General features: G+C 45.8%; 9 protein-coding genes across 13 annotated transcripts; 4 read left to right on the forward strand and 5 right to left on the reverse strand.

The window, feature by feature from the left end:
* Positions 1 to 363: 363 nt before the first annotated feature.
* LOC100836169 (short-chain dehydrogenase TIC 32, chloroplastic) lies at positions 364 to 3,671 on the reverse strand. 2 transcript variants are annotated; one of them, XM_024460995.1, is made up of 10 exons: positions 3,512 to 3,671; positions 3,000 to 3,231; positions 2,772 to 2,851; positions 2,533 to 2,686; positions 2,373 to 2,451; positions 2,189 to 2,273; positions 1,953 to 1,999; positions 1,604 to 1,839; positions 849 to 1,420; positions 364 to 754 (listed from the first exon to the last, which is right to left on the reverse strand). In XM_024460995.1, the coding sequence occupies exons 1-8, from the start codon at positions 3,615 to 3,617 to the stop codon at positions 1,654 to 1,656; spliced, it is 969 nt and encodes a 322-aa protein (XP_024316763.1). In that variant the 5' UTR covers positions 3,618 to 3,671; the 3' UTR covers positions 364 to 754; positions 849 to 1,420; positions 1,604 to 1,653. The 2 variants fall into 2 exon arrangements, with proteins under 2 accessions (XP_024316763.1, XP_003574296.1); XM_003574248.4 differs by having other exon boundaries at positions 409 to 754; positions 1,488 to 1,839.
* Positions 3,672 to 3,804: 133 nt separating this feature from the next.
* On the reverse strand, positions 3,805 to 5,080 carry LOC100846617. Its single transcript, XM_003572000.4, has one exon. The coding sequence runs from the start codon at positions 4,793 to 4,795 to the stop codon at positions 3,983 to 3,985; it is 813 nt and encodes a 270-aa protein (XP_003572048.1). The 5' UTR covers positions 4,796 to 5,080; the 3' UTR covers positions 3,805 to 3,982.
* Positions 5,081 to 6,105: 1,025 nt separating this feature from the next.
* LOC100846927 (tetratricopeptide repeat protein SKI3) lies at positions 6,106 to 14,977 on the reverse strand. Of its 2 annotated transcripts, XM_003572001.3 has the most exons (20): positions 14,554 to 14,975; positions 14,328 to 14,450; positions 12,122 to 12,205; positions 11,977 to 12,027; positions 11,795 to 11,887; positions 11,499 to 11,639; positions 11,342 to 11,422; positions 11,005 to 11,252; positions 10,752 to 10,923; positions 10,550 to 10,671; positions 10,391 to 10,448; positions 10,218 to 10,283; positions 9,338 to 9,556; positions 9,074 to 9,125; positions 8,544 to 8,917; positions 8,356 to 8,450; positions 8,044 to 8,283; positions 7,316 to 7,959; positions 6,677 to 6,880; positions 6,106 to 6,585 (listed from the first exon to the last, which is right to left on the reverse strand). In XM_003572001.3, the coding sequence occupies exons 1-20, from the start codon at positions 14,746 to 14,748 to the stop codon at positions 6,386 to 6,388; spliced, it is 3,462 nt and encodes a 1,153-aa protein (XP_003572049.1). In that variant the 5' UTR covers positions 14,749 to 14,975; the 3' UTR covers positions 6,106 to 6,385. The 2 variants fall into 2 exon arrangements, with proteins under 2 accessions (XP_003572049.1, XP_014756382.1); XM_014900896.2 differs by lacking the exons at positions 11,977 to 12,027; positions 12,122 to 12,205 and having other exon boundaries at positions 14,554 to 14,977.
* A 1,722-nt stretch (positions 14,978 to 16,699) lies between these two features.
* On the forward strand, positions 16,700 to 24,546 carry LOC106866320 (U-box domain-containing protein 33). Its single transcript, XM_014900260.2, has 13 exons — positions 16,700 to 17,173; positions 17,319 to 17,440; positions 17,576 to 17,697; positions 17,832 to 17,936; positions 18,026 to 18,107; positions 18,227 to 18,367; positions 18,522 to 18,887; positions 21,074 to 21,389; positions 21,616 to 21,737; positions 21,922 to 22,043; positions 22,147 to 22,257; positions 22,394 to 24,074; positions 24,211 to 24,546. Exons 1-13 carry the CDS (start codon positions 16,990 to 16,992, stop codon positions 24,430 to 24,432), a joined length of 3,696 nt encoding a protein of 1,231 aa, XP_014755746.2. The 5' UTR covers positions 16,700 to 16,989; the 3' UTR covers positions 24,433 to 24,546.
* Positions 24,547 to 25,499: 953 nt separating this feature from the next.
* Positions 25,500 to 27,541, reverse strand: LOC100836476 (expansin-B9). The gene is made up of 3 exons (XM_003574249.3): positions 27,331 to 27,541; positions 27,101 to 27,210; positions 25,500 to 26,213 (listed from the first exon to the last, which is right to left on the reverse strand). The coding sequence occupies exons 1-3, from the start codon at positions 27,506 to 27,508 to the stop codon at positions 25,701 to 25,703; spliced, it is 801 nt and encodes a 266-aa protein (XP_003574297.1). The 5' UTR covers positions 27,509 to 27,541; the 3' UTR covers positions 25,500 to 25,700.
* Positions 27,542 to 32,200: 4,659 nt separating this feature from the next.
* Positions 32,201 to 36,292, reverse strand: LOC100836786 (UDP-N-acetylmuramoyl-L-alanyl-D-glutamate--2,6-diaminopimelate ligase MurE homolog, chloroplastic). Its single transcript, XM_003574250.4, has 5 exons — positions 34,352 to 36,292; positions 34,085 to 34,201; positions 33,811 to 33,986; positions 33,009 to 33,154; positions 32,201 to 32,596 (listed from the first exon to the last, which is right to left on the reverse strand). The coding sequence occupies exons 1-5, from the start codon at positions 36,159 to 36,161 to the stop codon at positions 32,578 to 32,580; spliced, it is 2,268 nt and encodes a 755-aa protein (XP_003574298.1). The 5' UTR covers positions 36,162 to 36,292; the 3' UTR covers positions 32,201 to 32,577.
* A 1,529-nt stretch (positions 36,293 to 37,821) lies between these two features.
* On the forward strand, positions 37,822 to 43,012 carry LOC100837096 (branched-chain amino acid aminotransferase 2, chloroplastic). The gene is made up of 10 exons (XM_003574251.4): positions 37,822 to 38,111; positions 38,335 to 38,423; positions 38,585 to 38,759; positions 38,870 to 39,046; positions 39,131 to 39,262; positions 39,549 to 39,647; positions 40,401 to 40,517; positions 41,710 to 41,805; positions 42,244 to 42,356; positions 42,530 to 43,012. The coding sequence occupies exons 1-10, from the start codon at positions 38,001 to 38,003 to the stop codon at positions 42,648 to 42,650; spliced, it is 1,230 nt and encodes a 409-aa protein (XP_003574299.1). The 5' UTR covers positions 37,822 to 38,000; the 3' UTR covers positions 42,651 to 43,012.
* Positions 43,013 to 54,201: 11,189 nt separating this feature from the next.
* LOC100837403 lies at positions 54,202 to 59,135 on the forward strand. Of its 2 annotated transcripts, XM_010236679.3 has the most exons (7): positions 54,202 to 54,641; positions 55,064 to 55,322; positions 55,642 to 55,697; positions 55,865 to 57,449; positions 57,539 to 57,666; positions 57,744 to 58,005; positions 58,096 to 59,135. In XM_010236679.3, exons 2-7 carry the CDS (start codon positions 55,166 to 55,168, stop codon positions 58,644 to 58,646), a joined length of 2,739 nt encoding a protein of 912 aa, XP_010234981.1. In that variant the 5' UTR covers positions 54,202 to 54,641; positions 55,064 to 55,165; the 3' UTR covers positions 58,647 to 59,135. The 2 variants fall into 2 exon arrangements, with proteins under 2 accessions (XP_010234981.1, XP_014756679.1); XM_014901193.2 differs by lacking the exon at positions 54,202 to 54,641 and having other exon boundaries at positions 55,166 to 55,322; positions 57,744 to 57,990.
* Positions 59,136 to 59,272: 137 nt separating this feature from the next.
* On the forward strand, positions 59,273 to 61,538 carry LOC104583694. Of its 2 annotated transcripts, none has more exons than XM_024461330.1 (6): positions 59,273 to 59,726; positions 60,010 to 60,174; positions 60,310 to 60,480; positions 60,581 to 60,634; positions 60,719 to 60,874; positions 60,972 to 61,538. In XM_024461330.1, the coding sequence occupies exons 1-6, from the start codon at positions 59,532 to 59,534 to the stop codon at positions 61,335 to 61,337; spliced, it is 1,107 nt and encodes a 368-aa protein (XP_024317098.1). In that variant the 5' UTR covers positions 59,273 to 59,531; the 3' UTR covers positions 61,338 to 61,538. The 2 variants fall into 2 exon arrangements, with proteins under 2 accessions (XP_024317098.1, XP_024317099.1); XM_024461331.1 differs by having other exon boundaries at positions 60,722 to 60,874.
* The last annotated feature ends 5,286 nt before the right edge of the window (positions 61,539 to 66,824 follow it).

Raw genomic sequence — 66,824 nt, forward strand, 5'->3', positions numbered from 1 at the left:
CCGGTGCTGTTAGACTCCATAATTATTCTTCAATGTAGACCTAAACATTTCGAATCATTCCTGCTGGTGTTACAGTATTATTTTCATACTTTTGTCATTTTCATCTAATCATGTGCATAAAGTTGTGCAATATTTCGGTGCAGTGCTGCACAAGTTCATTCTTTCCAGTTGGAGAAGCTAACTTAATTCATGCCACGTGGTGATAATTTTTCAATCTGGTTTTACACGTGGTGACCGGGATATTGAGCTAACTTAATTCATGCCATCCAAATTTTGCTGACTAAAATTTAGTCCATGGTATCAAATTATACAATGGCAGTTCAGTGAGTATGGTCATATTTCACTCCGCAATGAAGTCAGAACTGAGAGTGGATGCATTATATTTCTCAAACTATGGACCAGATATCGTTTTCCCTCTTCTGACCTTGCTTAATCAGGACATTAATTATGCATACACCAAAATTCCAGAAAATTTGACATACTCTGCACCTCATAGAATCTCAGTTTCAACTACAAAGGACATAAGAAATTACTTCCATACCAACAAATGTCATGCGGCAACACATACACGCTACTTCAAAATTAACCAATTGCAGATAATGACCATGATCACAGAAGGAATGCCATATTTGTGCAGAAGTGACATGATCCAATATTAGCTAACCTGTTTCAAGAAGCCAGCGCCAAATGACTTGTCACCTTCACGGTCCTTACAGGTCGCAGCCGATCACTCGTTTCGTATACTGCGAACTTCCTGCATTTGACGGATTTTCAGACCAAGAACATACACTCTCACCTCATGCACCGAAGTGCCGAGCGAGCAATCCCAGATGGTCCGCCGAATGAACCTGCGCTTATGTGCTCCAGATCGTCGCCGTCGTCCGCTCGGCCGGCGCGCCACCACAATACGGGCGCTCCCCGGCGACGAAGGCTTCGGCCTGCGGCAGATCCACCCGTCGTGGAGAGGGGAGGGAGGCTGCGTACGCACATCTCGGCCGGCCGCGGCCCAATCGAGCGGCTCCGTCGTCCGATCCGCCGGCGCGGCCACCCAGCCCCTCCGCCGGCGAGCGGCCTCGTCCTCTCCCCCGCAGGCCGCGCAGCATATTGGCCGGATCGCCCGCCACATGCCCTCGTGGCGGCGGCCGCGATTTCCCCTAAATCGGCGCGGCGGCCTCTTCCCCTCCGCCAGCCAGCGCGGCCTCCGTTGAGGCCCTCGATCCCCCAGCCCTCAGCCGCGCCGCCGCCCCCCAGTGCGCCGCGCCGCCACCCCTCCGCCTGACTGCGCCGGCTCCAGCCCTAGCGCCGCCGCCACCCCCAGCCGGAGCGCGGCGCGGCTGCCGTTGAGGTCCTCCATCCCTCAGCCCTCAGCCGGCCCTCGTCCACTCCGCCAGCGCCTCGATTAGATCGGGAAGGAAGACACCTAATAACCAAATTTTTTTCTTAATTGCAAATCAAAATCCAAGGACCTAAGGTTCAAACGTAATTACGAGTTTGCCGTCCAATTCGGTTACTCCCGATTTTTCGACCCAGCACTCCGTGGGATTGAGATGGAATACCCAACAATGATAGCCATTAGACGGGACAAATAAATGGTTCATATTACCGTAAGAGAGCTCACGCCGATGCTGTATTTAACAATTGATATATTTTGTGTTATGTCCATCCTGGCTCCGCCCCACAAGAAGACACTATCTGCAAGCTAAATTGCCACAAGCTCTTGCCCAACTCTGCGTCTCTAGCTTGCAAGCTTGGGTTCGCAATATTACAATTGCCGAAGTATCTACCAGTTATCCCCTTGACTTGAGGATGCACTGCTACATAACATGTCGTTGCAGCTCCCTGCATAAAACAACACATAGCGTGATGTTCTTTTCCGGGTTTGTTCTACCAAGTACCAACAAAGCCAAACAAAAAAGGCCAAAAAAAAAGTGAAACCGTGAGAGTTTAATTACCTGTTGAACGCTTCTGCTTATTATACTTCCGATGGTGTTAATCAGAGCTGCAGAAGAAGCAGCAACATACAATAAGTTCTACAATTGTTCGAACCCGAGAGTTGGTTGTTCAATTTTAGGTCCAAAGCTAGTTGCACGTTTACTCCACGCCAGCGAGGATATATCAGTGAATCAGTTTAAGATGGTTGCATCAGGATTTCCTGACCGTAAAACTGTTGCAGAGACTTGAGAGTTACCGCTAAAAATAGTCCTGTTCCTGAAAAGGTTTGTCGCGACGACGCCGGGATGGACCGCATTAGCTGAAATGTTCACCCCTTCTTCCTGTTCATGAACAGAGATTATTCTTTTCATTGTTCTTCAGCCTATCATAATAACAAAGTTTATGGAACCAATTCCAATGAGCGGCGAAGAACCAACAACCTTCAAAACTCGGGACAGCTCATTTGAATGCAAAATGTTTGCGAGCTTGGACTGACCATAAGCTACCAAGCTGTTGAATCTGAAAATTCACGGCACACAAACTTGTTACTCGCATATCAATAATTCAGTGACCATTCAAATTAGTCTGGCAGCAGATTACCCCGAAGGATCGTGCACTTTGTCGAAGCAAATCCCTTGAGGATAGGTCATGATATGGCCCGACGAGGATACGTTGACGATCCTCCCCTCGACGCCGCTGTCCAGGCTCGCGCTCTTCATGTTCTCCAGCAAGAGATTTGTCAGAAGGAAATGTCCTGCCATTAATTAGAATCACATGAGCCCATGAAAGTAACACAGTACATGAGCAATGAATCAACATTTCTGCCCGACTCTGCTTACCAATGTGGTTGGTCGCGAAATGTAATTCCAGGCCGTCGCAGGAACGCGTGCAGTCTCTTGCCATCACTCCAGCGTTGTTGCTGGACCAAAAATTGCAAGAATCAATCAAGCTCCCAATATACGCAACCATTGGCAGGTTGAATTCAATTGCAAGATTTCTGCTCTGCAGATGCATATAGCAGAGGCGGGGGGGCGTTGTTTTTGGATGTGTTCGTGTTGTGTTCTTACATGAGGATGTTGAGGGGCAGATCGAGGGAGGCGAACTCCGCGGCGAAGCTCCTCACGGAAGCCATGGAGGCGAGGTCCAGCTCCAGCACGTCGACCTCCGCGCCGCGGATCTCGGCCTGGATCGCCTCCTTGGCCCGGAGCCCCGCGGAGACGTCGCGGACGGCCATGACGACGCGCGCGCCGCGCAGAGCCAGGACGCGCGCCGCCTCCCGCCCGATGCCGCTCGACGCACCTGCACGCGCCCGGCGAGAGAGCTCAGGAAGCGGTCGCCATGGTTGCAGCTGGTTCCCAGATTCGACCAAGACAGCTAAGCTTCTGACTAGGATGCAAGCAGATCCCGCTTATCCGACCTAACTGGCTAATTTACTTGCTAGCTTAAAATGATCAAAATGTGATTCGGAACTTTTGGAGATTGGCCTAAAATCGGGACTTGCATCCTGATCCTGACGCTGACGAGTTGACCATGCGGGCGGAGCCGGCTTGGAACTGTGGGGAAGTAGTAGGTGGTCTACCTGTGACGACGGCCACCAGGCCGCGGCAGTCCACGCCGGCTGTGACCTCCTCGGCGGTGGAGGCGCCGGAGAAGCCCGAGGGGCCGTTGCGGTAGAACCACCACATCAGTCACGACTCACAAGTGTGCGCTTGCAGCATCTTCCAAGCCAATGATTAGATTCTGACAGTGATATAGCATCGACATCGAGATGACTGAATTGTATTTTACGTGCATTCCGCACTGCTCCGTCTTCTTTTTTTAACTGAGATTCAATGCTCTCTACTCAAATTCAAGCTTCCAACTCAGTTTTTGGAAATGGAAATTTTGAACTGAATATTCAAAGTCGAAGATCCCATCTCAGAGGTAGGCAAGTAATGTGCATACAACGAGTTGCATTTCCTAACATCTACCGACTGGGAAATTTTACATCGCCGAGCGGTCCGGACACGTAGAGGGGCAAGAACACAAACTAGTAACGCTGACCCAGGTTCTAGGAATCCTTCTTATCTTCGCAGCCCTTGTCGACGCTGCTGCCGCGGTCGCCGGCGTCGTAGTCTTCGCCGCAGTAGTACCTATGGAGCGCCTTGGGCAGGTAGAAGGGAACGAGGAAGGCGAAGAGGTTGGCGCCCCAGAACGCCATGTTGGCCGCGGCGAGCACCTTGCCGGCCACCAACCGCCGGGACTCCACCGCGTCCGCTCCCACGCCGCCGCGCTTCTCCTCCATCTCCTGACTCAGCCACTCCCCTGCGGCGAACATCCTGCGCACGCTGTACATGACCGGGACGGCGGCCCTGACGGGGAGCGAGAACCGCCAGGGCCACGCCGCCGTGATGCCCTCGGTGAAGACCTGCGCGGCCAGGAGGAACGCGTGCGGTGAGGCCGCGGCGACCCCCGCCGTATCCCCGGACCGGAGCCCGTCGAGGATGTAGAGCGCCGGGAGCGCGCCGCCCACGAGGAAGCCCGCCGCCGTGTGCGCGTGGAGGAGGAAGCGGGCCGGGCCGGGGTAGACGGGCGCGGCGGGGTTGGGCTTGCCCGGACGCTGCGGGAAGGCGAGCGTGGCGAGGAGGACGAGGTAAGGGAGGAGCAGGACGGCGAAGGCGATCTCCGAGAGCGGGACGGTGGTGGAGAAGGCGAGAACCGCGGCGGCGCCGAGCGTGTTGAGCTGCTTGATGGAGAAGAGGTAGTAGTGGTGGTGCGGGCGCGCCGTGGGGGATGTGGGCGTCGGGTGGAGTGGTGGCGGCGGCTGCCCCATCGACGGCAGCACTATGCCGCCCCCCGCCGTCGGGCCCACGCCGCCGGACATCGCCGGTGACAGGAGAGATCTCGGGCGCGGATTTCACGGTCGTTTGCGAGAGATGGTCGAGTTGGTGACTGCAGCGTTGGCGAGCGAGCGAGTGAGGGATCGTCTCCGGTGCGGGTAGGCTTAAAGGCGACGGGTGGACGGCGCGCGTGGCGCGCTGCGGAGCTCGGCGTCACCATGGCGCGCCGCGTGTGGATACTCTTTGGATTATCTTACTGTCCTTGAATCCTGCGAAGAACAGCGCACCGCTTCTCGGGTCAAGCCAGCTACGTGTTCACGGCGTGTCGTTCCCGGACTTGCGCCCTCTGTTTTCGTCGGACCGAAAGCACGAGGGGTTGGAGATCGAGGAACTTTCTGGAAATAATGTGATTCAGGCCCTCTTTGGATCGTAGGAATAGAAAAACACGTGGGATTGAAATGTCATGACATTTTAAATACTATAAGAATTCAAAACATATAAATTGTTTGAAAAGAGTGTTTGGACGTTTCATAGAAAAAATTTAGAAATTTTGAGATTAGATGGAGTAAGAGAGGAGAGAGATAGGGAGAAGATGCATTGGAACTTTCAGAGAAAAGTTTTATAGAGATTAGACCAAAATCCTCCAAAATTTAGAGGAAAAAATTCCTATCTTATGAAATTCCTTTGGTGCAAATCCTATGATGCAAATAACATTTATAGAAATTATTCCTTAGAATTGGAATCCTCTGTTTTTCCTTCAAAAATCTTATGATCCAAAGAGGCCTTCAAAGTTACAACAAGTAGATGAAGACGATGATCGGTACCGAGGGCTTGTAAACATGATAAATAAAACTGTCTTCTGTTTTGTGTTCAACATCATTTAGATAAGACAACAAAACATTTTGTATAATAGGTCATATCTTAGTATCATATCTTACTATCAATGTCTAGATGATTAAAATTAACCTAAAATTAATCAAATAAGTATTGAGAAAATGTGAAATCTCTTAGCTAAGAGAACGGTAATGTTTGTTTTCTTCGCTCTTTTCTCTTCCACATCAGCAATTATAATACATGCCAAGTTTAATAAAGAGAAATGTTATACGTACGATAAAATTCGTACGATGGTTATGTTCGACTAGGCACATCTCAGCTCACAGTCAGTACGTGGGGCCGGCAGGCCACGCCCAGCAAACATTGCTTCTCGTACGCAGATCGTACGCAAGGCATTTTTGCTTAATAAAAAGATGACGCAACCCCCATTGTACACGCCCTGATGGAGATGAAATTCTCCACAGGTGGTGTTAGCTGCCCACCTGGCAGGTAATAACCGATCTCTGAAGCTTGTTTTTCATTTTCTTTTTAAAATGGAATATTCTGGATGAATGGCGGCACAATAACACAACAATCGGTTTGCAGCAGTCTCAACTCCAGTTGCTCGCACAGAGCAAAATGTTTGATAAATTGAGTTTACAAAACACATAACACCTAAAATGCTTGAGTTCAAAATACATGTCGCGAGAACAGAGTCATCTCATCCATTTCAGTTCACAGCTAAGTTAGACGCTACAACCGCGTTAACGGACTCGCTGCGTCCGTCTCATCGGCAAGAGGGGTTAGTTCCGGGTCAGAGGTTACACGTAGACAAGCTGCAGCAGAGCCTTCCAGTACCTGGAGCTCGACGGGTTCAGGTGTATCGCCCTGAGAAGCCACGCCCCCGGGCTCTGCATCGTCTCCACCATCACCTGCTGCTGCTTCTGCTGAGGAGCCGCTGCCGCGGTCGACTGGTTCGCCAGCAGGTGCATTTGGAAATAGAGCTCTGCAGGCAGCAATTCTGCACGGCAAAAAAAGGGGAGGGAAAGGATGAAAAAAAATAGATTAGTGTTTTCTTTACATAAAGAAAGATCTGAGCTTCAGTTTCAGACCTGGGGGCCATGAGAACCACTCAAGGCGAAGGTTTTTCTCCCACTTGGCTTTGGAGCCAAGGCTGCCTTCTGCTTGGGCCAGTAGGAGTGATACGATGGGTAAGGTGGCTCGAGATTTCTGTTGCGCCTTTCTGAGGCTGGAAGCTGCACTGGATATGAATTGCGGAGCCGCAAATCTCCGAGCAATTTCCATACAGATCGAGCCTGTCAGGGAGGTGTTTCATTCAGTACACAATAAGAAAATGAATAAAACAAAAGTTGCCTGGTAATTGTTCAGATTTATTCTATACTACTGTAGGGTCTCAGCCCTTAAGAATAAAATTTGGAAGCAGTGAACTTCGCATAAGCAGAATATACCAGCTGGTGTGACATTATTGACAATGCTAAGGTAAGGCCGCAGTGTTCACTGTGAATGCTCAAATATAAAACCAGGCAGTAAACAAATCACTCCGACAAAGCAGATTTTTTTTCCCAAAGCTTCTTAAGTAGACTGCAAGATAGTGTTGCCATGAAGTTTAATGGACAGCACAGCACAATCAACTACAAGGTGCAAATTCATATAAAAACAACAAAAAAGTATCAGAGATAACTGGCAATTAAAATGAGCTAACAACCAGAAAATATAACAAACTGCTTTACCATTGAGGAATAAGATGCAGCTATCAGTATCCTTGTCAGCACATGCCTGTACGAGAACTTTTTCAGCACTTGCAAAGTCTTCATCCCGTATAGAACACTGAGCACATGCTAGATTAAAAAGAGATGCCCACTTTGATCGATTACTACCGTTCCTTTCAATGCATCCTTTGAGATTTACCTCTATTTCATCAGAGTCAGAGCCCGATGAACATAGAGATTCAAGTTGCTTGAGCATTACCCAGCCAATCTCAGTATTTGTATGGTTTTCCAAACATTTCATGTACTCCTTCCTGGAGTTTGAAAGATCACCTTGCACTGCATAAGCCCGACACAGTTGCAAGTGTGCAAAGAAAGCATCCGCACTTGGAGGTGTAACTCTCAGAGCATCTTTAGCTTGAGCAATGCAGTTTTCATAGTCATCAGATTGCAAGCTAACCTCTGAAGACAAAAGACGTAGCAAGTACTTCTCATACAGGACAACCTTATCCTCTTGTGAATTGCTACTTCTGGACAGGACATGTAAAACCAGCCTTTTCAAAATGATACAAATATGTTTGGGGTACTTCTCTTCACGTGCTTGTTGGAAAATGGCAAGTACAAGCAGGTAGCGTGCATCTTGGTTCCATGGTTCCTGATGGACCAACCTTCGAAGGAAGTTTCAAATCAGTTTGCCGACCATGTCAAATATGTTTTGACGTTGTCGATGTGGTAAGTTTTAGACGATATACCTTTGCAGGTTGTGGATTGTGTTGTATCCACTTAGGTACTGGTCTTCACATGTTGGGAATGAGAACTTTGGATAAGAAGTGCATGTAGCATAGCAAGAAACTGTTGCACATGCTTGAATCTGATGTTGAGATCTTAGGCCCCTACTGGATGTGTGCCCATGAGACAATGAAGCAACCCTTACTGCTTTATGAGAAGAAGACCAATCTCCACTAGAGAGCAGCAGAGATCCTAGATGGTTTCTGTAGCATGCAAAGGAAATATTATGACCGATATATTGATCAGAGTCTTATCGTTCCAGGCAAGATTGTTACCTTACTAAACTGCGGTCGGGATACATGTGAAGAACCTTCTTCAGGTAAGACAAACCACCATCAACACTTAAACAGTTATTTAAATCCCCACCAATCTACAAGTGAAGTTTTAATCCATATTAGTACAACTAGCATACACCACACAAGGAAAAAAGATCCACAGAATGCCAAAATTTTAAGATACTTACAGCCTTCCCCAGAGCAATATTTGAGTGGACTTCACTCATCACCTCATAGGATGTAAGTCTAGGATGCATGCTCAAGTGAGGTAACTGAAAACGCTTTTTTGGCTGCAAAGCATCTAGTGCAGAGATGATGAATTTCAATTCTCTGTTATAATTGGTTTGACCAGGGAGTTCATGAATGACAGAAGCTGCAGCATCCTTCCCACTGATGCTGTATGCCAAAGTGCATATAAATCCCAAAACCGCAGTTGCAATCTCCTGCTTCATACTAGGCAAGTTTTCAGCCAAATTTCTTGATACAGATAGAGCTTCATCATGCCGTCCAAGTTTCCACAATGCAAAAGCATATATCTGCAATCCATCAACATTCAGCAGTCCTAGAAATTTGAGATGACTTGTTAGTCTGTGTGTTGCATGGCATGTGCAAAATAACTTCAAAAAGAATATGTTTGCCATGCATGTTCATAATTCGGGAGAAAATTGGAAATATAATCCTTCCAACTTCCATTGCCTGGAGTGAAAATTAAACAAACCTTGTATTTTCAACTCTTCGCACTCGCGCACTGCATCAGTTGCAAGACCAGCCTGCAATCAATGCAGTGATTATTAATTAAAGGAGTGGAAGTGCTTACAGGGGACAAAAAGGATAACCACCTACCCGAGATTCATATGCACTACACTAGGAACATTAAGTTAATTACAAATATATAAGTCACAGTAAACGACATGATTTTAGCTTCTTGCATTGAAATACTTAAGATTATCAAAGTATCAAACCATAATATAATTAATCTTACCTTACATAGTGACCGGGCAAGATTCACTGAAACATCAACAAAAGGATACTTATTGTCTAACTTGGAACTGTGAATCATGTGTAAAGCAAATTTCGCCTGTTGGTAATATGTGATGGCGGATTGAAAATCTGACCGCACTTCAGAAACCAAGCCGTTTATATTGTGTGACTCTGGGTAGTGAGGTGCTCGCTGAACAGCCTGTCTTACAGCCATCAATACCTACATAAATAGTACCACATATACAGAGATGGACATGTCAAAGAAAGAAAACGAAGCATGGAAAATAAGGGCGAACAACATAAGCATTGCTTAAGATAACTTGTACATGACCTGGTTCTCTAAATACCCAAACCCCAGTACCCAAGTAATACTGTAGTAGCAGATTACGCAGGCATAGATAATAGGACGTATCAGGTGAAACCTTCATTCAGTTGAAAACTTGAAACTTTCAATCCTAGCCATTAAATCTCAAATACATGGATCAGATGAAAGGTCAAACCTCTACTCACTAAAACCTATTTTATGAAGAAAAAAAAAACGAGTAGAGGTTCCACCTTTCACCTGATCTGTTTATTTGAGATTTAATGGCTAGGATTGAAAGTTTTCAAGTTTTTATCGAATAAAGGTTTTCACCTGACACGTCGCCTAGATAATAGCATATGCCTAGTGAAACAATTTGTAGCACTAACTTAGTGACAATACCAATAACTCGATAACACTATACAATGTAAACATGAGACCATGTATCAGTGTATTACTGCCACCAAGTTCAATGTAATGTTTCCTAAAAATCCGCACTTCATTTTTTTTGCATGAGATAGCACAATATTTACTTAGGAAATCTCATTTCGAAAACACCAAAAGGAAATTGAAAACATACCTGAGGTGACAGGAGTTCACCGGTACGAGAAGCAATTGTTCCAAGGCCAATCTGGAACTCCGGCAGCTACGCAAAAATGTCATAAGAGTGAGAACAGAAGTAAATTGAAGAAATAACTAAGCAAAGTGCTAAATTACATTAATAACAACAGACATACAGAACATTGTGCTTACAGGTAGTATCTGCACGGCTCTCAAGCAGCTTTCATAAGACTCGTTTACTGAACCGCCCCTTTAAGATCATGCCAAAGATTAAATCAACTTAAGATAAAATTACATACAGAAGTATAGGGAACTTGTTGGCTTTCGATGGAAGATGTAAGAGGCAGTTACCCATATTGGTGATGATTTTCTGCCGACATTCCTGCCCATGGCAAGGCCAATGAAGGATCAATGCTTCGAGCTTGATCAAATGCTCGCTTGGCCAATTGCTTGTCACCTGATTGCCTGTAAATCTGAAAGTCAAACTATTAGTTACCACCCTGATAGTAGAAGAGCCAACCAGGACAACCAGTTGTTGCATCAATAGCAGTACCTTCCCAAGGTAAGCCCAAGCCTCAGAGAGAGACGTATCAAGATGCAGTCCCCTAATAAGAGAATGCTGCTTTAAAGCCTGATTACTTGACACTGAACCCAATGTAACCCAGAAATCCTTATTAACTGGTTCCAGTATCAAACCACCCAATGACATTTTCTCTGGCAGCTCCCTGTTTACAGAAAATATAGTGTTATCACAAAGCTCCTAAAGAGAAGCTGACATGAGACATGTGATGAACAAAGAAGCTTACCAATCTATAGGGCCTACAGAGTTACTCCCCTCCATGATACACATGAGATCAAGACAAATGGCAGTATCAATGTGAATATTAGCTTCCCAAGGAGTGAGATGCAAAGCTCGTTGATATGAGAGTTTTGCACCACTTGCAGCTGACAAACATGTATTTTTCCACTCAAGGACAGAAGCTTTGAAAATCTCCTCATCCATGCCCCTCTTGAACTCCCCATCCTCCCACGGAAAGCATCTTGCAAGTGCGAGCTGACATAAAGTGTGCAACAGATATGGTAGAATAAAATACTTCAGAAGGTGCAAGCAAATTTAATATCAAATAGTGGTAAAATAGGTACCTGAGTGTCTGCATGCAATTTCCAAACACAGGAAAGGTTTCCAGTCAAGGAAGTACAAATTTTAGCAGCTTCTGATGCTTCCTACATCAAACTAAACTCAGGCAATATATGAGCATGAAATGCTCTTAAATTGAAACAAGATATCGTATCAAAATACCTTCAACAGATTAGCTGCCCAAGTAAAGGCCCCGGTAGTTACACAATGCTTTGACCAAGCAAGCAACGCGGAAGCAAGCCCAAAGAATGCAGAATGATTATGAGGAGCCATCTCAATGGCAGAACGAAACTGTTCAACTCCCTGGTATTGTATATTTTGCAAGCAGGGAATGTCACATAGATTATCACCCGTAGAAGCAGCAGAGCTCGCATTTCATGCAGTACGAAATTGGACTTTGCTAATAAATTGTGTGCATCCAGCACAACTGCAGGTTTATCAAGTGGAAATATTCTTACCTTTCTGAAATGACCAAGCATTAGCTGGATGTTTCCACTTTCAATCAACGCAAAGACCCTGGAACTATCCAGTTCAATGGCGCGCCCATATGACTGTCAACAAAAAACTGAAGTAAGCATATTCAGAAGACTCAATACAGCACACTGAATTGTTTACAATGCTCAAAAGTGCAAACAGACACCTTTACTGCTGCAGTAAACATGCCCAAGCGGTGGTAAGCCAGACCAAGTGCCTAATACCAAACATGGAGTGTTAAATCAATTACTTTCTACGACAAGAATGTACGTCCTGAGTTTCATCAACTTTGACAAGGAAATAAAACACACCTCCCATAAATCTGCACATGTTGGGTAACCTCTTATTGAGTGTTGAAGGCTTTGTATAGCATCTGACCATTTCTTTTGATGAACCTAAATTTGTCATATCATGTCAATATTTATTATGGATAGTCGGTATGCCATTTAGCAGGTAAAGAAAACATAATCACAAGAAAACTATCAACAAATCGTACACAAGCTTAACCCTGTTAGTTCAAACTTTAAAGTATAGGCAGACTCTAGTAGCTCCTTGATCCACGAAAACAAAAATTCACAAGCCTCAAAGCCTAGAGATAGGGCTCCAAGCCTACCCACCGCAAGGATGGACCTGTGTAACAAGACCCGAACTAGCTCTAGGGTCAGACCCAAGAAAGAAGACACAACACCAGGCAAGGGATACCCACAGGACCAGAGTGGTAAATGACCTGGGGTGATGCATGTGAAGCAGGCAAAGGTACCAGATTATTTAATATTTTTATTATGATAAAACACATCCAGATGGCTGTGTTTTACTTCCGGGCCTACTGCTTAGCCGCAATTTTCATACTACTCACGCAGCAGCACAAATATACCTTGCCAAAGGTGAAAAGGAGAAGCCAGTATCCCATTGTTGGCTACCTTGCTTAGGCTCAAGCAAGACTGGCAACCATGTATGCACAGCCCACATTCCTCTGCTGTCATGTACTGATGTCCACTTAGAGGCACAATGGACTGTTTAAACTCCTCTCTATCAGTATTGCACAGTTGGCACCATCTCTGAACTCTACCCTTTCCTCAAATCAGCTGCCATAACTTTAGAGCCATGCCCTACCTCCAATTCACTTTAGCAAATCAAATTGTTGTGGATCTAGGACCAATTGCTCCGTAGCAATATACTTCAGACGAAACATAAATTGAGGAGTAACACTTATTCTCGAATTCCATCCATAATCCATTTGTAATTTCCTGGTGTATCGAGCATATATAATTTGATGAACCAGACTCTATTTGTTATTCCATGCTCTTAGATTAGTATCTATATATTACAGGGGAGGAATTTAACGCAGACAGCGACAAAATAATAATCATTGATTGTAGATTTGCACACTACCTGTTCAACTATAAGTACATAATCAATGTTGCATCTCTGCACTATGTACTTAATTATTCCTCTATTCCAATCTATACTTGGGATGAAAATCTGTATCATAAAAAGACATAAGGGGGTCCAGTGAACTTTATATTTAAACCAGCAGTCCTGAGCAGTGATCCCTAGTCAAACAGATGACTCAGTGAACAGACCCTGAGCATTTGACGACCAGACTGGCTCTCTTAACAGCGGGTAGGGCACTACCCACCTTAATAAATGGTTAAACCTATACAACCATACCTAAAAAACTGCTGCAACACGATCACTGCTGTCGTTCCCACTGCTGTAGTTTCTGCTGTAACACCCTTTGCTATTAAAAGATAATTTTATCGTGCTAACAGATCTACAACACCTGATCACTCATTCATAGAAGTATTAACCAAGAAAAAGATCATTGAAAAAGCATGGTTATCGATCTGATCCCTACAGCACAAAGGCATGAAGTCAAAACTATACCCACAAACTAATCCTAGTGATTCTGGGGCGTGATCTGTAAGATTTGCAAATTAAAATTTTATATCGAAACTTTAAGATCACTTGGCTTTTAGAAAATAGTTTTAAGAACTACTATCCGGATGTTAACTTGATAATGGTATGTCAGTGATAACTTATCAATTCACCCCTGCAGCCCTCCAAGCTTCCTCACTGTGCTAATTCAAAAGGGAAGGAACAGAATTGAGCCAATCCCATCTGCTCAGATTAGCATAGAGGAGGTATGTGTGATGAATAGCAAAGAGGAGGTATGGGTGAATAGGTGTGAGTGAACTGCCGCTAGCTAAATGTGGATACTTGGATGAGTTAGGAATGGGCTTAAATTCGGCCAGATTTCAGCTCTCTTCACAACCTAAATAATTATTGTAACCACAAATTCCCTTTAAGTAATGCATATAGGCTTCTTTTGCATGGGTTCAGTATAATGAGGTTCCAACTTCCAACCCAGTCCAAATGTATTTACGCCATCGAAATGAAGCGTTGCAGTTGGTAAACCTCCCCTCTAGGTGGAGCCACATCTAATGAAACATGATGTTGCCATGATCATTTCAATCAATAGTATAGTGAATAAAAGCAGATGTCGCCCAAGTACACCTGTAAATAGCCGAGTCTTCGGAAAGCCCAAAATGCACGTGGCGACTTGCCGGCAGCCTCCTTGCACACAGCAAGCTCCAAGCTCTCCTTCCCCTCCACATCAAGCAAATCGCAGAGCGCTTCCTGCATCACCAGACCCCGACAGAAGCCACATCAAAACACCATTACGAGCAAACCAACCAACAGAAGCCTTAAGGCACAAGCATGCGTATGTGTGCGCACTGACCCCAGCCTCGGCGTCGTCCGGGTCGAGCGTCACAGCCCGCTGGTAGCACCTGGCCGCGCGCTGCTCGTCGCCGGCGCGGGAGTAGTGATGGCCGAGGGAGCGGAAGGCCCCGCCGTCGTTCGGGTTCAGCTTGGCGGCCGCGAGGAGGCGCTCGGCCTCCGCCTCCACGCCCTGCTTCTCCGCGGGGGCGGCCATGGGGGCGGGCTCAGTTGAACCCTCGAAATCTCGGAAGATTAGTGCTACTGCTGCTTCAACAAGCAAAAGAGAACGGTCCGCGACGAACTGGATGAATTGGGGGATAGATCCCCAACCCCACTTCACGCTAGTGGGGGGAACCAGGACGGGGGAGGGGTTAGGGGGAGGCGACGAGGAAGACTGTGGGGGAAGAAATTCTTCGAAGTGGTGTTCCGTGGTGAGGGTTGGATGGCCTCCTTCCTGACCGGAGTGGGGGAGGGAAAGCCGGAAAGGAAGCACTGTTGGACCATGGGCCGACCGCTTGAAGGCCCAAACTAGTCTGGATTTGTTGTTGGGAACGAGATCCAGTGAAAAAAAAATCCAGTTCCGTTTGGGAGAACAGAGTACTGGCACAAAAATTCTCAAAAAACAAGTACTGGCACAAAAAACACGTTTTGTTATTTAAAAAAAAACAGAAACGGGAAGAAACAACCGAAAAACTCAAGCCGCCGTCTTCGAGGACGCTTCAATATCCGGCGTTTCCCTTTGGCACTCACGGCCGATCTGGCGTCGAGAGACGAGGGGAACCACAGAAAAACGTCCGTGATCTAGTTTTTCTACCTTTTTTTATTAGGTTTGTGTGTTCTTCTCATGGCGTCTTGGCGATGGAAACATCGTCGTCTAGAAGGTTGTTGTCTTCACTCTTTCATCGTCTTTGTGTAGGCGTTGCAACCTATGTCATACTCTTTCCTGCCATGGTGCATTTAATGATTTTAGGTTCTCGCTGTTTAAGGTGGGTGGCTCGTGCGTCTTTTCAAAACTTTCGAAGTTAGTTCAATTTGTGCAAGCATGGTATTGTACAATTTGCCAACGAATAAGTGGAGAATCATCAAGATGCGAAGGATGGATTAAGAGAAGTTTGCTTCGAAGGATTACAATAAATCTTTTAGTTTTGTCAAGTATCTTCGTTTTGTGTTCATTCTTGTATCAATCTATTGTACTACTTGTTTCATGAATCGATAAAGCTAGATCATTGTTCTAAAGATAAAGGTACTACTAGATCATTGGATCCGGCATGCTCGGCAATGGTAATTCAGAGTGATCAATGGAAAACCCTAGACACTTTTGGAGAAAACTCTCAAAGTCGGTATGTGTTGAGAGACGGGGGAAATTACCGACCAATAGCTGATATCTAGTTTTGCTCCTTTTCTTGTTAACTTTTGTGCGTTCTTGGTGTGACGTCTTGGCGTTGCACATCATAAATGTACATCGATTTTGCTTACGCCCTGACGTGGCCGGCCATCATGTTCCGGTTCGTGATTTTGTACCTCTTCCTCATTTGTCCCATGATGAATTCGCGTTTTGACAGCCTATCTTGTAAGGGGCGTGTCACTGGACATCTAGTGTTCAACAATCTTTGTTTCTTATGTGTTAATGTGAGTGGATAATGTAGCTCTTTACGACTTATGAGGTCAGTCAAAACTATGTAGATATTGACATGTCATCATGTTAGTTTGAGCTGATTCACCTTGTCGAAGATATTCTGATGCAATACTGCAATAAATTGGTGCTCATTTTTGCACAATGACTATGAGAGAGCATTGCAACAAAACATCATGTGACCGCAATAAAATATTTGCACGGTCACAACAAAAACAGAAACACATGTGCTTAGGCCTTAGGCAAAGAGGCAACGCTCATGATAGAAGTAGTACTTGCTATAAATGTGCAAAATCTTATGTCAACGTTATGCTATACAATCTGATCGATTTAGAATCAACTACTTTCTATACGGTTAAGAAATGTAACCACGCGGCAAACGTGGTTATTAGCTATTCACACAAATAGGAAAAAAAAGAAATAGCAAATGTATAAAATAAAAATTATATACTACAGTAGTACTTCTATCATCGGGAGAGGTGAGCAAGTGATTGTGTGTGATGCGACAAGCGATCAAATGCTGAGTCGAGAACCGCAGAGAGCACGCTAAGTTTCGAGTTGACCAATCGGGGACGATGAGGTCGCCTCACCGCCTCCGCGTGTCCGTCCGCGCAAATTAAGCCGTCACTGTCGCCGCGTACTGATTCCTCCTCCCACGGCGAGTCGCGACGCGCCACCGTCCGTCTTCCTCTACCATATACCAGGTCTCCTCCCATCCCATGCCTTCTTATACAACAATCCCGCCGTCGTCGTACGTTGATACCGCCCTCTCGACGACCGCCGCGCGAGCCGAGGCCGAGGCCCGAGACCACCGATCGACCTATGGCGCCGGAAGAGGAGGAGAAGGAGCAGGAGGAGAGGGTGTTCGTGGCGGTGCCGGCGGAGCCCAGAGCCGCGCGGTCCACGCTGGCATGGGCTCTCGGCCACCTCTGCGGAGGCGGCGGCGGCGCAACGGTCGTCGTCGTCCTCACCCACGTGCACGTCCCGCCGCAGATGATCCCCGTCAGTACGTGTAATTCACCAGCGGTTCCTCCATCTCACACGGCGCAGTTCCCTCAATCTCTGCATCGTCGTCGTTGACCTTTTTCTTCTCTTTCTTAATCTTTACGCCTAACTGATTACAGTTTTATTCATTTCCCAAATGATCTCAGTGGGAGGCAGGTTCCATGCCAGCAAGCTGAGCTGGGAGCAGGTGAGCTCGTTCAGAACGACGGAGCGGGAGAAGGCCGACAGGATGCTCGACGACTACGTCCATCAGTGCTCCAAAGTGAAGGTGCCATTCCCTATGATTTAATTCTTCTTGTTTTCGGCAAAAGTAATAATAATCCCTTCTACTTTGTCTTCTCCGTCGTCGTCGTATTATTCTTCTTAATACTAGTTTATACGTGATGCCTGTAAATAATCCCAGGTGAAATGCGAGAAACTGGTGGTCGAGAATGAAGACGTGGTGTCCGGCGTCGTCGAGCTCATCGCCTCGCGTGGAGTAACCAAGCTGGTGATTTCAGCTGCCGCGGACAGGCAGTACTCAAGGTATGATGATACATTGATACTACATGTTTCTTACAAATTCAGACATGCTCTGAATTTATCGGCACAAGTACTTAGCTCCAAACAACATCATTATTTTATTCAGAGCTGCGATTTCCGTTTGAATTTGGTTTCAGAAAGTTGGACAGGCCTGTGTCCAAGACAGCAGCTGCCATAATGCAGACAGCCGACCCGTCGTGCAAGATTTGGTTCGTCTGCAAGGAGCAATTAATCTGCATCAGGCAAGAAAAATCTGATGTGGTGCCTTTTGCATTTCTGGTTACCACTGGATAGCAGAGTTCCAATTGACCCAATTTTCCACCCAATACAGGGACATCGAAACAGAAAATGCACCGGCTTTGCTCCCAAATGCTTGCCGCGAGGTTCTGCCCGTGTCAGCTGATCAGGAAGAGGTGAGTCCGATTGTGCAATCACCATTTTTTCCTTTTTTGCAAAAACTGATTTTGCAAGAGTGGCAGCAGGATGGCGAACTTGTTGATTCTGTAATCTGTATTACGTCAAAATTTCGTAGGATGAAACCAAGATGGAATTGGAGTTCTACGATGAAGTCAAAGAAGCATGCAGAGCAGCCGAGGATTTGATGAACAGAGCTTTGAAGGAATCTGGGAGGCGCCAGAAGGCAGACGAAGAAGTGGCATCGTCTCTGCAGAAAGTAACCCCTTGTCAATTGTCATAACTAAACCCAATTTTCTTCAGAAAATGGGATCAGATCAACAAGAAGTTTTGCGCCACAACCGATCAAGCTCCAATTGCAGCACATTTTTTCCCCTCCAGATTTATTTGTATCGGAACTCTGAACCATGCAGGCGAAAGAATACGAGGAGATGTACCTGGAGGAGGTGAGGAGGAGGCAAGAGCTCGAGGCAGCCCTTGACAAAGCAAACGCAGAAATTATGCAGCTAAGGCAGGCAATCAGTCGAAACACAGCCTTGGAGGAATCCCTAGAGGCGACGATAGTAACTTCGATCCTGGAGAAGCGCATCATCGTCTCCGGCGACGGCGTGAAAGCCGGTTTTGCGACGGAGCATTGCCTGGAGTGTGCTCAGGTTCAGGCACACGTTGATTATCACGGCGACGGGGGTGCCAAGGAACCGGAGGAACTCGTACCGTCGCCTTTTCTCGGTGAAGACGATTCACCTGTGAAGCTGACGGCGGCAGCGGCCTTTCGTCTTTGATTCAAATTTGTTGCGCTGTAGCTAGCTTAGCTTTCAGGTTCTCCTGGCGTCGTTGTTCGTTCTCCTTCAGGACGTTCACGGCCTCACGGGTTTATATGCCTTGTATAGCGCTCCTCCTGTGATTACTTCTCCCCTAAAAAAACAGAAAATCCTACATGCCTTGTATAGCGCTCCTCCTGTGATTACTTGTCCCCTAAAAAACAGAAAATCATTCTGTCGCAGTTTCGGTACATAACAATGGAAACGGAGTGAATACAAGCGTATATCATACCCTCTCCGTCCCATATTAAGTGATTCAATTTGTCCAAATATGAATGTATCTGTGACTAGAAAGCGTCTAGATACATGTAATAGAAAGTCACTTAATATGGGACAGAGGAAGTATTTTATAACGAATACGGAGTCAGGCGGATAGTGTCCGGATATGAATATGAATATTTACAGTTACAAATATAGAACGAGTGTTGGGCAACAAAAATACTCGATCGGACATAGCCCAAAAAATAGAGACCATATATTATGCACTTGGAACAATATATGAGAGGAACTTCATCACATCGATACTAGTTTCCAACAAAAAAGATGTCAGAGATGATTATGAAAGAGACGAATGAGACGAAAATTCAGCGATTACAGATTTGAAGTTCGGATAGTCATCGGATAATACCGAACTAAAGCGGATAATATCAAATACGGATGGATATTTGTAGAACCGTATTCGCATCCATATCCGTCACAACTATTCGTATCCATTTTCACATCCGACGGATATCCGGGAATATTTTCCGGATGATTTCATTATAAGAGGCCCTTCGGTTGACGGTCAGCCGGAAACTATCGGTACCACTACCACCCCTGGCTAACACTAACACGTCGCCTTGGTTTTTTCTCAACTCATGGCTGATCTTCGTCTCGCGCAAATTCAGGTTCTCGTTTCGACAGATTGTGCACAGCAGAGACTATATATATGGTGATGTACGGATGCCGTCCCTCTAGTTCAACTATGATCCAAGTGTTTGGAACCTCGGTTTGTTTAATGCCATGATCATGTGAGCTCATGGTACATTTGCACCACCGAACGGGCTAATGCCTCGTTTGGATGTTGACATTGAGGGCTATGGAATTGAATTCGTCTCAATATCAATTCAGCTTGGCACTCGCATTGAGATTGAACCTGAATTCTTGTGTTCGGGTGTTCAAGCATCCAGGGCTTGGAATTCAGGAGGAGAAACCAAGTCTAGTCTGCTTGGATGGAAGTGTGGAATTGCTCATTTGGAGGAGTAAGAGCAATATACCTTTTGTATTTTGAAAACTAATTCTACACACTAGGTAAATTTATTTAAAGTCACCAAACATATAAAAATATATGCTAATATGGTAGAAAATGGTTACAGCAGCTGTACAATTGAAAAAAAGAGAGGAAAATGAAATAAATCATATGCTTATATGGTAGAAGATGGTTACAACAGCTGTAAACAAAACAAGGAAATGGAATAAAATATATGCTAATATGGTAGGAAATGGTTATGCAGCTGTATAGTTGAAAAAAGAAACAAGGAAAGATGGAATAAATATGTACATAACAGCAGTGGCAAATTTCAGAGCAACATAACGGCAAATGTTAAACTTTCAGCAGGTTATATAATGAGGATAGCAAGCGTTGAATACATGTGTTTTACATCATGAATTCCTCTTTTAGTCACGTGAACTGATGGTACATTTATCCGCAAAAAAAAAACTGATGGTACATTTTTTTTAGAACTAACTGATGGTACATTTGCCCCTCTTTACATGCCCTCGGTTGCTCCCTCTGGCAGTGCGGTCAAAACCGAACAGACCGAAATAGCCGAACAGACCGAATAGACAGACCGAAATGACCAGAGTCTGGCATTTAAAAGTCAAAACCTCTCCGGGCCAAGCTGCGTTGGCCGCTCCCAATGGGCTCACTAGTCACTCCGGTCCTCGCGGGCCCACACGCCAGTGGGGAGACTAGATGCCACACCATGTACGTGCTGCGACGCTCCGCGAGCTGAGCAAACTAGATTTTCTTCCTGCTCGCGTCGTCGTTATCCTTTTGTTAGTTAACTGGCCAAGTGTTTAGGATCAGTAGTGATTAACAAACAGCTCGCGAGATAATCTCCCTTCTCGTTGCCGCGCGTCGCCTCGTGCCTTGATACATATAGGATCGCCCGGTATTCGCCCCGCCACGCGCGCGCTATTTTGTTAGCTTCGCAGGAATGGAGGCGGCGGCGGCGAGCCCGCGGAGCACTAGTACCACTACCGGCGGCAATGGCATGACGGCGGCGTCGGCGGAGGCGCTCGAGGAGGAGGAGGAGGAGGAGCAGCAGTCCGTGATGAAGGTGTTCGTGGCGCTGCCGGAGAAGTACAAGAGCGGCAGGTCCACTGTCGCCTGGGCGCTCCGCCACCTCGCCGCCGGGTCCGCCGTCGTGGTGGTGGTGGTCGCGCACGTCCACTCGCCGGCGCAGATGATCCCGATATGTACGTACCCTTACCGATCCCTTCTTTCGTGAGCCAGTAGAAGAGAATACAATATCTGTGATATCGTTCAATTTGTAAATTTACAATCAAGAGGTTTGGCCGAAGAAATGTCCCCCTATTTGTTAACTGCGGTTGGTTATGGTTAATTAATCTCGTCTCGTATATATGCTCATCTAATTTCATGGTTAAAATGTGCTCATCTGATCTGATTAGTTTACCTTGACAGTGGGAAGCAAATTCCAGGCAAGCAAATTGAGACCAGAGGAGGTTGATGCTTACAGGCAGTACGAAAGGGGCAAGGTGAACAAGCATTTGGACGAGTACATTCGCCAGTGCACCAAAATGAAGGTTCGTGTAAACAATTAACAATTTCCTTAATTTCTCAATCTGTCTGAAATACTGTGCTAGATCCAAATTCTAAAATGATCTGCCATACATGCATGAATATGAGAAGTGAATTCATTTTTTTTATTTGAGAGAGAGAGGGGATGAGAAGCAGAATTAATTAACAAAACAAACCAGTGTTTATCAGATCAAGGTCGAGAAACTTGTTATCGAGCATGAAGATGTGGCGGAGGGGATCGTACAGCTTGTCTCGAAGCACAATGTCGGCAAGCTCGTCATGGGAGCAGCCGCTGACAAGTACTTCTCTAGGTATATACTATGCTGTAAATTTCACAAGTTCAGAATTGTGCTGTTGGTTAATTACATTACCAGAAATGTAGCTAACTGATCATGCCTTCCCGTTCCGAAAAAGATCCAGGAAAATGGAGGCGCCGAGGTCGAAAAAGGCGCTTGCAGTGATGCAGAATGCTGACCCTGCATGCAAGATTTGGTTCGTTTGCAAGGAGCATCTGATATACACCAGGTAGGTAGCAATTAACACGCTGCATTTTGCATTTGTTCAGTTATACCAGGGTCAACCATTTTGCATTTTGCTTTTCCTATATAGGATCATTTCAAATGGTTTTTTTGTTGTTGTTGTACCGTGCGCACACATGCAGAGAGGTTGGCGACACCAGAAAAATCCCAACACCCACTCCATCCGCACGGTACTCCGTGCAGCCAAGCCGATACGCGAAGATGGCAGTCGCGGGCTGCATGAAGATGCAGAGGTCCATGTCGGAGAAGGCGCTGCCGCTGCGGCCGTCTTCTTCTTCTTCTTCTTCCCGCCCGGCCGCCGCGCGACGAGCTCTCAGCGTCCTGTGCCTGGAGGAGGACCTCTCCGTCGGCTCCTGGGACAGCGTGCCGGAAGAAATCCTCCCGAGCTCGTGCCGCGGCGAGGCGTCGTCCAGCGACGACGACGACGACGACGAGTCCAGCTCGTTCGAGGTTCCCCTCGACGAAGCCTTGGCAGCGATCCTTCCGATCAGCAGCACGGTGCCGGGCCATCATCAGCAGGTGGCCAAGTTTTTCGAGGATTTGTGCTCTGACGAGGCCGCGAGGAAGACCAAGGGGGGAGGAGTCAAGGAGGAGGCGGCTCTGGCCAAGGAGGAGGTGCGAGTTTTGAAGGAAGAAATGGAAGCGCTGAAGCGCGACCGTGACGCCGCCGTCGGCGAGCTCTCCGAGCAGAAGGCGGAGCTGGAGCAGCGAGTCGCCGAGCTCGAGGACGCGGCGGCCAGCGAAGCGATCCTCGAGGAGGAGGAGGAGGAGGAGGAGGAGGAGGAGGGCGTGGATGGTTTGGCATGGCGCGCTGCGGAGTTCTCTCTGGTGGAGCTCCGGCTTGCCACTGGCAACTTCGGCGACGCGGCGAAGGTCAGCGATGGCGTGTACAGGGGTGTGCTGCGCAGCGCGACGGTGGCGATCAAGCTGCTTCCCTGCCGTAGCCCGCAAGGACCGCCGCAGTTCCCGCGCCAGGTAAATACTCTCCTGTGCACACTTGACATTGAAAGCAACCTATCGCAGATTTGTACTAAACCGATGTTACGATTGCAGGTTCGTGCGCTGAGCAGAGTGAGGCACCCAAACCTGGTGACGCCGATCGGCCTCTGCCCAAAGCCTCCGGCTCTGGTCTACGAGTACCTCCCCAACGGGACCCTCGAAGACCGCCTCGCCACGTCACCGCCGCTGACATGGCATGCCCGCACGCGGATCATCGGCGAGATCTGCGCCGCTCTCGTCTCTCTCCACTCTGCCCAGCCCCGCCCCGTCATCCACGGCGACGTCAACCCGTCCAACGTGCTCCTCAACGCCGACCTGGACACCACCTGCCAGCTCGCCGACGCCGGCGGCCTGGTCTCCTCCCGCCTCCTCCTGACCGCCACGCCATCGATGGCGGCGGCGTACGCGGACCCGGAGCTCCAGGGCGGGGAGCCGACGGCGAGCTCCGACGTGTACGCGTTCGGGGTGCTCGTGCTGCGGCTGGTGACGGGCGCGCCGCCGCTCGGCGTGGCGGGGAAGGTGGAGGAGGCGCTGGAGAGGGGCGAGATGGAGGAGGCGGTGGATCGGACGGCCGGTGAGTGGCCGTTCGCGCAGGCAGAGAAGCTCATGCTGCTCGGGCTGCAGTGCGCGGAGGCGAGCGCCAGGAAGCGGCCCGACCGGATGAGCCAGGTCTGGCGGGTCGTAGGGCCCCTCGTCAAAGCGGCTGCTGCCATGCCAGTCCCGGCACCGGCAGCAGAGTCTCCTGCAGGTTGCTTGTTCGGTGAGACACACGCGCCCCTCTACTTCACCTGCCCGATTTCTCAGGTAATTAGGCAAAATCGCATGCCCAAAATTCACTTTTCATGGAATGGCTATTTTTGCGGGCAGTAAAAATTCTGGCATTCATACCTGGCAACTGGGTAGTACTGATGCTTCATTTCGTTTTGGCACGAAACTGCAGGAGGTTATGAGGAACCCTCACATGGCAGCAGATGGCTTCACCTACGAAGCGGAGGCCATCAAAGGATGGCTCGACAGCGGGCACGATACATCGCCGATGACCAAATTAGCTCTACCGCACCGCCACGTCACCCCGAACTACGCTCTTCGTTCTGCCATCGAGGACTATATGAAGAAGCAGCAGCAGCACACGACAGCGTCGCAATCCGTTCGGTCAAATTGATATGATATTGATGTCACCAGTTGCTCTGCTCTTGCTGTGCACATATTAAGTAGAGCAGTTGTGTTTGGGGTTTGTGAACTGCAACTCGCGATGAATTTCTCCATGGTTTTTTCAGATATTGAACGAACTGATTGTTGGTGATACTGATCCGCAGTACTCTCTGCTGACCGGCGTTGGTGATAAATGACAACCGGCGTGATTTTGTGAGATCAGATGAAAGGTGGAACACATGCGCACACACATTAGATGAAAACTGAATGAGTGGTGACGGAATGGTTCGATCAAAGCTCCCTTATTTTAAGCGGGCCTCAGGCAGATCTCTATCCAGAACCTGAATGGATAAAGAGCTCCTATCTTCTATGAGAAGGCAGGATCGACCGGGCTCTTGCCTTTGCAAGATTCATGTATTGGTATTTATTGTTGCTATGTTACAAGGACGATTGCTAATGGTTATGATACATCTTTAGATAGAGAAAAAAAATCCATCCCTCATTTGGCACGAAAGGATTGAACTGGTGACTAAATATTTTGGCGCCTAAACAGTCAAGTGTAGAAGCGGAATGAATACCTTGCTACCCTAAATCTAAGTCTAAGTGTCCATCAAGCTCGGGTAGTGGCATTTTGACGATCCACATGGCAAAGTCAGGGGCAAAATCGTCTCATGTTCGCGGTAACGACGCTTCAAGCTGGACGAAAATCAACATTATCTGGTTTTCTAAATCGAATAAAGTTTAGGGACCAGTTCTATAATTTTGTGCCAATTGAGGGACTGAAAATATACTGTTCATGATTGATCAGTGTTGATCCATAAGTTCCAGATCCAACGATAAAAGTAACGGTTTTGCTATATCTAACTTGGCTGATTTTTAATTAGAGATAAGTAGATTCCCCAGTCGTTGGATATGATTTGTGATTTAAGATTCGAAAATAGACGATGAAAAAAGAAGAGTAAATGAGATCTAGATATAATCCAACGGTTCTGATTCGTCAACTTAGATTTAAGTGTTTTGCTTAAAAATCGTGCAACTTAGATACAGCTACCCTAAAAATAATTTGAGTGATGCGGATTGGTAGACAAGATACCATGCATTGACATTAAATTGGAACAAATCATTGGATCCGATTGATTATATTCTAGCTCAAGCAAAAGCATGACATAATAGGCACATCAATAAAACTAGCTACATGCATTTATCTTTTTTTCTATAGGTCTATACGTAATACTCATCTGAGGGGGGTTGATTGATCAAATTAGATGGATCGATGTTCTAGAACTGGATATTGGATTTCAAGAAGGTGTCAGGCTTCCAGTTGAGGGGGATAATATCCTTGGCAATAAGCTTCTTGCCGGACTCGCTGGTGAGGCGGATGGAGTAAGGGCCCTTGAGTGGCTTGATGGAGTCCATCCTCCAGACGGCGCCCCACGACTCCTTCATGGGCTTCCACTCGGGCGAAATTTTGTCCTGGAGGTCCATCTGCACGATGTCGCCGTCGTCGGAGGCGAACTTGACGAGCACGGCCAGGTAGTTTGGGTTTGATCCCTTCTCGATGTGGAAGGTGATCTTGGTGCCCGGCGGTAACTTGCAGCGGACCCTCCTGAACTGCAGCTGCAGCTCCCCGCAGTTGCGGAGCAGCTGCTCCTTCCCGGGCTGCGCCATCAGGCCGAACGCCGTGCCGGAGAGGTCGAGGTGGTACGGCGCGATCGGCTCGTAGTTCATGTCCGTGATGAACACCGTTATGGGCTTGTTCGAGCACAACTTCGCCGGCACATTGCACTTGACCTGCAATTCATATCGAATCTATGATTGCCATAACTTGCACATTATTTCCAAATCTCGGTTATTTTGACATTTTTTAACACAATTTTTTCTATTTCTTAGAAGACGGAAAATAGCTATTTTTATGTCGACTTCAACAATCATCTGACTGATCCAATCACCAAAATTTATGTGAATACAAAGATGATTAATTATGATTGTCGACTGAAATATATCTATCGTTGAGTTGACAGAAAATAACCACTCTTGGTCAGACATTAGAACCTATTTTTACATATGATCTATGAACCGAAATTGCGGTTGCTCTTTCTGTGTGCCAAATTTGTGTAATTCTGCAATTTCAAGTGACACGGGGATTTTTTATTTAAGAGATCTTCTAGGGATTTACTACTCCCTCCACCCATAATAGTTGTTCCGGATTTAGTATCAGTGATAAGTAATTCCAGCCAAAGAAAGCAGATAAAGGATCTGTTTGGTTGCCTACCTGAGAGTTGTGCCTGAGTGAAATAGATGCCTGGGACAAGCCAGATTTTTTTATCAAATTTGCCTGACCAGGCAGCCTGTAGTATTCTTGTTTGGTTCAATGCCTGTGCCTGAAGAGAAACACAATCGCTGAACACTTGCTCCTATTGGATGGCTACATATTAAATGATTTTTTTACTTCCTGCCTGAGGCCAGGCCTCCTATTTCTTAGGCCTGAGCCAGGCTAATGAGCTAGCTAAGAGGACAGCCTAGGTAGACATTTTAATACCCAGGCACAAACCAAACAGAACTCAGGCACATCACAGGGTGTTCTCAGGCCAAGCAATTTTTCTTCGGGTAGCGACCAAACAGTCCCAAAGTTGTAAACGACGTATGACGAACAAAATAGAAATGTGAGTGACAGGCACCTCGTAGCAGGAGCCGCATCCCCTGCCGTCCTTGAAGATGGGAACGTTGCCGCAGGCCGTCATGGCGCTGTAGGGCGGCAGGTTCACGTCCTTGATCCCGCACGCACCACCTGTAACGTACACGCGCGTCCGTCCGATCGAGCACACATTTCTCAGGACAACATTGCATGACAAGTAGTAGTAAGAAATCTGTACTGGTCGACTGCGCGCGCGCGTTCGTGAGTAATTACCGTTGTCTTTGGGCCCGGCGCCTGTGGGCTTGCCGTACCAGGTGGCCATGGCGTTGAGCCACTGGCCGTTGTAGTTGGCCGTCACGTTGGGCCCCGGCGGCACCTTGGGGATGCACGCGCCGCCGGTCGCCAGCGCCGCCAGCACCACGCCGGCGAGCACGTACGAGAGAGAACCCATGTGTAGATAGAGAGAGACGCTAGCTCCTGTGGGCTGTGTGGTACGTGGCTCGGGGGTGCAGCTAGCGCGCGCGGTGGAGTATTTGTAGGCGGAACGGGTGGACTAGCACCGCCGTCGCGCGCGTTGGACAGACAGACAGACTAACGACGGGCGGGCGGCGGTTTGGTCATGCGTTGGGATCGACTGTCCAAGAAATCTCACTGTCCGATGTGCATGCATGCGTGCGTGAACAGGTCAGCGAGCTGCGCGCCCCGCGGGCCGCGCGTAACGATTTCGCATTTGGTTTCGCGAAAGTAAATTAACGGGCCGGCGATTGGGCAAGTACGTCATGCGTGCGTGAACAGGTCATGCGTTGTTGTCTTTTACCTTTTATTAGATTTTGCAGTTTGATCATGTCATGTCCATCAGTTTGTTGTTTGTTCACGTACATTTTGGTCTCTGTTTTTTTTACGCTGCATATTTATAGTGTTTGCTTCATACTACTACACATGGACATATGTGGTAGGGTTTATTTTCATGCTGCAAATGTGTTTCTTGATATGTTAGTGTGTTTGGTTTTCATGAATGCAGCAAACTTGTCTTTGTTTAATGCGCACTGATAATTTTATCGTAAATTACACACGTGGATTTTGGTACGTCGGGCGCTCTACACGCTTCTGGACAGAAGCCGGAGTTCACCAGTTTGAAAAAGATTGAACGATTCTTCGCCACAAGCCCAACAGTCATGCATGAAGGGACGTCGAAGAATTCACAAGGTTTCAGCGAGGAGGTACATTCCAGAACCTGGGCTAACCTTCTAATACCATCATCTTCTTTTTTTTAGGAATCAACACCATTTTTATATCCACCAGCTGAAATGCCCGTGCGTTGCAACAGGACAATAAAAACAATTCATGAAAAAACCCTTTCATAAGAAATCTATTGTTTGCCAAGTTTATTTCATATTAAATTTAGGCACTGATATAATTTTACAAATATTTCTGCTGCGAACTTCTGTCGGCTCCCACTTGTAGACTAAACTACAAGTATATATGCTCTTAAGAGATCTCCAGAGTCTGCATAAGGAAAAGGCTATACCATGCGATTATGCAAACAAGTCTTGAGCAATACCTTTTGCTCCCGTAGTGCCTTAGCTACAAGCAATTAAGCACCCATTATATGTGTAGGATATTTGCAACTCTAATCGCCCAATTTAAAGTCCCAAGGCTACTTAGTTCTTATGATAATACAATACTTCCTCTGATCCTAAATTCTTGACTCAAATTTGCCCAAATATGAATATATCTATTATTAAAAAACATCTATATACATGTAATATTTCGACAACAATTTATAATCGGAGGGAGTAATATTTAGATATGCATGGGATATTTAGCAATTGTGAAATGTCATTTCTACTCTCTACATCGTACTGCAATTTATAACATCAAGAACGAATGCCATAGTTTACAAAAAAGAAAAGAACGAATGCCATACAGGAAACAAACTCGCAATGGAATTAGTGGTGGTGGTGGTGGTGGGGGGGGGGGGGCGGTGTTAATTTTGCAGGCTGTCCAGCTACTGCTCAGTGCCCTTCATGATTCATCCTATTCCCCTCCAGACACATCGACTCCTCCAGCTCTGTCAACCGCTTGCGGCACGGCAGCTGCGCAGCATGCTCCCTTCCGCGTCGCCCCCGCCATCCGTGCCGTGTGCCTCTCAAACCTGCAGCAGAACATCATAAGACGTCCGCTCAAACGGGGAAATAAACTGAAACATGAAGAGCAGTGAGGGAGATTACTTGGTTTTGCTGCGAAAGAGGAGGATGACGATGAAGAGAGCTGGAATCGTAAGGGGAAGTCACGGGAAATGAAGGGTTCGTTGCATGAAAAACAAAAATTTTCTTACGAGATGTGCGGAAGAAACCCCAAAACATATCTACTAGATGTAAGTAACAAGAGGGATTATGAGCATCATACCCTCGTAGACCACAAAGCGTTACGATCACGGGATCGTTGTTTGCGTAGTGGAACTTTCGATGAGATCAATCTCAGTGCAGAAACGACAGCACCTCCTTGGTATCCACACGTTCAGCTTCACGTCATCTCCTCCTTCTTGATCCAGCAAGCGAGGGGAAGAGGTCGATGAGATTTCAGCAGCACGACGGCGTGGTGTAGGCTATGGTGGAGTTCTCCACGGGCAGGGCTTCACCGTGCGCGTGAGAGGAGGAGGTCAGGGAGAGGAGCTCAGGGGAGAGATCCAGCTGAGGGCTTGGCGTGTCCTCTCCTCCTGCCCCTCACCTCTATTTATATAGGGGGTGCTGGCCAGGGTTTGCCCGTCCTCCAAGAAAGAGCTAGGGCCGGCCAGGGGAGGGAAAGGAGTCCCGGGAGGACTCCCTCCCCACGAACTCCCCCACGTACGGTTTGTTCCTCCCCTTTCCCCCTAATAATTAGATTGCTCTAATTAATTACTATAAAGGCCCAATTAAATTCTTAGGAATATTCTGGAACATTCTAGAACCTTTTGAGAACTTTTGGAACCTTCTAGAACATTCCCGGTCGATACCGTAAAATATCCCAAACTTTTCCGAAACCCTCAAACAGCTTTCCCATATATAATTCTTTATCTCCGGACCATTCCGAAGCTCCTCGTGATGCCCTGGATCCCATCCGAGACTTCGAATCAATATTCGATATCACCATCTATTTAAGCATTAAGTGTGTGACCCTACGGGTTCGAGAACATGTGGACATGACCGAGACACCTCTCCGATCAATAACCAATAGCGGGACCTAGATGTTCATAATGGTTCCCACATATTCCACGAAAATCTCATCAGTTGAACCACGATGTCGATGATTCAATTAATCCGGTATTCAATTTTCTTTGTCTCGCGATATATTACTTGCCCGAAATTTGATCGTCGGTATCAACATACCTAGTTCAATTTCGTTACCGGCAAGTTCTCTTTACTCGTACCGCAATATAATATCCTGTGACTAAACACATTAGTCACATGTTTGCAAGCTCATTAGGATGTTATATTACCGAGAGGGCCCAGAGATATCTCTCCGTCACATGGAGTGACAAATCCTACTCTTGATCCATACAACCCAACAAGCACCTTCCGAGCTGAAGAACATCTTTATGATCACCCAGTTACGAGATGACGATTGATGTCCACAAAGTATTCTTCCGGTACTAGGGAGTGGCATGATCTCATGGTCTAAGGAAATGATACTTGACATAATAAAAGCATTAGCAATTTAAACTTAAGTGACACGATCAAAAGCTATGCTTAGGTTTGGGCCTGTCCATCACATCATTTTCCTAATGATATGACCTCGTTGTTAAATGACCACACATGTCTATGGTTAGAAAACCTTAACCATCTTTTAATAAACGAGCTAATCTAGTAGAGGCGTATTAGGGACACGGTATTTGTTTATTTATCCACGCATGTATTTAGTTTCCTGTTAATACAATTATAGCATGGATAATAAACATTTATCAAGAACAAGAAAATGTGATAATAACATATTTATTATTGCCTCTAGGGCATATTTCCAACAGGAAAGGAGTCCCGACCAGAGGGAGGCATGGAGGTAGAGGCGGCGGGAGGCGATGGCGATGCAGCAGAGGTTACGGGAACGGGTGTTGTGCAGCCCTTCGTCGGCGCCTCGGCCGCTCGGCCGAGCGAAATCTCGAAGGTCGCGCAGGGGGTGTCGGCGAGCAGAGGCCCATCCCTAGCGGGGGAAATCAGCAGCGATTATTTTCTTGCACGCGGGCGTGGGCGCTGGTACGGGCATGCGGAGGCGGCCGGCGGCGGGACGCTTGTAGGCCGTAGGCATAATTTACGAGCAAGTACATTGATCAATCCTATCCCGACTAACGATCCATGGGCCATGGCGTGGAGCTTCGCTGGGAGAGAGGGATGTATCAGTTTTTCTGGCTCGGATTGGATTGATTTTCATGAGATTGCTTTATGACTTTTTTTCGTACGATCCATACTCCATTCCAATATTGCTACATGCTTGGTTACGGGAGGCCGTATGCTTGGTTACGGGAGGCCAACGGTCCGTATTTTTTAGATAGGTATAGATTCTTTTTAAACATGTGTAATCTTTTCTTCCATGTCCATCTCGCAGATTGGCCTACTATATCAAGTCGTTTCTGTCCTGTCCGGTGCTCTCAATGATGCTGCAGCTAGGAAGTACTATGATTTGGAAGCATGTTTGCCTGCATAAAAAACCTCAGAGAATTTTAGTGTCCTGCTCAAATTGCACATGTTATCAAGCAGGGTGACTTGGAGTATATAATATGGCAATGAACAGGTATGGTTTTGTCTTACATTTCCTCAGTGTAGATCAAAAGGCATTTATCACCACTTATTCTTCTCCAAATTGCAGAATCATGAGCAACTTTAAAGCAGCAGTCTATTCACATGCCAAACTCTACGTTGACCGCCATCAGGATTCCGGACGATCATGTGCTGAATTGTAGATAGCTAGCAGAAGGATGATTGCACTGAAGTGCCGCAGGCGCTGCAAGCATACCCGGGTGGGAAAGAGTTTCTCCTTTCAGCCAAACTTCGGATGTTGGATGGCATCATGGCAAACAACATGCTGCTGAAAAGCTAGAACATCTTATATTTAGAATAGAAACAGATGGAATACTATAGTCTGGTGTACAATGTAGATGGAACACTGCGCATATTCTGGTGAAGACGTGGGCCTCATCTTTTTCCACAAAATTTTACAGAACGTAGACCTCATCTTTTTTCACAAAATTTTACAAGCCACACAAATAACTCCAACTTATATGTCTATTTCTTTTGACATTTGAAAATTGTTTTTTCCACTCACAAAATTCCAGGGCCATCTACTTATCTACTTTCCAGTAATCATCACTAATAATCATAAGCTAGTAGTTTGTTAGCAGTTAACAACAGTCAGAACACCTGGATCAAATGTATTTCCGAGACTCCATCGGCTAGCCCATCTTTAAGAAGCTCATGATAGCAAAATTGGGAGCCCAGTCCTGCACCATGACTGTGAAAAGAACCTCGTCTTACTTGGGTAGATCAGACTTCAGTGGCTTTCTGGTAACCTGTGGCACCCAGAGAGAAGCAAGATGAGTAAATTGGTGGATTTCATGTGCGACCACAACTGCAAATGAGGAGATAAAAATAGACGAAGCTCTCGTATATAATGTTAGAAAGTCCTAAGGTAGATCAGAGGAATTAAGGTTCTGAAAATTTATAGCGGTCAGGGTAAGTTATACTAAAACTAAACATCAGAAAGTCCTAAGGTAGATCAGAGGAATTAAGGTTCTGAAAATTTATAGCGGTCAGGGTAAGTTATACTAAAACTAAACATCAGAAAGTCCTAAGGTAGATCAGAGGAATTAAGGTTCTGAAAATTTATAGCTTGCAATTCCTTTGGTTTATAAGGACTCAAATTTATAGCAACACGCACATACTCATGAGTCCCGAGAACTAGCGGCTAAAGAGGGAACGTACCGCCATGGAAACTCCGAGGTATCTATACCAGATCGATGCAACTGATCAACATATTGCAGTGCTTCTCGGCACTCTTCCCTGTCATCAAAGAATTCCTTTTTATCGCCTTCCAACTGATAAGTATCATTCCCCTTTCCAGTGACAACCTGAATGACGAACCAAAGCTGTCAGGAACAAGGATCAAGATGGACCAACAGGTGGAAGATGGTAAAGAGTACTCAAGCCTTCTATCTCACAACCTTAATGCAACTCATTCTTTGTTCACTAGCAATCCGTGAAAGAGATTGCAGACATATACGGATATATAGCACATTAAGCTTGTCCCAGATAAGTTACAGAGCAACCTACATCATAAATCTTTCCGATACAAGTCTAACAAATCAAAGCAGATGCATAATGAGTTTGGAATTAGATCTTTTGTATCCTCGAAATTTGACAAGAGTCGGGCCAGTTCTTTTCGGCTTCCTGGACCGGCTTCTCTGAGAAGCTGCCCTCCCCCAGCTTCTTGGAGAAGCCGCCACCTAAATTTGATTAGGCTATCAAATTAGTTTGGCCTAAACTACTTTGGAAGTCTAGCTAAATTTGTGATGCGGCTTCTCCAAGAAGTTACGTGAGGGCAGCTTCTAGGAGAAGCCGGTCCTAGAAGCCAAAAAGATCAGCTTCTGTAAGCATTTTCATACAGGATCCTATTCATGGAAATTCAAGTATAGCATTTCAAACAGTTTGCTTGTATATTATATCACAAGGGACTAAGGATCACAGGAAAGGCTTCCTGACACTGATAACTTCAGAGAAAACTTACAACAACATCGCCTTGTTCGCCCATTGCAACAGCAGCTCTCACTGCAACTCTTCTAATATCATGTAGAAAGAGTCTGTGACCATTTGGTAGGGGCGGGTAATAATCATTGGCACCATACTTCAAGTATTCTTCCATGGTCCACCCTACGCCAGACAACATGTCGTCCAGGATGTCCACTGCGAATATACCAAGAAGAAATGCGTAAAACTTCAGCTCACTCATGCATTTAATCACATTAAGATCTCATAATAACCAAATATACTAAGAACCATACAAGGATCTTCACTTGCTGGATTGTCGGACGTCAACATAACAACATCACTTTTCTCGGCGGCAATCTTTGTCATCACCGGCCTCTTCCCTCTTTCTTTCTCACCGCAACATCCAACAACTACATAGAACATAGCAGGAGATTCAATTCGTAATACCACAACCATAAAAGAGAACATATATCAATATGCACATCCAATCAACAGTTCAAAAATCAATGCAAACTTTGGGTAGGCACTGTTAACGAGAACTGCAAGGGAAACTACCATACCTGTGACAATACGGCGCGGGCCTAGTTCCTTTACACAATCAAGAAGCCTGGACAGAGCTTCCGGTGTCCTCGCATGATCAATGATCACCCCAAATGCTTGCTCCTCATCAATTAGCTCACACCGGCCTGGGATTGCATCCACCTCTTCGATACCCTTTACTATGTCCTCCAACGGTGCACCCACTGCAACACCAACTGCCACAGTTGCAAGGATGTTGTAGATGTTGTCCCTCCCAAGCAGCCCAGAGGAGATTTCGAGGATTCCATCCGGCGTCTGTACCAGAACCTCCGTCTCAAACAGGGAAAGCTGGTACTTGAGAGTGTGCACATCAGCCTTCTTGTTTTCAAATGAATATGTCACCACAGGGACATCATGCCCCCCTTGGGCAGCAAAGAATGGTGCGCTTGGATCGTCAATGTTCACCACCTTCCGGTGGCGCTCAGGGTCCACCATTCTGGAAAATAGAGAGGCCATGCTGCTCATATACTCCTCGTATGTCATGCCAGCCTCCCAATCGGCGTGCCTAACATTTGTCAGCACGGCGATATCGTAATCTATCTCACTGTCCACACCTGATGGTGGCATCCCATCAGTGGTCGTCTCCAACACAGCTGCTTCAGCACCATTATGCAACATCGTTGCCATCAGCTTCTGCACAGCTATTGAGTCACCAGATGCATCAGGTTGCGCGTCCAGTTTGTTGCTGCCGAAGGCATAAGCCCCAAGAACACCTACCATGCCAGTCCTGACACCCATGGCCTCATACATTGCTTTGACAAGGTGAGATGTGGTGATGACGCCGTCTGTGCCAGTTATGCCGATAACAGCCATGTCCTTTGAGGGCCGCCTGTACAGGCAGGCAGGGAGCACACGGAGAGCGACTGCAATGTCATCAACAATGACCAATGCACGACAGGCCAAGGTGCCCTCGATGTCGACAGCCTGGTCGGCCACGACGGCCACAGCTCCTCGCTTGTCAGCCTCAGTGAGTCCAGCAAGCCCGTTCTCTCCCACGCACACGAAGAGGTCCCCCGCCGCCACGAGGCTGGCGTCGCTCTGCACCCCTGCGAGCGCGACGTCCTGGTCGCCCGTCACCGCCACCGGAACAAGCTTGCTCTCGTCCAGGAGCTCGGCCAACGTCATCCGGAAGGCCGGCTGCCGCATTCTCGCCCCGTCGAGTCCAAGCTCGTCAGCCACATCAAAGCCTTCCGCGTCGTCGTCGTGGAGCGGCAAGCCCTCGTCGCCGTCCTCCTCCTCGACCCCCTCTGCCTCCTCGTCATCCTCGTCCGCCGTGGACGCTACACTGAGTCCCTGCAGCCTCCGAATCTCGTCGAGGTCGATGGCCTCCTCGGGGGAGAGCTCGTCGGCGGGCCCGTCCAGCTCGGGCGGCGGAGGGGGCGGGGTCGGCTTGATGAGGCCGCGCCGCGTGAACTCCTCCCGCTTCTCGGCAATAGCGCGGTCGATTTCGTCGAAGAACTCGTCGTCAGGGTCGTAGCTCCCACTGGTGGTGGCCGAGGGAGGGGACGAGAAGAGCGGGTGGTCGGCTGTGACCTCCGGCTGCTCGGATTGCTGCCGCCTCCGCGCCCGCTCCACGTGGCGCGCGAGCTGGTCGTATCGGTTAAGTCCGTGGGAAGAGTCCTCCGCGGCCTCGGGGGGCTCGTCGTCGGAGGTGGGCGGCCGGAAGCGGCGCGCTGCCGCAGCTAAGCGGAGAGGCCCCCAGCGCGGAGGGGCTAGAATCCTGGGCGGCGGGCGGGAGGTTGAGAGGAAAGGGAATGGGAGGTGGAAGGCGAGATGCGGCGCCGTGGCCATGGGAGACGAGCTGGAGCTGGGGGTTAGCGTTGCCGACGCCGGGAAGGTGGGGAGGTTTTGGATTGGGGAGGAAGGGGATGAGGTGCGGTGTTGCTTTGGGCCGGACTCGTGGGCTGTTTTTCGAAATACATCTGACAGGGTGAGCAACGAGCGATGCCATTTGGGTTGGTGCATGCGAATTTATGGGCCTGTCATGCTATTTACTATTGAATTGCACATTTTGCTTCTAAATTTTGAGTAAATTAAAAAAAAACCCAACACATTAGAGGCTAGTCTTTCAATTCGGTACCGGTTTACATTTTATTTACTAAAAACCACCAAATTTGTTTAACTGCTCAATCACTAGCGTCTAAGTCTGAAATTGACGAGCATGTCCCACTGTCAGGCCTACGTGTCTTGCTTGCGTGGCCATTGACTGCGTCCTCGCCACGAAAGCCACCGAAGACGACGACGGCGCCGCTGCCCTAGCCACCCACGTGCAATGGCTCCCACACGTCATTGTGACCGCCACGTTCCAAGAAGAAGCCTCGCCGGACCACCATCGCCGCATGCACTTCCCCGTCTCCCGCAGACCTCTCCCCGTCTCCACGCAGAGCAACGGCAGGAGAAGCGGACCTCGCCCCCGCTGCGCTGCTCTCTACACGCCGCCGCTTGCCCCCGCTCGCCCCCGCCGCGCCGCGACCCCGCGCGCTGCTGCTCGCTCCCGCTCGCCCCCGCTGTGACGCGCTGCTTTCCAGTGGCTCTCGCCCGAGCAGGATGTTGGTGCGGAGTACGGCGACGCATATGGGCCTCCAGAGCGGCGGCTGCGAGCCCGTGCGGAGGCGACGGCGGCCCCTTGTGCGGGCCTCCAGAGCGGCAACGGCGTGCGTGTGCGGAGGCGAAAGCGGCGGCTCACGTGGGCCGGCAGAGTGGCGGCTGTGGGCACGTGCGGAGGCTACGGCGACGGCTCGCGCGGGCCTCCAGAGCGGCAGCGGGCGAGACCGGGCGGGGAGAGACGCGGTCAAAGTCGAATAGGGCAGCAGCTGATGTGGCGCCAGCTTGGACCTGACATGTGGGTCCGGCTCATCAGTCTCGTGCTTAAACACTAGCAACAGAGTGGTTAAGCAAATCCGGTGGTTTTTAGTAAAAAAAGGCAAACTAGTAGCGAAGTGAAATCCTAACTCCTAATGTGGTGTTTTTTAGTAATTTACTCCTAATTTTTTTTCAAATGACCGGTGTTTTTAAATAGAAATTGTGATTAGGCCTAAATGTAATTTCATGAATTTCGGATTGAATTTCTTTACTCAATTCTGTACTAATAAAACAATTTGGTTTTTGAAAGCCAAAATAAATTCCATTTCTAAACCGATTTATGAGAGCCGAACGAGTTGTAAGGTATGTAGTTCCTCTTGGTAGAAAAAACATATCACTCTTATTTGGTCGAATAACCCGACGTAGTGTGCAAAGATTTACAAAAAAACTCAATTATTTGGCGCTAATTATTTTGTTAAAACTTATTGTTAAACTAATTGCGGGGCTCACGTCCGAGGGAGACTTTGGATAAATCTTTTCTGGCTGCCGCATAACGTGGACGGGAGAACACGCTGGCGCAGCAACTGCCAGGTAGGCCCGAGCGTCGCGGGGCCTAGGAATCGGTCTCACTTATCCTGGATCTCCCGGACGTTTTGCGTGCGCGCCGCGAGCCACCACTCCAGTCCGATTTGGCAGCAGTCGTCGTCGTCGTCTCCCTTCCTCGGTTGCTCCTCCTCCTCTGCCTCTCCTCCCGCCGCCACCGCCGCCGCGGTGAAACCCTAGACCCCCGCGAGCAAGCGCGAGACCCGTTAGCGAGCTTTAGGGCAAATGGAGTGCGGCATCGCCTCGCACGGCGCCCTCCTCGCCGCCGCGCCGCTCGCCGGACGGCGGCCCTTGCGGCTACCCCTCTCTCCGCCGCTCTCGCCGCCGTCTATTCAGGTCCTTGTTCAGCTCCAACTGGCGTTGCCCTTTCGGTTTGATACGAGCTTCTGTATTCGTATACACAGGGGGGCTAGTTAGCATGGGCGACTAGATTGGAAAGTTGGGATTTTAAAAACGTTTTTCTTTTCTTGAAGGGGATTTCTGACAGTTGAGAACAAGCGCTTGTTTCTTTTTCCATGTTGATGTGTATTGAATAATCTGTTGTCTGGTACTTTTGCAGATTCAGAATCGACTTTATTCGATGTCAATGCTTCCGCTAAAAGCCCGAAACATGGGAAGATGCGATGCTTCTCTAGCAAGTAACTACATGTATGTGATTCCAACTATGAACTGCATTGCATGCCTCGTTAGACAGTAACGTGCCATGCAGCCGCACAGCCCATAGGGCGTGGTGATTTACTTGTACTATATTGTTCGCGATGATGTGTTGGTTGTGTTCTAGGTCTGATGGCAATCTTATGGCTTGGCAGGCAGACATCCGAATTTGCTGATTTGGATTGGGAGAACCTTGGTTTTGGACTTGTGCAAACTGACTTTATGTATATCGCAAAATGTGGGCCAGATGGGAACTTTGATAAGGGTGAAATGGTGCCATTTGGGCCCATAGCGCTGAACCCATCTTCCGGAGTCCTGAATTATGGACAGGTTTGTATGGGAGGTAGAAACTCCTTGATTCATATCTCTGGCAGATTGGAGTAACCTTTTGAAGGAGTAACTCTTGTTGTGCTAAAATCGTATTGATCTCTGATTTGTAGGGATTGTTTGAAGGCCTAAAAGCATATAGGAAAAGTGATGGTTCCATCCTGTTATTTCGCCCACAGGAAAATGCAGCAAGGATGCAAACTGGTGCAGAGAGAATGTGCATGCCTGCACCTCCAGTCGACCAATTTGTGGATGCAGTTAAACAAACCGTTTTAGCAAACAAGAGATGGGTAAGTTCTGTATCTAAAATATTTGGTCATTTCATGGCTATGTCATTGTTTATGTGCATGATCGAATCATTTATCTTCATTCAGGTGCCTCCTACCGGTAAAGGTTCTTTGTATATTAGGCCGCTACTTGTGGGAAGTGGGGCTGTTCTTGGTCTTGCACCTGCTCCTGAGTATACATTCATTATTTTTGCCTCCCCTGTTGGGAACTACTTTAAGGTTCGTATCAAAAGTTTAACCTTGTTTGTCCACTGCTTTCATTAAATAGTTCACCACCAATAAAAAATCACTGTGCTGACTGTTGTATAGATATTGTTGTACTTTGCATCCTATGTGAAATTACAATCCTGAATAAAAATATGCAGCGACTACAATGACATTTTTTGTGTTACTGTAATCAGTTGATACACTATTGATGAATGAAATGTAGGATTTAAAGATAGTTTACGTACCATCATGTTAAATTTCTTCAGTGTCTGTTTAATTTGTTTACTAATATCTGCAGGAAGGTTTAGCTCCAATAAATTTGATAGTCGAAGACAAGTTTCACCGGGCCACCCCTGGTGGAACTGGAGGTGTGAAGACCATTGGAAATTATGCCTCGGTAATTGTATTCCTAACTTCAAGAAGTCCACTGTTTATCATTTATTTCCTTGATTCTACAACTTTGTTGTGCGAGTATAATAACTAAAGGCTATTTATGCACTTTTGCTCTCCCATATCTGTGTTGCTTACATCTTGATTTGATGATTTTGGTCTTCCAACCTTCAGAGATCAAACCATAACATGATGTGATTGAAATTGAATATAACATGCCATCAGCACAATTATTAAAGCTATTAAATCACAAATGATAAAGTTATAAATGATAGCAAAACTTGAAATTGAATAATTTATTGGAGATATTTTTCAAAATGGAATATTGTTGCCCAGATATTCTATCATATAATGCATCATGGCTCTTGAAACATGTCGTATTTGCTTTTACGTTAATTTGTATCAACATTCACAAATACTTCTCTAATACCTTTTTCTGCTGGGACTTGTAAATTACAACCTTTTTTATTTAATCATTAGAGCATTTGTTAATTTGGATAGAATATATATTGTGAAACATTTTGGTTATGGTAGTGATTGCTCATTTCATTGATTAGTCTACTGTGTCTTGCTTGTTTTCATGGAGGTAAATTCCTGTAATATGATTGCTTATATCCTGAAATTGTTGTCACTAGTTGCTATCCATCGTCAACAACATTTTCTGTTGTCTTCTATGTTAAAAAGTTTTGCTATTATCTGCACTGACTTTAATTTGTACGCATGAACTTTATGATCAGCATGTTCTATTTTTGTTGCATAGGTGTTGATGGCACAGAAGATTGCAAAGGAGAAAGGCTATTCTGACGTTCTCTACTTGGATGCTGTCCACAAAAAGTATCTTGAAGAAGTATCTTCATGTAATATTTTTGTTGTGAAGGTAAGACATTGCTGTCACTATCAGTTGTGCCTTTTATTTGGTTCAAAAAACTCATGTAAGTTCAGGTAGCTTTTTAGTTCTGAAAGCTACTACTACATAAAAATTAGCTAGTCTAATCTCGTATTGTGGTTCGAACTTAATTTGCTTTGCTTAACTGGCAAATTTGTCTTCCATATGAAAAATAACAATGCTGATTCCAAAGTGCTTCTGGCTTTAAAATCATGTGTGTGAAAGCAACTACGGAAACCGAGAAAATATATGAGCATGTGATTGATAGCAACATCCATTAGCAAGGAAATTTGGCAAGCATCTTCCTCTATGACAGATTAGCTAATAATGGATTGTATTTCATACCTTTTTCTTAGAGTTATGTTTTTCCTACTGAAAAACACCACCTGGTAATAGATGAGAACTAATTGAAAGCCGGAGGCACATCAACACATTGCTTCATGGGATTGGTCAACAGATCAGGACTACTTCGTAGATAATGATTTGGATTCCCTAGTAGGCAAAAATATCAGGTGAAAATTGCACTTTCGGTGCAAACTCGATAGAAACCATGTTTAGAAGTTTTAAAAAAAATCAACAAAAATACAGTATGTTTGAGTGTGATGATATACAAGCATGCAAAATTTCAAGTTGAAAATCAATTGCATTTGGAATAAACAAGAAAGAGAAAGATGCAAATGAATATTGTCAAACAACGAAGAACCACTGTGTTTTTCTTTTCCTTCCTCTAAACGCAATTGAGTGGACTTGAAATTTTACACATATATAAAACATCGCTTCTTTAACATACGCATTTTTTTCAAGAATTTTTGAACTTTTTAAGATGGTTTTCACGGACTTTTCACCATAGAGGTGGTTTTCACCAGATACACTGCCTCCCTGGTAATATTAGTGTTTAGCGCCATCATGGCTATCCGCAGGATATAGCACCATCTCTGATCTACACCTATTAGGTTCCGCAAGGTTGTCCATCACCTGTCTTGCTAAGAAAAGTTGCACAACTATGCTATCTGCTGAAGTATGAGCTGTTTTTGCTTGCTTTTGGATAGCTGACTTTTGCGCAGCAAATAAAATATGGACTACCAGTTCCTGATTTTGTTTAAGGATAACATTTAAGGGCTATCTTATGCATGTTGTTTGCAACTTAGATCTTTTGTATTTATTTTCCTGCCGTTTTCACCAGGGCAATGTTATTTCAACTCCAGCAATTAAAGGAACAATATTGCCCGGAATCACAAGGAAAAGTATAATTGATGTTGCTGTGAGCAAAGGCTTCCAGGTACCATAGACGTGTTTGTGTGGATAGTTGACTGATTGGATAGCTTTTATGCCTTTAAGTTATATTTTGATAGCTTAACAGTTAACACAGGTATTGGGCAGTAAAACTAAAAATTGGGCATATAAAAGTGTGCTAGATCGATGTTTTTTATTGTATTCCTCAATCCTTGTCCTTCCATTATGAATATTAACAGGGGTTATTCGTCTTTCATTTTACCAAGAATACTTTGTGCTTAGCTCTATAAGAGCTATAGCTACATGGTGACTGGTAAGTGGATATAGACCTCCTTTTTCCTAGTGGTGGTCATCCAATTAGAAGAACCAAAAACACTGTTCTGAAACTGTAAATAAAAAACTCTGGAACAGTCACTAGCAATTGTTGTACTATGTGTTATCAGGTTATGTGTAATATGTTTGGTGGTATTTGTTTTCATGGAAGGTTGAGGAGCGCCTCATTTCAGTGGACGAGCTGCTCGATGCGGATGAAGTGTTCTGCACAGGAACCGCTGTCGTGGTGTCTCCTGTGGGGAGTATCACATATCAAGGGAAAAGGTGGAACTGAATTTTTATTGTTCCTTTTGATCTTCTGTCATTAGCTAAAATGCATGTGCAGTTGAATTTAAATCATTTTCTTTTTCTTTAACAACTCCAACTAATCATTCCTCCAAGTTCCATCATAGCGATATACAAGATCTCACAGCCCGGCTTTCGATTTGCATTTGCAGGATAGAGTACGCCGGCAACCATGGAGTCGGCGCCGTGTCCCAGCAACTCTACACCGCGCTGACAAGCCTACAGATGGGGCAGGCGGAGGACAGCATGGGCTGGACCGTGCAACTGAATTAGCATCAGAACCATCCATACCATCTTCGTGTAGATGGTCTCCATCTTGATTAAACGTGATCAGATGTTCGCAGGGAGTGCAGGCAAGCGTGGTCATGAGCGTGTGCCTTCAGTTTTGTTGGCTCTGTCCAAGTGGCGCCCCCACTGCACATCTGCGGATGGTTGCGTGTAAATTGCGTAACCGTTCTGCGAGCGCGCCCCTTTATTTTCTTGGGATTTTTTTCAAGGTTTTAGTCTGGTCGATGCCGTGGCCGTCTGGCCGTGATATGTAAAGTAGGATGAGTTCTCACTTGTTTTTGTTGAATTTCCTTGGTTTATGTTGATGGTAACGATAATAAAGAGGTTCGTGTGTTCCCTGGATGTAACGTTGGTTGCAAACAAAAGTCTCCAGTTGCCTCGTGCAAGTAATTCCAGCCGTGGCATGCGCGGAATCAGGTTTAGGATAAGGCAGTGGGTACGGACTACATTGTTGGCACCATCAGATCTCAGGCAGGTCTAGCGTGTACGGGGTCCTGCGCCTTGCCATGAAACAGCTCGAATCCTTTGACAAAAAGCTGGCGCACGAGTGTTGCGTATTACTAACGGTTGTTGTACGTGCCGCCCACTGTTAGTACGTAGGCTGTCACGTTGGGGCCTGGAGACCGCGGTCGGCCCCGGAGCTGAATCCTTGGCTGGCTACGGATCCTTGGCACCGTGCCTCTCCTTCCGTAGATCTACTCCAGAATGCTAGATTTCCCACCACCCTGCACCGTGTCACTCATTAAACAAGCCGCGGTGTGCTCGATCTGGGGTAGGCTAGGTACAGTACAAACACATGGAGGAATATCCCAATCGGCGTGTGGGTACAGTATTAGTACAACATCACCTATATAGTCCAACGCCAACGCCAGAATTCAAAGGCCGGCCGGCCAACGTCATGTTAAACACTTGAAGGAGCATCCACCATCCAGCTATATGTCTTGCGATTCCATAAGAAAATTCTGGCGATGGCTGCTCGGGTTGGGTTACCGGCGACTATGTACCCACGGACCAATGACACTCGCCATTGACGTGTGCCCAGCTTGTGTTGTGAAATCTAGTTTGCCAGTCACGTGAGTTTTCCTAAATATCTTGACTATTAATGACAATGAGCACGCCTATATCAGCACCAGAATTTATCACCAAGCGGTGGTTAAGATTCTGTTCGTTTCTAAACGGGTGCTTCGAACCCAGCTACGCGTCAGTAAACCTAAATGAATATGTTTTCAGGATTGTTTCTTAGTCAGAGATCAGTTGACATACTTTGTATCGGATCTTAATTCAACAATAGCACGTGAGAGGGGGAGAGTGGAGATGAGCGTTTTTAATCCAACGGTTCTGATACGTCAACTGAGATTTAAAATATTTTCTTAAAAATCAGGTGACTGAGAAATAACCACACCCTATAGTTTTCTACCCGTTCACAGCGGTACGAAATAAAGGCTAAATATAAGAAAACCATGGGTCCGGTGAGGTTCTTCTCGTGTATTGCTGAAATTTGGTGGAATGGAACACAATCTTTGTGAAAGGGGAATACAATACTCTCTCCGTCCAACAAAGAATGTCTCAACTTTAACCAAATTTGAATGCATCTATACACTAAGTCATGTCTAGATACATCCAAATTTTGACAAACTTGAGACATCTTTTGTTGAACGGAGGGAGTATGTCTTTTTATGAATCTTGAATGAAGCTAGAGTGCATAATCAAACATTATAAAAAAATAATTACCTAAATCTTACTCTCTCCGTTCCATAATATAGGACGCCCACGCATTTCGAGATCCAACTTTGACCATCAATTAGACTAACAAAATGTGAATTATGTGTTATAAAAATTATACCACTAGAGTCATATCTGAAAGATGTTTCCGACGGTATACTTTTTATAAGGGTTTTTTATTTCTGTGCTACTCTTTCCTTAGTTGTAGTCAGTTATACCCGAGGCCAGAAACAGTGCTCGCTGCTACACTTGTTCGTTTCGCGATTCCTCGCAAATGCCCTCACGGAGCACCTGCTAACGGTCAAGCCCTTTTGACCGTTTGGTTCTGACGGGTGGGCCGCGGGGAGTGCTGATAGGTGGACCCAGAGCCGCGTTTCTGGCGTGTGGGGCTGCGAGAAGACAGTGCAAGCGGGCAGGTCTTAACGGGTCTGGTTACCTTACATGCAGGCCACGTCCTGACAGGTGGGGTCGGTCCACTTAACTTACATGTGGGGCTCCAAAAAAAAGTGACAGGTGGGTCCGTCACCTATCTCTCTCATCCCTTTTCCAAATACGTCGCCGCCCCCGCCAAATACGCCTCCGTGCTCGCGCTGGCTACGCCGCCGCCAGATACGCCTCCGTGGGCTCACCGACGAGACTTGCGAAGGGAAGCCTATCTCTCTCATCCCTTTCCCAAATACGCCGCCGCCCCCACCAAATACGCCTCCGTGCTCGCCCTGGCAATGGCGCCGCCAGATATGCCTCCGTGGGCTCGCCGGCGAGACTTGCGAAGGGAAGCCTATCTCTCTCATCCCTTTCCCAAATACGCCTTCGCCCCTGCCAAATACGCCTCCGTGGGCTCGTCGGCGAGACTTGCGAAGGGAAGCGGCGTCTACATAGCCTAATCAAAGAAAGCAAATTCTATCCGAGGCTACACTTGTTCGTTTTGCACAGAAATAAACTTTACAATCACAATTATGGAAGCGATCACATCACAGGCAGTTCAATAAACGGTTCATCATCATAGAACATTCAGTGCAAATTCTAACAATTAACGGCATTCATATAAAACTTTACAATTAACGGCATCCATATAAAACTTTACAATTAACGGCATTCATATAAAACGACGCGGCCGATCACTCCTGGCCGCCGGCTTCCTCCACCGCTGCCACGCCAGGCTCGGCAGGCCCCTCCACAGGCGCCACCTCCAGCACGACGTACGGGATGTCGTGCATCTGGCCGGCGTGGGGGAACGTGTTCGCCGTGTTGGTGTACACATTGTACAGCGTGAATGTGATAAACTCGCATCCACACCAATACACGCGGCCAAGGAGGTACTCGATGTCGTGGCTGTTGGTGAGGTGCACTACGATGGCCGTGTCGACGCCATCCTCTCGGAGCTGCTCCACGCGGTACAGTGGAGGGCCTATTGCCTCTCGGTGTAAGAAACCGGTGTGGAGGAAGTCCCTGACCAGCGCCATCGGGCTCCTGCTGCGCGACATCGCCCACACCTGGAGCGTACGCTCCACAAGCACGCTCGGTGGGAACAACCACTCCTCCGTGAGGGGCGGCGGGTAGAAGGTGCGGCCTTGGAACGCCATTGCCCGTCGGTTAACCGCACAGAAGAAGTGGAGAGAGGTCAAGATGTGTAGAAGAAGGAGAAGAATAGAAAGAAGTAGTTCCATGGCGCCGGGTTAAATAGCGATGGTAAGGGGAAGGGGAGTGGTTTCCGGTGATGAGTGTTGGGTGGTGGGCTTTGAAATGGTTTGCACGAATGCTCGGGGACTCTACACCGGAGCGGTTTGACTTGCGGAAGCGTGTGCGGCGGCCTTGCATGGGAAGCCGGGGTGCGTGGGCAGTTGCAGGGACTTGCATGGGAAACTGATGTGTTCCCGCGCGCCCTCTGGCTTCAATATTCCTTAATTAATAGGGAGCTTGACTTGCGGAGGCGTGCGGAAGTCTCTCGAAACAGCTCTGTGCCTATATATTCCGTGCCATCATTACGACCTTTCATCTAGCCTTCTTCCCTGATACCAAAGATCCATTGACATGGCGCGGTGGTCTGGGGACTCCTTCCAGTGCTCCACCATTGAAGCACTGAATAGGGAGCTCGACGGAGAGAGTCCGTACCGACGGACGACATTCTTGACTTCATCGGACGAAGATGAAGTCCGTAGTAGGCGGCGCTGCACTGGCCGCCGTGGTCATGGACGCCGCCGGTCTCCACCACGGTGTCGAACTCCGCCTCCGCCTCCGCCTTCGCCAACGTCTGGCTTCAAGCGAGGCGGCCGTAAAAGGAAGACCGTGTCTCCATCGCCGGCCCAACCTGCTCCTCCGCCGGTGGTACGTCAACTGGCCCCGCAACCTGCACCACAGCCACCGCCTCCTCCACCGCCAGCGCCTCCAGCAGCTCCTACGGCCCTGCCGTCGTGCCGCGCGTCGCCGCCACCGCTGTCGCCCTCGTCGCCTCCGCCGCCGCCGCTGACGGTACAAGTCTCCGTGGAAATGCTCCGATCGTTGATCGGTACACTGGAGACATGTACCAAGGCCTTGGAGAAGATCACCAGGAGCGTGGAATAAAATTCCGTATATATGTATGTATGTATTTTCAAGATCCATTCGAATTTCTATATGACCCGCAAGAATCGTTGATATTGCAAAAACATTGAAAATAATTATGCAAAAACACTGAAAATAATAATGCGAAAATACTGAAAATAGTGATGCAACAAACAATGAAAAAAAGTTAGTTTGATTACAAGAACCGGAAGGAGATCCTTTGACGTAGCCTCCCCTGACATAGAGTCACTGACATGTGGGGTTGTCAGGCGTGAGGCCCACCTGGCAGTGACCAAACTGCAGGTTAACGTACGTCAGGGGATCCATGTCCGAACCGGCCATAACTATCAGTGTCGGGTGCAGGCTTATATCAATGGCGGGCTTTTCTTGACCCGCCACTGATAGAGTTTCATCCAATTTTCAAGTGTTGGGTCCAAAACGTTTGTAAATAAAGGTTTAGAACATATAATTTTTTTTGTTTGGTAACCTTACATGTCACTTGTTCTTCTCAAAGAATTTCAGAATTTTTGGAGCAATTTTACTATATTTCGTACATATTTTGGATTTTCAGCACATTTCGGCATTAAATGAAAAATCACTTTTTTCAATACATTTACGACAAGAAATTAATTTAAGAAAGGTCCATTGGACCCATTGTAACCTATTAGAACGCAAACACATAGGTTTCACTGAAAATTAAATGTTTATACCTTGATTACTGTGATTTACACTTAACTCAATAGTATAATAATGTTAATAATATGAAATATTTGTCCGAAAATTATGATTTTCTACAAGTGTCAATATTTAGTGATATATTCATCATGTAAAAGGTTAGAGCATTATCTAAATTTCACAATGTACTTCATGTACATTATTGCACCACATCTCTCTGAGGTGTTTCTGAAATAATATGGAGAATGTCGAATCTTGGGGGTTCTTCCAACTGCAGCCATTTTGGTGTGCTCAAATCCCTGTTTTCATGCACAAATAGGTTTCAAATTGGACTGAACCGGATGGAATCCAATTTTGCTTGACTTGTATGGTCCAGACACAACTTTTCTTCATAGATTTTCTCATCATTCTGTTCAGTTCCATGGGTTTATCTATTTTTCATAAATAAACTCAGAAATTGAAAGAATGTACGAAGATATAGTATCCCAAATCTAGAAAATCTCATATTTGGTGGAAACACTTGTGATGCACTCACAAAGCTGTCTAAATCTTCTGGGATTAGTATTGCACACGTTTGACATCAAAAATGTGAAAAACAAGCAAATTTTAGTGAATTGGATATTCAAAAATTAGCAAACCATTTCAGAAATGAAAATTAAATGTTCTATACTTTCATTACTTCATTACTATGATTTACACTTAACTCAAAAGTATAAAAATGTTAATAATATTAAATAGTTGTCCGAAAATTATGATTTTATGCAAGTGCCAATTTTTAGTGATACTTCATCACATAAAAATTATGAGAGCATTATCTAAATTTCACAATGTACTTCATGTACATTGCACCACATAGGGAGATGTTGGAGAAATGAACTCATTTTGACATTTGGATTTAAAACTTTGTCCAAATCTTGTAAAATTTGGCACACTAAGCACATTTGGTATGTATTGCATGTATGCAAAAGCATTTTCAATTTGGATGTGTTTTCATATTTTTTGAATTTCAAATTCAGTTAAATTTGTTGTGTTTGGGCCAAAATCATACGACATACATGATTTGAAGTTGTGGAACAGCTATTGGAAGTATGCAAACATTGTTAGTACTTGACTCCTCGAAGAAAAGTTAAAGAAACTCTTTACTTTTGTAGATTTGAATGGATTTGAGTGGATTTAAATCCTGGTCAACGCTAAGTCAACTTTCTCAAATGGGTTTGAAATTTCACCAGTGTTCTTAACTTTTGATGTAATTTCTATAGGTGCAATCAGAAAATAATTTAGAGAAGGTCGAATCTTGGGGGTTCTTCCAACTACAGCCATTTTGGTGTGCTGGACAGCCAAATGTGGCTATTTTTCCCTGATCAACTAAAGTCAACCTTCACAAAATAAGTTGAAATTTGGTCATCTAGCATAAATTTACATTCGGATTCCATTTGTGCAGTCTGAATTCAATTTGGAGCAAGTTCACTTTCTAAGATTCCTCCAAAATTGTCCATTTGGGTGGTCTAGGACGGCCAAATGTCGCTATAAATTCCCTGGTCAAAAAAGTCAACCTTCTCAAAACATATTGAAATTTGGTAATCTTGCATAACTTTCCATTCGCTATACATTTGTGCAATCAGAAATCAATTTGGAGGAAGTAAAATTGCGAAAGAAATTCATAGGAAATGATGCCGATAACAGTACATGCCCCGGTTCAGATAAAGAGCAACAACCTGCTCTTGATCAGTACAAATAGGTAGTCTTCGAACAACATACATCAAAATTAACATGGATTAAACAGAACACAACATCAACATGGATGAACCCCTCCTTTTGGAGGACCTGAGCCATCTACAGCGCCAGCAAAATAGGGGAACTCATGGAGGCGAGTGAGATCTCCTCGCGGTATTGCAGAACCACCATAGTCTAGATAAGCTTCATCATCTGAAGAAGAATCAGAGTAGTTCCTGTTGTTGTGGTCAGAACCATTAGTAAGAAGATGAAACCTATCGACCACTTCATGGACGTGGACGATGACCCCGAACGACACAACACGTATGGTTTTTGGTTCTGCCCCCATTGCAATTGAATCATCAATGAGCTCATCAGCATATTCAGGAGTTGGTTGTGTGGCCGAACAAGGCACTCTCATCAGCAACCGCTTCGGGATGGCACAAGGATCACGCATCCATGCCCTGAGCTTCACGCAGCGCGGATCACTCCTGCGCAGAATTGCCACGAACTCGCCTCCTAGTTGATTAATCAAAATCTTCACAAATTCAAGCTCTTGCGCATCCTCCATCAGTCCATCCAAGCTAAGAACACAGCTAAAAGGCAGGTTTGATTCCTCTCCACGGAAGATGGAGCTCCAGGGGCGAAACGAGATGTCGCCGGCAGGGCACCTGATGCGCATCGATTGCATCACCGCTGCCGTGCAATCATCACTCGAATCAAAGCGAATCAAAAAGTTGCCAGGCGCAGGACATACCGTGATGCGCACTCCCCTTTTGAAGTTGCAGCACTGCTTTAGAGCTGCCATGACCTCTTCAACCGAAGTGGCCGGCGGATTGAGCGTTGATTGGATGGTAGCAACGATAGATTTACCTCGCAGCCTCGCCGCCTTCTCTTCCATTCCGGAGGTGCGGGAAATCACTATCTCGGCCACATCGGGCCGGATATCAGGCTCCTCGCGGCAAAATATCTCCTCCTTGAATCGGCGCCAGCTACTGACGTTGTGGAAAGGAGGTGGGTTAGTGCTCGCCATCGCCGCCTCTCGTTCGTTTCTACACACCTACTAGCCACAGCACCGTCGCCGTCGTTGGCCGATTTAGGGTTCTGGTCGGGATTTGGGTGAGAGTAAAGGAGAGCAAGAGTAAAGGAGAGCAAGTAGGCTCCACATGTAAGGAAAGATGACATTGGCCCCGCCTGTCATCTGAAGTCTCGTCCCACCTGTCATCCTCTGGCTCGGCCCCAGCGGTCAGCCTTTCCTCGGCCCACCTGTCATTAACGATGACCGCCCCACCTGTCAAGACGCACGGATGTGGCCCGCATGTAAGGTGACCAGACCCGTTAAGACCTGCCCACTTGCACTGTCTCCTCGCAACCCCACATGTCAGAAACGCGGCTTCGGCCCCACCTGTCAGCACTCCCCGCGGCCCACCCATCGGAAGCAAACGGTCAAAGGGGCTTGACCATTAGCAGGTGCTCCGTGAGGGCATTTGCGAGGAAGCAGAAAGCGAACAAGTCTAGAAGCGAGCACAGTTTTGAGACCTGTGTATTCCTGAGTTTAGCTAAGGGATGGGGGGCACAGAAATAAAAAAACCCTTTTTATAATACATAGTTCACATTTTGTTGTTCTAATTGGTGGTCAAAGCAAAATATTGAAATGCGCGCTTGCCTTATATTATGGAACGGAGGGAGTACCATGCAGTGTCCATGGTAAAATAAGGAACCCTAACTTTCGGCTGTCAGAGAGTAAAAAGTCCACACTTTCAATCTCCAACGGTTTTTTTCACCTCCTCCAGCCGATGCGGTAGCAGGAGACCATAGATTAATATTTCGCATTTAGTTTCATTATCTTTATGGTGAGATTTGTGTATCTTTAGCGACAACATTGTGAGAGTGAAGACATGTCATACGGATTAAAGGTCTTCTGGCTCCATCCTTAAAGATCAAAAGTTTAAATGGGATCAATAGTGGCACAAGTTTTGTTAGATGGGGTCAAAAAAAGGAAAACCCACTATATGGATCAAAACTGTCACAAAAGTGAAACTCGAGTATAAATGGGATCCACCCTTTTCTATAAAACGGGAGACAATGGTTCGCAAGATCCACACTGGAGCACAACCCGCTTACATATACACAAAATGTTGAATACTCCACGGTTGGCACGTATAGCAAGATCCACACACGCACTCACACACTATTAACCTTTAACCTAAGAGACTGACATGTGGCAACTTCTGCAGCATCATAAGTTACTCCGTGATAGCTTTTAAGTCAAAAAATAAAATCAATGTAACATACTCATGTGTGATCTAGTATCCAAGCTCTCGCCGTAACCGAGCTGATAGTAAAGACGGTTCGTAAATTGACTACATGGTTTGAGGAGATAAAAATATTTTGACTTATCCAAAAATTATTTGCTGGCATCATTATTTGTTTTCCAGCATACGCTCTTTTAGTACGTGATGCAATAACATTTCATGTGCTCCATGCTATGCTGGTGGCTAGCTTAGTATACGATACGGACAATAACAGGATCATCGCGCATTTGCTTGAAGCAAGTATGAAATAGCTAAGAGCATCACCACTCGCCCCCACATAAATCGTCCAGCGCATGATCATATGGGCTGCGCCGACGTAAGCAATTCATTTGGGGTGAAACCGGCATCCAGCTGCACCCCCCAAACGTCAGCTCTCAAATTTGGTTTGTCTCACCGATAGAGGTGTCCCGCATGGCTTTTTAGCTTCATCCGGCGCCCCCGCTATCCCCCTATGAGTAGGGTGCGGATTGGGGGCGCCGGCTAAATTGATGCGCCACACCGGCTACTTTTTGGTTTGGGAGGGTGGGCTAGATCGGTTTTTTGGCGCCGACGCCATCATAACCCGTTTGGGGTGCCTTTAGGGGGTGAGGGGGGGGGGGAGTGGAGATCTCTAAGCGCACATGACTCGTGATTAGATGACAACATCACTGACATTAGCACACTAAATTGCTTCCTAAAATTCATCGTGCTGTATCTCAAACCAATGTCTTTGCCTATAAACAAGAGCTTGCGCATTTCAGTATGTTTCAATAAAAAAAATTCAATTTCTTTTTTATTACCGTGCATTGATAAAAAAACCTACTACTCTGTATTAAAATTGCAGAAACCATCCATCATTGTGAGGCTTGTTGCGCAAAACACCCATTATTTGTATTTTTTTTGCGCAAAACGCCTGCTATTCGTCTAATCCATTGCACATAAGTCCTAACCTGAGTTTCAGAACGTTCAGAACGTTAACGATGTTTCTGACCGATGGGGCCCACAAGTCAGTGCCAATATGGCATCTCGGCCTTGCCAGCGTGGACCGGGTCGGACCGAAGAGGACCTCGGGGCGGCGCGACATTGCGTGGGCGTGCGGGGCGGCGGTGCCGCATGGTGCAGTCTGGCCTGCAAGCGGACGGGCGGCGCGGTTGTGTGGGACACGCACTATTTGGACGGACAAGGTGCGCGCTCGACCGGCTCCTCCAGACGGCCAAGGCCAGACGCCGAAAGAGCTGGAGCTTGTTTGACCTCGGCGAGTACAGGGTGGCTGCCGGCACTGATGCGGGCACGCTGACGGAGGACCGCCGCCGCCTGATTCCCAAAGAGCCACAAACGGCGATGACGGAGCTGGGCGTGGACGAGGGACTCGATGGTACCTTCTCAGAGCACGGTCACCCTGGAGGAGTCATCGTCCTTGGCAGAGGCGCGCACCTTGTCCGTCCGCGACACGTGCGTGTCCAGCGCGTCTGCGCCGCCCGCCCGCCTGCGTGACTGTTCTGTGCTGTGTCCCGCCGCCGCCCCGAGGTCCTCTTCGGCCCGACCCAATCCATGCTGGCAAGGCCGAGAGGCCATGTTGGCACTGACTTGTGGGCCCCATCAGTTAGAAATTAAATGTCCTTTACATGCTGAAGTTCGGGTTAGCACTTATATGCAACGGATTAGACGAATAGTAAGTGCTTTGCGCAAGAAACCTCGCGATGATGGGTGGTATGTGCAATTTTCTCGTATTTTTGTTTGTCACCGTGGTAAAGTTATATTGGGATCCTCGAGAAAAAGAGATTATATATCAGGATTCTATAACCTGTTGCTTGCAATATTGAGCGGGTCCGCTGACAATTAGGCCTGGTTCCGTTTGAATCACACGAGTCAAGTTCGCCGCTTGTCCCATCCCACGAATCCCATATTATATATAGACCACCGTCTCTTGTCTGAAATCGAAAATCAAATCACATATGTATTCCTTTCATACGAAGATTTGATATACATTGCATCTCTTCTTTAATTGATATGGAATGCGCATGCGCCAAACAATATTGTTTGTAAATTGTAATTGTAATGCAATCCTTTGAGCAAAGACTCGCAAATATGCTTCAAATTAAAGACTCACAGATATTCTTGGCGACAGGGTAAAGTAACCGCGGGTCGATTCATTAATTACAAATAGTGCTGTCAAAGAAACTGGATTCTTTTCCCGAAACTGCTCGTGCTGAGAATTGGAGGTGGGGTAGCACCTCTTTCTCAGAAGAAGAAAATCTGTGGCTTGTGAGACAGGCAAGACCAGACAAGAATAACAAACTACTCAAGTATCTATCCCAATTCGGACGCTAGTCCTTGTTTACTAGCTGTAGATCATATCCGGAACAACAACATCATTTCCAACTTAAATTTTGCGATTTGTCAATCGGATGAACGAAATGAAAAATAGTACTAATGCAGCCTGTCTAATACTATATGCAACCAGCAATTAAGTATGCTATACGGAGCTTCCCAAAAAAATAAGGTTTGCTATACGGAGCAGTAGTAGCCAGGCGGCAGCTGAGCTACCAGATGACAGACAGGGGTTCGGTCCCCTGCTTTCTTTTAACTTGCTTGCAGCCATCGCCTACCTCCACTCCGCTTTTTCTTCCTCTACAGGTTGGACGGACGGAAAGGCTGGCGCACTCGTCGAAAGCGGGCATGTGCCTCCTCCGGTGCCGTAGCCTGCCGCGCTCCGCTCCATTCCACCAAGCAACCAAAAGCAACGCGGACCTGATGCTGACCCGGTTAGGCGGGAGGAGCTGATTCCACTCCAACTCCAAGGAGAGGTGTCCATCGATTCCTTTCTTCCGCCGTCCGTCCTACCTCTCCTTCGCCGAAAGCGTGGGCGGCAGCGCAGGCCCGCCCCGTCCACATGCTGTGAGGATTGATTCCGACGCCTGTTCGTTCTTGTGTGCGAGAAGAGAAGGTCAGAAGGAAGGAGAGGGATAGAGAGGGCTGGCTGCTGCGCCTGCGGAGGTTTCTCTCGGCTCGTGATCTCCGAATCGTCAGGGTAGGTTTCTTCGTGATCTCTGGTGGGTCTGTGCGGGTGGTTGGGATCTGCGGTAGTTTCTGGTAGTTGTGATTCCTTCTGTTGTTTGGGTTTATTTCCTGTTTTAGTCACTTGACAGTTTGGTGAGCCGGTCCCCAAAAGGATTGAAGCGAATTGTATCGCTGATTAGTTCCGCAGGGATTTTATCAAAAACTTCCATGTCGGCCATCTAGTGTTGAAACAGATTTTACCTTCTAGATTATTCGGATTGCTTGGTGGGTTCATCAGATATCTGGCACTGCGTGCCAAGATTGGTGGTTCAACAGATACCTGCCAATCTCTCACTCGTTCTGCTGCTGAAAAATTCCCAGTCCTTCTGTTCTGGTTTCTTCAGAGCCTTTGCCATTAAAATCAAGGGGTTACTGATGTTGATCTGTGTGCAGTGATCCAAGAGGCGGCAGTGGCTAACTGCCTGATGAACTGAGCAAATCAATAGGAGGACAAGAAAGATTGTTCCTACTGCAGAGAGAACAGATTTATCTGAAATGGGGAAGCGAAGCCACAAGCGGTCCGCTGGGCAGGACGAGAGCAATGTGGGCTGTGTCTGGGGCCTCATGCGCTTGCTTTATTTCCGCCGTGACCCCAGACTCTTGATGGATGCAAAGCAGGCCACCGGGAGACGTACGCTCATGGAGATTGCAGGTACAAAGAAATACGTTCATTAATACACTCATGGAGATGTTGTAAGACCCGCTAATTTATACTAAAACTGAAAGAGATGCTGATGCTATCAGCTTTGTTTGCATTTGCTTTTGCCTCTACTACCTTGTTTAAACCGCAGTTACAGTTTAGAAGCGCAAATGGAGTGGCTAAATTAAGTAATATTAGTTACTGCATTTCATGCCCAATCTAAAACTACGAATGTCAAGAAGTTCATGAAAGCAATATACATCGTTGAATTGTCTGTTGACTTGAAATGTTCCTCGACAATTATTCTGATGTTGGACACTTTATTTTTCAGATAGAGGGCACTCAACGAAGAAGTCTAGGGATCTTGAGGAAATGGATGAAGATGATGTAAGTCACATGTACTAACAAAATTGAGTTCTCACGAGCAAACCCAGTAGTATCATGTTTCATTGACTACCATGTGTAACTCAAACTGTTATTTCAAGTGCAACAAAGACTACAAATGTCATGCCTGTACCCTAAAGTGACAGTATTCTACTCTTTCTGTTTTTCAGAACATAAAAGAAGGCACTTTGCAGAAACCCACTGTCAAGAAACTTATGGATGACGAATTGGGAAGAGTGAATATCTTGAAGAATATTCCAAACACCGAGGTTCAGGGAAGATTAGCTGACCTGGGAAATGATCTATATCTTAGTGGAAATTCAGAGCATACAAATAAAATAACGGGAGCCTTAAATCACGGCACGGACATCTGCACATCTTATTTGTCTGGATCAGTGGATTCTGAGGGTTCCAAGAGCTTGAATCATGCTGAAGCATATGACCTTGAATCAGTCTTGGCAAGTTTCCTAGGTGAGATTTATAGGCGCCACAATGATTGCCCACATGGTGATTGCAAGAGTAACAGTGAGTTATGTCCTGCATTGAAGTCCCTAATTCATAAGAAGCTTAATGATTTAGGTAGTCCTCGTTGCAGTCTTGATTCTGAGCAACCTCAAGATAGCAAGGGAGAAATGCTGCTGGATGAAATAAGTATTTCTAGCAGCAGGGCGGTTCAATCCAAAGAATTCAAGGATGCGTTGGAGATATTGGGTTCAAACAAGGAACTTTTCCTGAAGCTTCTTCAGAAGCCAAATTCACACATGTTAGACAATATCAGAAGCCACCAAAACAGTAGGTTGACAACCAAGTTAGAGCCCAATAAAATTCTTGGAGAAACTAATTTTTTTCAACAGACAAGATGCTCAAACGATCATGAGTTGACTGCAAAAGCACAAGATAGAGAGAGCAAACATATGTTCTTCTGGAGGAAGGATAAATCAAAAAGAAAGCAGATGATGCCAGAAGAAACCAACAGATCTGAGCCTGTTAGCAAAATAGTTATTCTAAAGCCAAATCCAGGAAGAGGGACTGATCAGACGGTGACTACCGGTGTAAGATCTTTACACCAGCAACCTAGTGCCTTGCAAGCTCCAGAGTACAGTGGGAGGGAAAGTTCAAAATTTTCAATCAAGGAAGTCAGGAGGAGATTCAGAATTGTAACTGGCGAGACAAGAGAAAGAAATGCAGCACCTGCAGATGGCCTTCAAAGAGTTCCACGTTGGCAGTCCCTGATACCAACTAAGAAGGATTCTGGGCATCAAACCCAGGGGAGCTTGGCAGACAAATCTGCATCAAGGTTTAAGAATGACATCATCAGACCTTCAACCAGCAGCAAGCAAATGCAACAAAACGGCGGCCAGACTAAAATCAGGAGTCATCTAGTAGCATCAAAAGGTACATCTATCTTCTACGAGGAGGCCAAGAAGCACTTAACGGATATGCTGAAGGATAATAATCAGTCCGGCGACTATCCAACAGCTCAGGTTTCAAAATCATTGGAAGGAATGCTTTCTCTCCCTCACTGTGATGCATCGTATCCCAGGAGTATCGCTAGGGGCAAGTGTCACACTGATCTCTCACCTGAAGAGACAGATGCTTGCCTTGTACCCGTGGTTGATAAAGAAGAATCCTCAGAAGCGAGGAGCAAATCATGGGATCTCTCAGGAAAAAGCCATGCATGTTGTACTGTTGTAGCAGTTGATAATCAGGTGGTTGTCATGGACAAATGTAGCATGAAAGAAGAATCACAAGAAGGTAACTTTTGGTATTTGCATGAATTGGGATGAACTGAGTGGTGCATGTTTATTCTTTATAAACAGAAATAACTATAGAATCTTCTGCAGGACCAAGAGATATTACTGATGTGGTAGACACCATATCTATTGAAGGAATTGACGAAATGGACCGTTCTGAAACAACTTGCAATGTACAATGCAGCCCAGTAGAACAATGCAGAGATAGCATGCAACCAGTAAGCTAAAAAAAAGCATACATTGTTTCATTTCATTGCGATTTATTGTTTTTAACTGTTGCAAGTTTTATGTATAGGTTATGTTAGAGGAAGCAGAACAAGGAAAAGAACCTGATCAGATGTTGCTGAGCTATCCTGTGAGCATTGTTGAAAATTTAGACCAGCAAGAACCAGAAACACCTGAACCAAGAGCATCAGTCAAATTTATCACTGATTGTTTGCCTGAGCAAAACCATGAGAAGCAAGAACAGCCAAGTCCAGTATCTGTTCTTGATTCATTCTATGAAGATATTGCCGATCCTGAATGCGAAAACATGAAACAATGTGAGACCAATAGATGTAAGAATTAATTGAACCTTTTCCCTTTACTGGTAAAAAAACAATCTATTCTGACAAATCTGGTTGACTTCACGTTTTTATGACATGCAGGTGATCTGCATGAAGATCTTCGTGCAACCCTGTACTTTCCAGATAGTGAATCAGATCTAAAGGTCTTTTGGGAGGACAAGAATGTCAGATTAGAAATTATAAAGTTGGTTTTGGAGCTCTCAGAATTATGTGCAGAGCAAAATTTAGAGGTATGGTATCTAGAGGACGAATTAATCAGCCCTTGCCTGTTCGAAGAACTACCAAATCAGGGTGATCAAATAGATGATCTAAAGCTTCTTTTTGACTGTATCTGCGAAGCTCTACCAGAGATCCAAGAGAGGTATTTTAGAGTCTCTTCTTGGTTATCGTTTCTCAAACACGACATACGGACACCTCCAATAGGAGAAAACCTCATCTCAGAAGTTGACAAATGTGTCGATGACTATCTTCATCATAGTTTTCCAAATACACTAGATCATACAATTAAAAGGGATTTGGAAGTTCGGACATGGATGGACATTCGATCAAAAACTGAAGGAATTGTTGTGGAGATATGGGAGTATGTATTGGAGGAGTTATTAGATGAGGCTGTTTTCGATTTGTGGATTTGAAGCCCTGATCAGATCCCCAGTCATTTGTGCTTTGTGATGAGTACATTCAGTATAACTGTAGAGGTTTTCAAGATGACAATAACCCATTTTATGCAGCAGAATAACACGGGCTGTTTTGTTTGGCCTATGAAGTATCTTGTGATTGTGAATTTCGACGACGTTTTGCTCGTCTAAGTGTCTAGCTGCAGAGAATACTTTTCTGATGCATCACTTGACACCTAAAGTTTCAACCTGCAAATCTCCCAGCTGTGCAGTTTGTTTAGATGAAGTTTGGGCAGTCTGTCACAGCCATGCCTCTTGGACAGCTAAAATGCACAGCAGTCTGAAGGCATAGCGTTTTTTTCCACATCTATTGTGATCAGAGGTGATCACAGTTGATGTTTTTTTTCTGTATCTGTGTACATGTGTAAATGTTTTTCGAGAATGACACATGTAAAAGTTATCATATACGACAGATCAAATAGTGGTAAGTTTTCTTCTTTCCAGTAATACTAGTGAACTTTCGGTAAATTTAGAGCACCACTTTGCACTGGATGACTGCTACCTGGCGGCGGAGTTTCACCGGAAAAACGAGGAGTGGCAAAAACAAAATGCAAACCGAGAATTTGGTGAGAATAAAAAGGAAAAGGCAAAAACTAAGTAAATTAGAGTAAATTGATGGGCTTTTAGTGTCACAGAGACATTTATGTAAGTAAATATGTGATATATGCACTTAAATGCTCCCCCTTGTAACTATAAAAGAAATGTATAGTATGTATTTAGGTGAATGGAAAGAAAGCAGCTAGATATACAAATTAAACACTAATTGACCTCTTTGGGAAAATTTTAAATTCATTTCTCCTTAATAGCGTAATCATAATATTGCTATTATTTTATTTTAAACAAATGTTATTATTATCACTATATAAAGGGGGCGCCTGCAGGTCTCTAGACAAAGGAGGTCCCCTAGCTAGGCTCATTGCTCTCTCTGTTACCTTCACTGATCTCAAGATGTCTCAACTTAGTCACATATTTGTTCTATATGTTCTTATTCATGCCCATCAAAGTCTAGGAGGCCGGCTTCATCCTAACAATCAGGAGGTAAACATGGTTTGTCATATGTTATAACTGTTTCGTACACATAGGAATGCGGGAGAAATTCCTTTTATCAAATGCGTCGACCTAGAGTTTTGAAAAAGATAGTCATCGATCTAGAAATCTCCTAGCAGTTCATGTGTTCAGCTATTCGACTTTCTTCTCAATTGTGTTCTCTGTTCTGGATCAGATCTTATTTCTTCGGTATTACATAAATTCCTTTGAGTCCATCGTGCATGAAGTTTTCATTTAAAGTTTCAATCGTTGGACATTTCCTTGTATTTTGAAGGAAAATGCTGGTACCTCACTTGAGCTCGTGAGTATGAAGGAAAAAGCTACAAACCTACAAGATACGAATCCATATTTCAACTTTTCACATAAGCTACTGAAATCTGTTTGGATGTCCAATGGACAAGACTTGGCACCAGATGACGATGGTGCGGTAATGTCATATGTGAGTACCACTGCTTGTTCCTCATTCCTTAACAATTTCATAGTACAAATTGTTTCATGGACGTATTTATAGTGATAATATTGTATTTATTATTTGCTAATTAACCTTTCTAAATTAACTTCACCTATTTTGCAGTATGCCGCACATCATACTCAAGAACGTGCGAGTGGATACTATGGATTAGTTGCCACAATGGACGTGTATGGGCACAATCTTAATGTTGACCAACTCACCATGGGGGCAATTTGGATTATTAACTCAAATGGACATGTGTCTAACGTCAATGCAATTACTGTTGGATGGTTGGTAAGTTATCATTTTATTTCATCAATATATCCCATTTGTTTGTTAATCATAATGATTTGTTGTAACTAAAATATTTCACTACAATCTTGTGATTTTGTAGGTTTGGCCATCTCACTTTAACGACTCGCGCACATACCTTTTCACGGAGTGGATAGTAAGCCTATATCTTACAACAATTTAGCACATACTGTTAACAAGCTAGGCAAGGATAGTCTAAATGACTTTAATGAAATTGCAGAACGACAGTAATGGTCAAACGAAAGGATGCATGAACGGGGATTGTAATCCAGGTTTCCAGTTCGTAAGTGGATCCCCCATATTTCCAGGTGATGTCCTGGACCCAGTTTCTCAACCCAACAATGCACGTCAAAATCTCACTATTAAAGTTTTCAAGGTACGTAAGTGCGCAAAACTTTTTAAACTCTCTTACTAATCAAGTGTGGAAAATTCGACTGATCGTACGCTTTTTTTTCATTGAACTGCTAATTTAGGAGAAATCAATGGGATATTGGTGGGTACATTGCGGCTTCAACAGCGACCCGGTTCCAGTAGGTTTTTTCCGGGGCACACTATTTGACAGCTTATCCAGCAAAGCAACTAAAATTTTGGTCGGTGGCTACACTACCAAGTACAAAAAAGACGTTCCATCTCCTCCAATGGGCAGTGGAGCATCGGCCTCCTCAGACACGAGAAAGGCCGCTTTGGTACGTGACATTCAATTCATTGACGAGGATGGCAATTCCACTCCGATCGGCGATGATGATATGCTTGCCACAATAGTGGACAACAGGCTTTACTTCGCCTTGCCTATTGCTGGAGGCCAATTCTCTTACGGAGGGCCGGGGGGTTATGCATGATGCATGAATAAAAGCAATTTTCACTACTTCAGCTTCTCCCAATGCTAAACCTTTATATTAGGGAGTGCCTATGTGTAAATTATCAGTCCGTGTGTGTCCGTGTGTGTGTGTGTGTGTGTGTGTGTGTGTAATTTGAAATTTTAAGTACAGTTATCAAAATAGCATGTGAAATTTTTAGAAAATTGTGGGTGAAAATTTTAATATTGCACTAAAATTTTTGTGTGCAACCTCAAAATTTGCACGTGGAATTTTCTATCTAATTTTTTTAGGCCGAAACTATAACAACGATCAAATTTAAAAAAGTTTCAGGTCAAATTTTATGCGTGATTCTAAAAATTGCAGGTGAAAGTTTATGCATGGTTCTAAAAATTGCAGGTCAAATTGTATGTGCGGTTCTAAAAATTGCAGGTGAAATGGGAGGGATATTTTAACAAAAGAAGATGTTTTTAAATGAGAAAGATTTCATATTGTTGATATATATAGGATGGACACTCAATTTTACTATTAAAAGAAGTGTACGTGATACGAACACTAATACATTGAACTAGGCATTGATCTAAAATACGTGCACATTCGCAAAGCAATAAGAAATCACGGTCAGTTGGGAGTTGGGACACAACAAAGCACTAAGAAATCACGGTCAGTGAAGAGGCAACCCGTACAAACAAAATCAGGACGGATGAAACAAAAAAAGAAACAAAAGATATATCTGCACAGGACAAGTTAAAAAAAAAACAGTTCCATCTTTCCACGGAGGTTGATCAATGGGATCTTACGTGGGGCGCCCAATATTCTTCTGTGAAGTTCTATGCCCTTGGTTTTCAGCACCTGCACCCTGGGGCGATCTATCGTTGGTTATGGTCTTGTTGCTGCACGCCGCGTGTGAAGGTGTCCGGGTGGCTTCTTCTTGTTGACCATCTTAACACCCGTGATATGATGAAACGGCGGCACTGACACGTTGGTGATGGTGAGGAGCATTGCGTTCTTTGCCCTACTCGCTAGTTGGAAAATTGGAAGCACTTGTTTTTCGGCTGTAATTTCAGTGCTCGTATCTGCAAGTTGATTGGGATGATGGTCCATCGGTGGATGTGATTGTCCGTCGGGCTGGTTCCTCATTTGGCAAGCCTTTCTTTTTGGAAATGGTTCTGGTGGCTTGTTGGTACATTTGGAAGATTTGGAATGGGTTGATTTTTAATCATGTTAGGCCTACCTTTGGTGCGTGGAGGGTGGCATTCACTCATGATATGTGGCTCCTTGTTCATAGGATTAGACCTGTCAATGTTAATAGTCTTCTCTCTTGGTTACATTCTATTTTGTACAATAGGTAAGTTTTTTCTTTTCTTTTCTTTGTACAGCTCCTTTGTAACTTTGTTGCTTTAATAAATTCATTGTAGGAGATTCCCCTACAGTTCCCAGTAAAAAAAACAACAACACTAAGCAATAAAAAATCACAGTTGGAAGTTAGGACACAACAAAGCAATAAGAAATCACGGTCGTGGAGTGGCAACCTGTGCAAACAAAATGAGGACACAAGAAACAAAAAAAAAGAAAAAGAACAAAAAACAACAGAAACGGACAGCACAGAACTCAGAACTTGCAACCAAGAGCCAAACCACCAACCACCGAAGAAACCGGCTGTCCCCGTAGAGAATCAGTTGTTCTTTTATTTAACTTGGACCGCCTCTCCATTAACTCTTGCACGAATCTTAACACATGATCCAACGGCCTAGACCATCAACTGAGAAAGTAAATCCGTTTATATTATAACACCCGATAAAAGTGGGCCACGTGTCCCATAATTTTAACTCTGGCTACCAATTACATCTACAGTAAACTATTTAACTTGGACCGCCTCTCCATTAACTCCTGCATGAATATTAACACATGATCCAACGGCCTAGACCATCAACTGAGAAAGTAAATCCGTTTATATTATAACACCCGATAAAAGTGGGCCACGTGTCCCATAATTTTAACTCTGGCTACCAATTACATCTACAGTAAACTGGCACAGCTCGCTAAGTACAATCCTATTGGTACTACCTCTTCTTCTTGAGGATGTATCAATTGTTTCTATGCAATAAAGAGGTACTTTGATTTAAAAAAAATACATCTACGATTGGTTGGCTAGCAAACTATACATGTATTAATTAAATATTGCTCTAAAGTAAAAGAAAAAACGACGAGCTCACCATTTAATCTTAATATGAGTATAGATAGAACAATCACTTAAAACTTAAAACTTGCATTATGGTTTATTATCACAGAAATCCTACCTAGTAATATTAAGGCGTGCACACAACCTGTCGACCCATACAACCGATCGACCAATTTAGCATGTGAACTTTAATTTTGTGTGCACATATATTATCTCGTAAGATCAGACATCTCAGATACAGACAAATAGTTGTAATTATTCTTGAAAGGGCATTTCGATCCCTAAGTGTTTTGGTCTTAATGACAACATGACTCGTGGACTAACCGTGTGCTCGAATGTTTCAGATTTGAGATCAAATGGCACAAGACAGTTCGTTGCCCTCGAAAAGGAAAGAAGCGTAGAAGAATTTACGGCTTTTTATTTATATTGAGTCGTAGGAAATACGAACTATTAAGAGGGAGTCCACATGGGAAGGTAATGGGTGAATCAACTTCACGTACACAAATTACCATATTTGCACCCACATAAAGCCTACCCGTGCGCGAGAGAGAGAGCCACCCAAAGTCTAAGTATGTTGCCAGGTATGTTCCAGGACCGGAACTTCCGGCCTACCTCCGTTAGGGCGGAACATCCACCCTACCTCCGGCCTACCTTTGTGATGCTACTAGAACTCATTTGTGTTGGCCGGAGGTTGGACCGGAACAAGGGCGGAACTTTCGGGGTACCCGAACTTCCTCCCATCCACCGGAACTTCCACCCCTGGCAGACTCAGTGCATAACGGTTAGATTTCGGGGCTACTTAAATGGGCTTCGTCCCCAACGGGTTTCTTCACCAAGCACAGCTAAGAAAAGCCTCTCTCTCTCCCCCCAAGAACACAAGAGCTTCATTTCCCTTGATCTCCCTCCCTAGTTCCCCCCTTTGATTCATCTTTTGAGGATTGGAGGAGAAGATCAAGATCTAGGGTTTCACCAAAGCAAAAGGTTGATTCTCCTTGTTTCCTTTGTGGATTTTGTTACTCTTAGAATTTTGGGATGCCTAGCCGAAAGGTGTCTCCTCAAAACCACTAATCTTGTGAAGTGGTGCTTGTGGATTCGGAAAGGAGCCTCCAATTAATTTGTGGAGACGTGCCCTTCTCCTCGGTTTGGGAGCCTCCAATTAAGTTGTGGAGAGAGCTCCGGTCAAGTTTGTAAGGGTTGGCATTCGCCCTCAGAGAAGGCACTTAGTGGAACTCACCTCACCTTTGTGGTGTTGTGAGAGCTCATCCCACTTTTGTGGTGTGGTGAGTTGGAGAATAGAGTGAGCCTTTGTGGCGTCTCTACCTTTGTGGTAGAGCACTCCTTCAAACGGAGACGTCCACCAACCCCAATAGGTGGAACTCCAGTGAAATCTTCGTCTTCCCATGTGGTATCATTCTTGCCGCTTTACTTACTTGCAAAGCTTAATTGTATATCTTGTGCTTCGGCTTTCAAGCAAGTTTCAATTGATTATCTATTGCTTGTGTTAGTGTTTTGGCTATTGCATCATACTAGGGGTATTCATCATTTAGACTTTTTAGTGAACCCATGTATTGATGCTTGTATCCTTAAAAGTGAAAAGACAAGTTAAGTTTGTTAGTCGCCTATTCACCCCCCCTCCTCCAGTCGACCATACCGATCGTTCAGTTCTCACTTTTAATTCTAGATAATAATCTAATATCACCTAAACACGGTCAACTAATTCATTTGAACAAGTGGAACGTGGGCATAATTTTAAATTTTTCATACAAACAGACCAACCAAGATCACTATGCGGGTGTGATAGATTGATCACGTACCGACAACCGTAGTGAAAGTAGATTGTCAGAGAAGCCTTTAGCGGATTCCTGCAGCTAGGTTATACCTCCCAGCTGCGATAATTATACCAACACGATCCCGCTGCGCCCGTGATCAAATTTGACGGTTGTTCGTCAGCCTGTCACAGTCAACCGCTGCAAGTAGTCGATCAGTCGTCCACCCGTCAAGACTGAAGGTATGATCTATCCACTAGATCGAAGGAATAAAAGAAAGATAGAAAAGTCAGGACAATTACACGGCGCAAAAATTTTGTTCGTCTCGTTTTCGTTCATAGCGTCATTTCCCTTCTTCGGTTCTCCTACCACCTGTGTTCGCGTGTGTCCACCATAGCGTTGAGTAACCGCCCAGCTGCTCTGTCAATTGGTATCAGAGCCCATGTTCTGATCGGTGTGGCTAGCTGGAGGCGAGTCGGCGGCGTGCGTTCCTGAGGGATTTGGAGGCCGCGATCGGGGCAATGTCAACGTCCCCGCAAAAGTCAGGTGATCTGACGCCCGCCCACAAGTACACGCCACCCAGCAAGCGCATTGGTGATGGAGAAGGTTCTGGAGGCGGGAGGAGGGGCACGACGGTGCCGATCCAGTATCAGCAGTTGTCGGAGACGAATTATCAACTTTGGGCTGGTAAGATGAAGATCACTTTGCAACACTCCTGAAGAGCTTCACGCGCTAGCCAACGCAACCAAAAGATCGATCTGATGGAAAGGGCTAGCCAATCCACTTATACTTCAACACTCCCCCTCACGTGTGGCTCCTGCGGGGCTAAACGTGGACCGAAAGTGTGTCGCAATTTAATTGCGACAACCATGTCTCGAGTTCGAGACCTCTTGACTCCGATACCATGAAGAGCTTAATGCGCTAGCTAACGCAATCAAAAGACCGATCTGATGCAAAGGACTAGGCAATCCACTTATACTTCAACACTCCCCCTCACGTGTGGCTACTGCAGGCCTAAATGTGGATCAAAAGTGTGTCGCAATTTAATTGCAGCAACCGGGTTTCGAACTCGAGACCTCTTGGTATTGATACCATGAAGAGCTTCATGCGCTAGCCAACACAACCAAAATACCGATTTGATGGAAAGGGCTAGGCAATCCACTTATACTTCAACACTCCCCCTCACATGTGGCTCCCGCAGGCCTAAACGTGGACTGAAAGTGTGTTGCAATTTAATTGCGACAACCGGGTCTCGAACTTGAGACCTCTTGGCTCTGATACCATGAAGAGCTTCATGCGCTAGCCAACGCAATCAAAATACCGATTTGATGAAAAGGGCTAGACAATCCACCTATACTTCAACACTCCCCCTCACGTGTGGCTCCCGCAGGCCTAAACATGGACCGAAAGTGTATCGCAATTTAATTGCGGCAACCGGGTCTCGAACTCGAGACCTCTTGGTTCTGATACCATGAAGAGTTTTATGCGCTAGCCAACGCAACCAAAATACCGATCTGATGGAAAGGGCTAGGCAGTCAACTTATACTTCAACAACTCTTAGGC

Source organism: Brachypodium distachyon, chromosome 3, assembly GCF_000005505.3.
Source record: "Brachypodium distachyon strain Bd21 chromosome 3, Brachypodium_distachyon_v3.0, whole genome shotgun sequence".
Taxonomy (NCBI): Eukaryota; Viridiplantae; Streptophyta; class Magnoliopsida; order Poales; family Poaceae; genus Brachypodium; species Brachypodium distachyon.

Bases quoted from the DNA above. Each gene is read 5' to 3' on its own strand.
- LOC100836169 (XM_024460995.1), bottom strand. From the start codon at position 3,617: ATGTGGTGGTTCTACCGCAACGGCCCCTCGGGCTTCTCCGGCGCCTCC. The intron at 2,852-2,999 runs GTAAGAACACAA...TTTTTGGTCCAG, and splicing joins CTGCCCCTCAACATCCTCAT to CAACAACGCTGGAGTGATGG. The intron at 2,452-2,532 runs GTAATCTGCTGC...GTGAATTTTCAG, and splicing joins AAAGTGCACGATCCTTCGGG to ATTCAACAGCTTGGTAGCTT.
- LOC100846617 (XM_003572000.4), bottom strand. From the start codon at position 4,795: ATGTCCGGCGGCGTGGGCCCGACGGCGGGGGGCGGCATAGTGCTGCCG.
- LOC100846927 (XM_003572001.3), bottom strand. From the start codon at position 14,748: ATGGCCGCCCCCGCGGAGAAGCAGGGCGTGGAGGCGGAGGCCGAGCGC. The intron at 12,028-12,121 runs GTGTGTTTTATT...GTTTGGTATTAG, and splicing joins CATGTGCAGATTTATGGGAG to GCACTTGGTCTGGCTTACCA. The intron at 10,924-11,004 runs GTAAGCTTCTTT...TTCTGTAAACAG, and splicing joins TCTGTAGGCCCTATAGATTG to GGAGCTGCCAGAGAAAATGT.
- LOC106866320 (XM_014900260.2), top strand. From the start codon at position 16,990: ATGGCGCCGGAAGAGGAGGAGAAGGAGCAGGAGGAGAGGGTGTTCGTG. The intron at 17,937-18,025 runs GCAAGAAAAATC...CACCCAATACAG, and splicing joins GAGCAATTAATCTGCATCAG to GGACATCGAAACAGAAAATG. The intron at 21,738-21,921 runs GTTCGTGTAAAC...AGTGTTTATCAG, and splicing joins GCCAGTGCACCAAAATGAAG to ATCAAGGTCGAGAAACTTGT.
- LOC100836476 (XM_003574249.3), bottom strand. From the start codon at position 27,508: ATGGGTTCTCTCTCGTACGTGCTCGCCGGCGTGGTGCTGGCGGCGCTG. The intron at 27,211-27,330 runs GTAATTACTCAC...TGTACGTTACAG, and splicing joins CGCCGGGCCCAAAGACAACG to GTGGTGCGTGCGGGATCAAG. The intron at 26,214-27,100 runs GTGCCTGTCACT...TATGAATTGCAG, and splicing joins GATGCGGCTCCTGCTACGAG to GTCAAGTGCAATGTGCCGGC.
- LOC100836786 (XM_003574250.4), bottom strand. From the start codon at position 36,161: ATGGCCACGGCGCCGCATCTCGCCTTCCACCTCCCATTCCCTTTCCTC. The intron at 34,202-34,351 runs GTATGGTAGTTT...TGTTCTATGTAG, and splicing joins CCCGCGCCGTATTGTCACAG to TTGTTGGATGTTGCGGTGAG. The intron at 33,155-33,810 runs GTAAGTTTTCTC...TTCGTCATTCAG, and splicing joins GCGAACAAGGCGATGTTGTT to GTTGTCACTGGAAAGGGGAA.
- LOC100837096 (XM_003574251.4), top strand. From the start codon at position 38,001: ATGGAGTGCGGCATCGCCTCGCACGGCGCCCTCCTCGCCGCCGCGCCG. The intron at 39,047-39,130 runs GTAAGTTCTGTA...ATCTTCATTCAG, and splicing joins TTTTAGCAAACAAGAGATGG to GTGCCTCCTACCGGTAAAGG. The intron at 41,806-42,243 runs GTACCATAGACG...TTTTCATGGAAG, and splicing joins CTGTGAGCAAAGGCTTCCAG to GTTGAGGAGCGCCTCATTTC.
- LOC100837403 (XM_010236679.3), top strand. From the start codon at position 55,166: ATGGGGAAGCGAAGCCACAAGCGGTCCGCTGGGCAGGACGAGAGCAAT. The intron at 55,323-55,641 runs GTACAAAGAAAT...TTTATTTTTCAG, and splicing joins TACGCTCATGGAGATTGCAG to ATAGAGGGCACTCAACGAAG. The intron at 58,006-58,095 runs GTAAGAATTAAT...TATGACATGCAG, and splicing joins ACAATGTGAGACCAATAGAT to GTGATCTGCATGAAGATCTT.
- LOC104583694 (XM_024461330.1), top strand. From the start codon at position 59,532: ATGTTATTATTATCACTATATAAAGGGGGCGCCTGCAGGTCTCTAGAC. The intron at 60,635-60,718 runs GTAAGCCTATAT...ATGAAATTGCAG, and splicing joins ACCTTTTCACGGAGTGGATA to AACGACAGTAATGGTCAAAC. The intron at 60,875-60,971 runs GTACGTAAGTGC...CTGCTAATTTAG, and splicing joins TCACTATTAAAGTTTTCAAG to GAGAAATCAATGGGATATTG.